General features: G+C 44.0%; 5 protein-coding genes across 5 annotated transcripts; 3 read left to right on the forward strand and 2 right to left on the reverse strand.

Moving 5' to 3' along the window:
* Positions 1–511: 511 nt before the first annotated feature.
* On the forward strand, positions 512–4,337 carry LOC115605746 (lactosylceramide 4-alpha-galactosyltransferase-like). Its single transcript, XM_030480609.1, has one exon. The coding sequence runs from the start codon at positions 528–530 to the stop codon at positions 1,605–1,607; it is 1,080 nt and encodes a 359-aa protein (XP_030336469.1). The 5' UTR covers positions 512–527; the 3' UTR covers positions 1,608–4,337.
* Positions 4,338–9,233: 4,896 nt separating this feature from the next.
* LOC115605666 (lactosylceramide 4-alpha-galactosyltransferase-like) lies at positions 9,234–18,185 on the forward strand. Its single transcript, XM_030480442.1, has 3 exons — positions 9,234–9,417; positions 13,089–13,199; positions 15,527–18,185. Exon 3 carries the CDS (start codon positions 15,578–15,580, stop codon positions 16,634–16,636), a length of 1,059 nt encoding a protein of 352 aa, XP_030336302.1. The 5' UTR covers positions 9,234–9,417; positions 13,089–13,199; positions 15,527–15,577; the 3' UTR covers positions 16,637–18,185.
* Positions 18,083–27,431, reverse strand: LOC115605667 (poly(U)-specific endoribonuclease-B-like). The gene is made up of 7 exons (XM_030480443.1): positions 27,300–27,431; positions 21,815–21,914; positions 21,273–21,369; positions 19,946–20,067; positions 19,747–19,859; positions 19,016–19,169; positions 18,083–18,596 (listed from the first exon to the last, which is right to left on the reverse strand). The coding sequence occupies exons 1-7, from the start codon at positions 27,308–27,310 to the stop codon at positions 18,339–18,341; spliced, it is 855 nt and encodes a 284-aa protein (XP_030336303.1). The 5' UTR covers positions 27,311–27,431; the 3' UTR covers positions 18,083–18,338.
* A 4,428-nt stretch (positions 27,432–31,859) lies between these two features.
* On the forward strand, positions 31,860–52,070 carry LOC115604962 (NADH-cytochrome b5 reductase 3). The gene is made up of 9 exons (XM_030478643.1): positions 31,860–31,999; positions 36,890–37,021; positions 39,672–39,744; positions 42,239–42,345; positions 43,641–43,770; positions 45,447–45,530; positions 45,667–45,752; positions 47,960–48,059; positions 49,609–52,070. The coding sequence occupies exons 1-9, from the start codon at positions 31,916–31,918 to the stop codon at positions 49,779–49,781; spliced, it is 969 nt and encodes a 322-aa protein (XP_030334503.1). The 5' UTR covers positions 31,860–31,915; the 3' UTR covers positions 49,782–52,070.
* A 3,207-nt stretch (positions 52,071–55,277) lies between these two features.
* On the reverse strand, positions 55,278–55,991 carry REP15 (RAB15 effector protein). Its single transcript, XM_030479578.1, is given in 3 exon segments — positions 55,278–55,614; positions 55,616–55,775; positions 55,778–55,991. Coding segments are annotated over 3 exon segments (711 nt in total).
* Between the last annotated feature and the right edge of the window lie 443 nt (positions 55,992–56,434).

A 56,434-nucleotide genomic window follows, 5' to 3' on the forward strand; every position in this document is an offset into this window, starting at 1 on the left:
CTCTTAGTCCAAAGGGTGATCTGGAGAGCTTCTCCTGGTGATGGGTTTCATGCCTGGACATTGGGACTGTCCTGGGAGGGGCCTAAACAAGGTGCTGGTTCCTTTACAGTCCTTGTTGTGGGATCCTGCCTGCCATTGTGCTCCTCTAGGCTTGAGCAGATGGGATTTTGAGGGGCTGATGGCCCCTGTGATGGACCTGGCAGGGTCTATTTGGGCTCCCCCTCCTGCCACTGTCCCTTTATGCTTTTTGTGTGTGCGCAGATGAGCTTTGTCACAGAACCTCACAGCCTGAGCATGGGCTGTGGTATCTAACGGAGCCCTGTGGGCACTGCGGCAGCATGAAGAAGCCAGGATGCTTTTTTAAAGATGACCTAAAGGCGCAATTCAAGCATGCTGGCATGAAGGAGAGTTCAGCATGCAGCTCTGTCATAGTGCTGTCTGTTGCCTTCCCTGTCAATATATTTTTCTTCTTTCCTCCCCTCCAGATCACGACTGTCTTGGGAGAGCAGGCTCTGACGGGAGCAAGAATGTTCAGGATGCCCAACTGCCTGCTAAAACTGACCAGGGTGGTGCTGAGCCACAAGCTCAGGGCTCTGTTTATCCTTGCCTTTAAGTTCATGTCCTTTGCCTTCATCATGTTGTACTGGAGAATGGCGGAGGACCCTAAGGGCAGAGGCCAGCTCTACAGCTTGCCTGTTGAAATCCACTGTGCTCACTCTGTGCCTTCTCCACACACCATTGCTGCTGGGCCCTCTTCTTCCCCAGGGAATGTGTTTTTTGTGGAGACCTCGGAGCGAACTGACCCAAGTTACCTGTTCATGTGCTCTGTGGAGTCAGCAGCTCGGACGCACCCTGGGACAAGGGTCGTGGTGCTCATGAAAGGCTTGGCAAATGGGAACGCCTCGTTACCCAACCACTGGGGCTTCTCGTTGCTGAGCTGCTTCCCCAATGTGGAAATCCGGCCCCTGGACTTGCCAGAGCTTTTCTCTGGAACACCTCTGGCAAAGTGGTACTTGCAGGCTCAGCAGCGCTGGGAGCCTTATTTCTTACCCGTCCTGTCTGATGCCTGCAGAATTGCCATCATGTGGAAATTTGGTGGCATCTATCTGGACACAGACTTCATTGTGCTTAAGAACTTAAAGAACCTCACCAATGTGCTTGGTATCCAGTCCAAGTATGTACTGAATGGGGCCTTTCTGTCCTTTAAGCCCAAACACAAGTTCATGGAGCTCTGCATGCAGGACTTTGTGGAGAACTACAACAGCTGGATTTGGGGACACCAGGGCCCGCAGCTCCTAACACGTGTCTTCAAGAAGTGGTGCTCCATCAGGAGTCTTAGGAGCAGTACAAGCTGCAGAGGAGTGAGTGCTCTGCCCCGTGAGGCTTTTTATCCCATTCGGTGGCAGGACTGGAAGAAATATTTTGAAGTGGTCAGCTCCTCGGAGCTTCACCACCTCTTTAATAACACCTATGCAGTGCATGTATGGAACAAGAAGAGCCAAGGAACACGGTTAGAGATCACATCCCAGACTTTGCTGGCTCAACTGCATTCCCACTTCTGCCCTGCCACATACAATATCATGAAGAAGGACTCTGTACGGCAGTGACTCAATGGTCTGCTAAGAGATGTTGCCGGAGAGCTCACAACTCTCCAGCTGTTCCATCAAAAATGAACCTTCTTTTGAAGTGAGGAGGTGAGAGTTGAGGATAAAAGTAATTTGTGAGGTGTAGGTGGAGCCTGAATCTTCAGCCAGTGTCTATGCAGCTCTTTGTCTTGACTATAACTGCCTACCAGTAACATTTTGTTTCTCTGAAGGACCTTTATTCTGCTTTGGTCAGACAAAGAAATCTCAGGAGAAGAGCAAATGCTGGTCCACTTGTGGCAGCCTACATCAGCCTTTCAGAGGAATAAGGCCCCTTTCTATAGCTGTATACCTGGAAGAGGCCTTTGTAGAAATGCATATCTCATTGACCAATTCGTAGGACTTCTGAAGTGCAGTCCTCAACGCAATGAAAGGATGGAAGAGCAAAGAACAGGAACTGAGGAGGAAGCTAAGGATGTGCTAGAGAAGGTGCCCTGCAAAAAATGTAGGAGAAAACAGAGAAGAGCGAGCTAAGGCAGCTTCTTATTCTTTTCGTTCCTTTCTCTTCTGAAGTCTTTGGTGGAGGAGACTTTCTCATTTCTGGTTTGAGCAGGGAGCAGGATGCTGCAGTCTCTGTTCGATGTCCTAGATCTAAAGATGTAAAAATTTGATGCAAATCAGAACATGAGGATCTCAGTCCAGCTCATTGTTTAGAAGGAGCTCTTGCGAAGCAATGATTGATTTTATAGTAGTGGGAAATTAACACCCTGCGATGAACAGGAGAGCTCATCTTAATCACATTTTTAGTTGTACCTGACACAGGAAAAGCTGAACTTTTACACTGAGTTTGTCTTTGTCACCAAATGTCCATAACTGCATCTAAGAAGCACCAGATCTTTCAGCACTTGGTTGGATTCTAAAAGAAATGCATTGTATTTCCAAGTATTTCCAAGGTTACAGAGAGGGATGGATAGGGAACCTGTACTGTCTAAATTCAAGTTCATTTATGAGTCATTTGTGGTGGACCTCTTCAAGTAGCCTGGAGTACTCCTGCAATTCACTGTCCAGGAGTACAAATCTCTTCTAGGAGGTCTTGAGGAGGACAGTGGGAAGCTTTACTCTTCTCCCTGAGCATCTTCGTGAATTGTAGTGGAGAAAATTGACATATCTTTCACAAGGTGCTGTTGTGCCTTTGAGGGTTCCCACCACAGAGGCAAGCTTGGACAAACTGTGGGAGAAGACTTGTCCCTTTATGGCCAAAAGGACTTACTGATGCTCTTACAGTTCTTGCCAGAATATAATGGAGAAAGAGCAGTGAGAAACAAGAATATGGTTAAGACCATCAGCATCATTACGTCTGGTCTCTAAAGGGGATTGGTGAGGCACATGAATTTGGCACTATGATAGGCTTAATGCAGATGGACAAAGCATTGGCCATTCTCTCTCGTACTGTAAAATATTTTCTGCCTCCAGTGTGTCTCCTATTCTTATGCCTAGGAACAGCAGTGGGGTGGTCCAATGGCCCCTTTGATGAACACAAGTCAGTCAGATCATCAATGTCACCTAGCCTCAAAGTGACAGATCTTTTACATGGTGTTTACTGCAAGTCCTCTGTGACTCAAATGATTTCTAGGGCTGCAGTTGTGTGAGGCCTCTTCTGTTTCCCAGGTCAACCAAAAGCAATGTGAGGTTTACTCAGTTCAGCCAAAGCAATGGTCAGAAACATAAGAGATTGCGCATGCAACATTTCTCTGTTTTTCTCAAGTTTATTTGTCTCTTCTTTGATGAGAAAGAGACTTTCTTATAAAAATGACAAAGACAAATTGCCCATCATTTTTACAAAACAGTTCCCTGTCCCTCAGGGAACATGGCTATGGGAGCTTAAGGAGGGTGTGCACTACTTTTTAAATGCTAAGCTGTCTGGTGTTGATCAGAGGCCACTGGTGCTTTGATTAAATACCTGTCTGTGAGTTTGGCAGGGTGTGAGGTCTGTGCACACGTAGCTACTCTGGAGCGAGGGAGGTGCTGTAAACGCCCCTCCAGTGGCTGGCACCACATGTGTATGTGTGTGTACGTATGTAGTGCTGCCCTTTTGTTCTGTGCAGCTTCATGGAGGCATTCGAGATTTTGAATGTCTGCAGCTCTCCCAACACTGAACATCTTTAAGAACAAAGACTTTGTGGGGAAACAGGAGATTTTATTGACTGTATAAGCATTTTCCAACACATTAAGTGGTATAAATGGATGCTGTTTTCACTCTCTACTCCCACTGTCACTACTCTGCGGGTTTTTTCCACTGCTTTCTTTAGAAGCAGTTGCAAAATTGTCAGCCCTGGCCTAGTGTGTGGTCAGTAAGGTGTGGTTTCTCCTCCTGTAGTTCCTTCTGTTTTGGGCTCTTTGGGCTAAACAACAGAAATCTTAGTGAGCTACGAACCCCTACCACAGATGGTGTAATCGTGGTTGGTAATCATAAAGGCATAACAGAGGACTCTACTGTGGCAATACCATGAACTGAATATGGGAGTATTTGGAGCCCACTGCAATGAATATCTGGCTTGATGTAGCACTGCTTATTCTAGGAAAGTGCCTTTTTGGATAAGTGGAGTGATTTTTGTTTGTTTTTTGTTGGTTTGTTTGTTTTCCCCTGTAGAGTCAATGTTCTGAGGTTTGATAAGGAGAGAATCAAACCAAAGCAGCTTTTGGCCTTTTTCCCTTTGTCTTGTGAAACAAAAATAAATACAGCTTTTACTATTACTTCTCTCTGCCAAGATGTTCCATTTTGTTCTGCGAGGCGTTGGTGGTTAAGTCTGAGCAATCTGTTAGTTATTATGCAAAAAAGCATTTTAAAGTTGTGTCCTGAAGTAACTCACTAAAATTAGGAGTGTGGAATGAACATGAGACAAGCTGAGCATAAGCACATGTGGAAAGAAGGCTCTGTGACCATGACTATATGCCATTTTTGGCACTTGAGTGGAGGGAACAGAGGAAAGCACAGTGTGTGAAACTGATTCCTAATCCAACCAGGCATCACCCCATCCTTTATGACCTGCAGTCTATCTGAAGCAAAGCATTTTAGTCTCACTCTGGAGGTCTGGATGTTATAGAATAGGAAAGTCCATGAGAAACTGTGTTGCTTTTTTCCCTGCATGATGGGCTACAGCCTCCCTTAGTAGTGACAGTGCGTGTGCTCTTGTAGATCTAAAAGCAGAGAGCTTGTGCTGCATCTGTTCATTTTCCCACCTGCCTTTTCAGAGCCTGACCTAAAGACCCTGGAGTCCAGGGGAGCATTCTGAGAGGCTGTGAAAGGACTGGTATGGTCTGATGTGCAGAGGAGTTTTATTGTAACTCCTTGAGTCAAGAGCCAGGGAAACAGTTTTCCCTTGAGATGTAAAATAGTTGCCTGTGTTTTCTTCATTGCTGATAGGCAGTGAAGGATGCTGGGCAGTGCTGAGAAGGCATGAGCTCACTCTTCCCATCTCCTTTGTCCTTGAGCTCATGAAGGTTAGCAGGTACACGTGTGTGCAGAATATCAAGGAGAGAAGTCAGGGGTGGGGGTTGGAGATGCAGAATTGGACAATGCAACAGAAGAGGAGTAAGGAAGGATCAATAGCATAATCCTGGACCCGGTCTCCTGGGAAAGGACTGAAAGATGATTATTTTCCCTGTGCTGGCTGAGAGCTCTCCTATGCCAGGAGCTCTTGCGTTGTGGGGATCTAGGATGTGCAGTAAGTTGTAATGCTCTGTAGGACTCTTTCCCCACCACCCCGTTATCCTCCCTGTTTCTCCTCCCTTCTCCCAAAATGTATAGTCCAGGGAGGCTGTGGTATGAAGTAGGTTAAGAGCCCTTCTTGGGGGAGGGTGCAGTTACATGCCTTAATCTTATATATGTTGGGAACTGAGGTCTGCATAGGGCTGGTTTGTCCACAGCAGGAGAGAAGAGGGGAAAAAACAAAGCTCTCCACATGATCTGATTGGATATGCCATTTGTGAACACCAGCACTCTGGTCTTTCAGGTTCATCTCTCTCAAGTATCTGAGGCCATTCTCTGTATGCAGGTGGCTTGTGGTCTCTCTGTTATCTTCTTGCGACCATGCCTGGAACTCAGATGAATAGGCATAGTCCAGAACAGAAAACTACAGGAGGAAGTCACTTCAGCTGCACCCTGCCGTTACAGCTCAGCTTGGGATCTTGACCTTTAAATTTGTGTATAATGATGGAGCCAAATAGCAGCTTGCCATGGCTCTGCAGTATGTTGGTAGAGGTATAACGAGTAAGTCTGGCAAGTTAAATGTGAAAACACCATGAGGCTATAGAAAACACTGTTTGAAAAACAATTTCCAAAAGATATTAAAGTTACCAATGTTGTTGGTTTTTTCCAACTGCAAAAGGAACAGGAAGCCTGCTAGAGAGGCGGAAGGTCAGTAGGAAAAGAGAGTTTGAAAGGGAGTTCAGAGACTGGTTTGAAGCAACCCAAAATTCATTTCTACAGGTAAGAGGAACTTGGAGATGATTCTCTACATTGTAATTTCTCCTTGTGGGGGATGCATGCCACAGTCTCTTGCGTACCACATGTCAGGACTGAATGAACAGATAGATGATTAGATAGATTTAGATTAGATATTAGGAAGAAATTATTTACTGTGAGGGTGGTGAGACACTGGATCTTTAAGGTCCCTTCCAACCCAAACCATTCTGTGATTCTATGATAGGAACTGATGGGATGCATCCACAAGTGCTGTGGGAGCTGGCTGCTGTCATTGTGAGTCCACTTGATGATACCTGAAAGGTCTTAGAGATTGGGGGTAGCGGAAGGAAGCAACAGTCACTCCTATCTTGCTTGTCTTCAAGATGCACAAGGAAGAGGATCCAGAGAACTACAGGCCAGTCAGTGTCACCTTGAACCCTGACAAGTGATCCTCCAGGAAGTCATCTACAAACATATTAAGAACAAGAAGGTGATTAGGAGTAGCCGAATTGGATTTACAAAGGGCAAATTATGCCTGGCCAAACTGATAGCCTTCCATGATGAAATGACCAGCTCAGTGGACAGGGGAATTGTTTACTGTGACTTTAGTAACGCTTTTGACACAGTCTCTGTAGCAGCCTCATAGACATACTGATGAAATGTGGACTACATAAACACATTGAGGTGGATCAAAAACTGGCTGAACTTCTGGACTTGAGGGATTTTGATGAATGACACAGAGTCCAGGTGGAAAGCAGTAACTACTGATACACGCCAAGGATCTGTTCTGGGGTCAGTACTATTTAATGTCTTTATTAATGACCTTTATGATGATGGGATGGAGTACAATCTTGACAAGTTTGCAGATGATGCAAACTGAGAGGAGTGGCTGATACACAAGATGGTCGAGCTGCCTCTCAGCATGACCTCAGCAAGCTGGGGAAATGAGCCAAGAGCAATCTCACTGAGTTCAACAAAGAGAGTTTCAGCCAGTGAGGGGTAACTCCATGCACCTGTGGACAAGTTAACCAGGAGCCAGCAGTATGCCCTTGTAGCAAAGACGGCCAACACCCTGTTTGGGCTGTGATATGTAGAGCATTACTTGCAAGGTCAAGGGGAGCAATCCTTCCCCACTACTCAGTGCTGGTGAGACACATGTGCAGTGCTGTGTCTGGTCCTGGGTTCTCCAGGGGGTGGTGTTCACGTGCACTGCCCGGGTGCACCACTGCACTATCTCTGAACTTGCTCAGAAAGCAGCTTGCTGCACTGGTAACATTAGAATAACACTTCTCTGTTCTGAATTCATATGCTACCATTCTCAAATAGCACTGTCACTGGGTGCAAGATAACCCTGTCAAAGGGTTACTGTCTGATAACAGCTCCTGCTAGTGTTTTTTTCACAATTGATGAAGCTACTGAGCAAGCTCACTTACCTGAAATTGAGTATGCCTGGTTTTTTTGGAAGCTGTTACAGCTCTATCTTAATTCATTCAACAAATTTCCTGCTCTAAGTGTAATAGCGTTACTGACCATTTTTCACTAATCTTAGACTACTGCTTATTTTATTTAGGAAGACTGAAGCGGAATTGAAAAACTTAATGATGCTGCCGTGACTGACTGTGATTTTTCTGTTTGTGGCCATTACTTAATTGGTTCTCTCTGTTGCAAACAATACTCAGAGGCCATATATTTTTTTCTGGATAACTTCGGTGAGATGCCATCACATCTATGGCCACTTTCTGTACAGTGATTTAGGAATCAACAGCTATAAAAACCCTGCAGTATCATCTCTCCCCACAATCTGTTTATTTTTTGCAGAAACATGCTAATATCATCCCCTGACTCTCTCCTGTGGCTTGCTTTTAATTCTTCTTACCTCATGGAGTGTCTGTCCAGCACTGCATTACGGCTATATGAATGGGTATTTTCAATGTTCTTTTATTTCAGGAGAAAACTTAGTTCTAAAACACATGTAAGTGAAATTGGATATTGCAGGCTTCGCTCTGGAAAGGTGAAGTTGTGACTAAGTACAAAAGATGTAGTTAAGAGCTAGGTGGCTTAAGTATCCTCTGTCTATAGCTGCAGTATCTTATGGCTCAGTGTAATATACCCATTACGACTACAATACTCTCACCTCATTCACACGTGCTTGGTCTGCCATTCTCTTTAGGGTCAGAAGGAGGAGCTCTAAAGCTGTTGCTTAAATGATAAATGCTAGGGGGATTAGTAGAGCAGAGTGGTGCCAAACAGCATGGTGAGGTATAAATCCACCAGCTAATTGTCCTAAATAGTATATATAAATATATATACTATAAACTAAATACTACGGGAATTAGCTGGTGGATTCATCCCTGTTTGGCACAGTGCTGCTCTTCCATGCCTAAAAGACTGATTAGTCACCCATTGAATGTGGGTATGGTCAAATCTTACCTCTTCTACTCTTGTTGATAATATACATCTGAAGAAAATGTAGATCTTTAGCTGTTTTCTGATGGGTCCCCAAAATACTCTTACCAGGCTGCTTGTAATCGGTGATATTGTTCAAGACTCCCAGCAACTATCTTGGTAAGCAGCAGCACTTTGCTGGACCTTTTTCCTCTCTGTTTTTGTTTTGAATTCGTAGCAAATTTCCATACCCCCTCCAGTGTTTTTCTGTTCATATGTCCATGTGCTTACTTGAAGGGACATCACTAAACTCAAGAGTACCTGGTTCATTTTACTAAAGACAACTGGGACTGGTGCAATCACTTCTTCCAAAGCTGATCAGAGCTATGTTGCCATCTTTCTACTTGATGGACTTTAAATGTAGCTTTTGAGTAGTATAATGGCATAAGGTAGTTGAAGTTGCACTAAAATTACATGACAAAGACAAGCAATGATAAGACAAAAAATGAAGGGAAGGTATACCACTCTGCAGGAGTGAGAGTTGAATTGGCCATAAGAGGGCACAGCTACTGCTTTAAAATGTTGGCTGTGAAAGGGACAGTCTAAAGCATCTTGCTCGGTTTGATATACAAAACCATCTCTAATCAGTCTCTCTTGTAAATCTGCATTTAAGCATGTTCTGGGGGACATGAAAGAATTACATTCTCAATCCATTTTAGTTAATAATAAAGGTAGATGTAGGTTATGTTTCTCTTACAGGTTCCCTTCTTCAAGGTGGCTCTCGCACTCATCCCTGTGGTTTTTGTCACTGGTGTGTGAGATGGAGCAAACATGGGGACCAAGAAAGCCAACATAAAGAACACACAAAGAGGGAGGGCAATGAGAAGGTTTGGAGTACAGAGGATCCACCTCATCTCCTCTGAACACAGAGCCACTAGGATTGGGTGGTCTTCCAACAACCGTAGGGATGTGCACCATATGCAGGTAGGCTCACAGGACAGGCACTGGTTATTTTCCTTCTAAGACTGGTTCAAAGAGCTCACAAGACTGGAAAGAGAAGTTTCTCTCTCTATCTGAGTACTGTCAGCAGTTGTAGTTCCTCTTTCTGTACTGTGGGAACAGTCAGTCACAATTCCAGTTTTTGCAAGGGTCCTCTTGTTTGGGAGTATTGTGAATTGATCAAATATTCAAATCCTAAATTGACTCTTACTGCTGTTTTCTACAGCCTCAGCAGCTGCCTGATCAGCAGTTCAGCTTCTCTCCCCACAGCCTAGGAGCTGGGTTTGTTGCTTCCCTCTACTCCACAGGCAGGCCATCTTAGGAGAGAGCAGCCTAGTTGTCAAGACAGAGAGTGTATTTAACAGCAAGGATGAGCTCTGAGAGCCAAAGTCACGGACACCCAGGTGATCACCCTTCCTGGTCCCTGTGGGCAGGTGACCAGTGAGTGTCTGGGTATCAGAGATCATTTGGCTTCTGTTTTGCAGTTTTATTCTTGCAGCACATTAGGCAAAACAGAATCCTTAGTCTGTGCCTCTGTTTCTGTCGCTCTGTGTTCTCCCTCTTCTTCCCTTTTGCTCAGCTGGTGTATTTGTTAGTAGCTAGATGATCCCTTTGCACCTCCCTTGCTATAATTTTCTGCTTATTTGCAGGTGTATCTAGCTTCATAGGTTAAATCTGCTAATTACCTAGGCGTAAGCTGTATCTATTAAATCACAGAAGGAAAACAAACAAAAAAAAAAAGTTGTTATTTACATCCTTACTTTATATTCCACTTTGCAAACACCACTTGCAATTTTGTAATATACAGAGCCACTTGTTCCTGATCGCCTCTGGCATAGACAGTTATTTATAATAGTTATACAAAGGTTTAGGCCTGGAGATTTGAGACCTACAGAAGTCATAATTTGAGAATTATACAGTTCTAATGTAGCTATTTAAGAGCAATTCTAATTGTTTTCAGCGTGAACTGAGAATGTAACATTTCATTCTCTGACATGGCTAAATGCATGCCCTTAAGGAATTTGCACAGTTTATTTCTTGCCATTTATTATCACTACTTGAACTGTCACAAAGATCTGATGATGTTTTATAACAATATCGCTCAACAGCGTACATTTTTTCCTATTAGGAATTATTTGCCAGATTTCAGGGACTTCTCAGAATCTGTTGTTACAATTTGAAAAGCAGAGAATGGCAGGAACTTGTGTTGCTTGTTTGGTTTCTTGTAATATTATCATCCAGTTTTGGCTGTTTCCATTTTTTGCTATCTGTGGTTTTGTTACCAAGGAAAATATCCGTGAAGCACATTTACAGTCACGTAGGGCAGGAAACTCCTTTGCTCTGTGCGGGGTGCCCAAGTACTCTTTAGGGGGGCACAAAGAGTATATGTGACCATGTGCTGATCAAGCAGCATCAAACTGGTTGCATGGTAGAGTTACAAGATCATCTATGGTAGCAGCCCTATGTCTGTTTGGATTCGTACTACATTTAATCCTTTTTGTGCTTGGAATAAGGGAAACTTGCTGTTATTTAAATGTCGGCCTTTACCTTATGCAGTAAGGTGTCTCTCTACATTTTACAATTTTTGTTTGGACTTGGTTTTGGGGGGGTTTGGTTTGGTAGTTTGGGGTTTTTTGTTTTGTTGGGGTTTGTTTTTCATATTTCCAGCACTGCATTGGTTAGCTAGGCTTTGAAATTTAGCAAGCAAGGTTGTGAAAATTATATGCAATATTTTGCAAATCATATCTTGTCAGAAAATATGCATTAGCAGGTTTCTTGCTCTGCAGAAGAAATTCTTGTGGCATATGAGTATATAATGAGCCCTTGTCACACTCTCAGAGGGTCTCAATATCTGCCTGTTTCTACATTGCTATGAGAGTATTTCACTGGAGTATTGAACACATTGTGGAAGAACAGAGGCAGACACGTCCACATCAGCAGAAGGACCAGTGACCAGGTCCAGGACTAGGACTAGTGTCTCCAGCGACAATAATAAGATGTCATTGGGGATCCAGTAAATGTATTATGCAGGGTCATTCATCTAATGCTCATGTAGGCTACGCAAGCAGGTAAGTGACTTCAGGCATCGCTGCCTGTAATGGGAACACAGGTGCCTGTACCATGGACTTTTAAAGTTAGGTGAGGTAAAGCTGGCTTCTAGCAAACCTGAGCAGAGCCAGTGCAGTGATAGAATTGAGGAGAGAATTACATGGGCTGACCAGCTGGAAAGCATCTTTTCAGAAAAGGACCTGGTGGCCCTGTGGGCAACAAGCTGACCAGGAGCCAGCAATGTGCCCTTGTGGCAAAGGCAGCCAACAGGCTGCTGGCCTGCATTATGTAGAGCAATACCTGCAAGCACATTGAGAATGCCATGTCAGGTTCTGGGCTCCCCAGTAAAAGTGAGACATGGACATACTGGAGGTTATGCAGTGAAGGGCCACTAAGATGAGAAAGGGACTGGAGCACGTGCTGTCTGACGAGTGAGAGAGCTCTTTATCATTTTTCTTTGAAAAGAGCAGATCTGGGAGGTGTCTTGTTGAAGTATATAAATACCTGATCAAAGATGGGTGGGGTAAAGATGACAGGCCACGCTCTTCCCTGTGGAATCCAGTGATAGGGAAAGACATAATGGATGCAAATTGAAACACAGGAAAGCAGAATGAAAGGAATGGTGGTGAAACACTGGAAGAGGTTGCACAGAGAGGTTGCAGAATCTCTGTCCTTGGACAAGGTTGAAAGCCAAGAGGACACAGTCCTGAGCAACCTGCTCCAGGTGACTGCTTTGAGCAGGGGAGTTGGACAAATGGTCTCCAGAGGTGCCTTACAACCCCAACTCTTCTGTGATTTTGTGACGAGGTGAGACCTGACCTGGGGCCTGGAGAGATCCATCGATGAAAGGGCTGGGAATAGCTTAAGGTGCTTTCCAAAGAGCTTCCCTAGTGTTGGCATCTTATGAGTCTATCCATGGTGCTGCAGTGCTTGGAAGGATTTGAGGAGGGGAGAGGGGTCTGGGCTACACAGGCCTGACATTTGTTGCAGTAAACACTGTGTAGTAAACACTACACTTAGTGGCTGTATGGATAAAAGTGGTATTTTATAAACGTGTGAACATGTCTTCTGTAAGGGAAGGTCAGCTGCCGTTGAGTACAGGGACAAGGGAAACTGTCGTAAAATGAGGGACACCTGAATTTGTCAAAGTCATTCAATGAAATATCTGACATAAGAGGGAGTATTCCCTAATGAATGAGTAAATTAATTGGTCTAAAGAGTGTGTGTTCAAAGGAGCATTCAGAATTGAAGTCCTCGGGCAGGAGGAGGCAGCCCTGTGAAACTCTCAGCTCAGTTATCATGGCAGCCACCCAAGCAGCATGAGCACTGGGAATTCTTAGCAAAGGAGGAGAAAACAAAACCAACGGTTTTCCTGTCACAGCAGAAAGCTTAATGCGTAGTGATAATGGGTTTCAATTCCCTCTTCCTTCTTGAGTGTTGGGGTTGTTTTTTCTTTCCTCATTAATTTCAAACTGGATGGGTTTCACAGCACAGCTGCCTGACCTTTATAAGAGCCACTGTATTAGCTGAATGTATGAAGTCACATCCTCTTCGATCTGCTTGTTGTCTCAAAGTGTTCAGACTCCATCTTCACCATTTCTTTTCAGAAAAAGGAAGTGCAAGACCATAGAGTTATAGGTGCTCTCAGAGACACTAACCTCTTGAAAACCCTGTCCAGCTGAGCAATCACTTCTGTGGTGTCTTGAAAGCAGGAACAGGTGAGTAGTATTTGCAGTTTCTGTGTAATGGGACTTGTAATTTCAGAGGAAGGTAGAGAGCCATGTTTCCTGTGTTTGTTTTGTGAAATAAATGGACTGGCTAATGCAGCATCTAAAATGTCCTCCCATCCGCTGCAAAAGCGGGTAAGAGTATTCCTAAGTGTATCATAGTAGATGTTCTTCCTCTCACTAAAAATATGCATGTAACCTTGAAGCTTGATCGCTGTTAGAGCCACTCTTTCCTGCCTCCTCTACAGCAAAGGCTCTGTCCCCTCAAGCCTGTACCTGCTTTCGCTTCTACAGCTTATCGAGCTAAAAATGATTTACAGGATTCAACCAGTGTGGTGTGGAGGGGGAAATACGTATGCAAAACCCAGTGTGTTTTGTTTTCTTTGTTTTCTGGGGTTTTTTTCCTGCCTGTAACACTCACAGCATATGCTGGTGTTTTTCTTCAGGAGAAAAAAGTGTTCTGGGAATGCAGACCTGATCATTTGTATACTGGCTGCCTTTCCTCTGTCCCCAGATTCCCACTGCCTTGTGGAGAGTGGTGGCTCTGTGCTGTTGCATTTGGAAACCTCCTAGTGTGGCTGACAAGCCATTTTCTGGCTACACGGATTGTTTGGTATGTAAGCCAGCCACAGTAACTAGGGGTGAATGACAAATGGGATCGTGCCAGCTTTCCTTCTGTTTGGTTACAGTTGTTTGGTTAAAGCTTCTGCTGTATCCTGAAGCTCTCTGTTCTGGATTATGAGGATTTGGAGATGGAGCAGAGGGAGGTAGGAGAAATCATAAAATTATTTAGGTTGGAAAGGACCTTTAAGATCATCAGGTCCAACTGTAAACCTAGCACTGCCAAGTACACCACAAAACCATGTCCCTAAACGCCACCTCTACATGCCTTTTCAATACCTTCAGGCATAGCAACTTAACCACTTCCCTGGGCAGCCTGTTCCAATGCTTGACAACCCTTTAAGTGAATAGATATTTCCTGATAACCAATCTAAACCTCCTCTGGTGCAACTTGAAACTATTTCCTCTCATCCTAAATGCTACAATCTTCCTCACTGCTTCTTCATGTGCTTTTGGGCACTGATCTTCGGGGCCCCAGTGGTGGGCCCAGGAGGTGCTGGTTCTGCCGTCCTTCACTTTAACGGAAGGCAAGGGCAGAAATACTGATGCTAATGCTGAGAATGTAGCTAGAATCACTTCTTCTTTTTTGTTGCTGTCTTGTCCATAGTCTTTTCCTCTCCATCCTTCCTTTTTGCAAGAGGAAGAGAGGAAGTAAGGGTTGGGTGAAGGGGGGATTGCATATCCATCACCTGGCAGTTCCACTGGCAGGGCAGAGCAGGTCACAGTCAGCATGGCCTTTGCATCCTGGGTTGGTGACGGTTTGGTCAGGCAGCACTACCTACCAGAGGAGGTAGAAGTGAGGACTTGGCAGGGGAGTAGGGGTGGGAAGCAGCCTTGAAACTCTTTTTACCTAGGCAGTTCTTGTCCTTACTGTCTGCATATGCCTTCAAAGCTGTCTTGTATCAATTCCCCTCCCACTATCCATCCATTCTGCAATGCTACAGTGCCATGAAAAATGAGGCAGGCTCTCTGTAGGGGCAGGCGGTTGTTTTCAAAAGGCAGCAACTGCTGGTTCAACAGCCTGGGAAAGTGAGCGCTCTTGATAGCAACTGACAGAACTGGGGGGTTGGTATTTTTGTTTGGCTTGTGAAACAGGCAGGTTGTGTATCAGGAGAAAAATTCTCATAATGAGAAGAAGTTTTCATCAGGGCAGCAGTTCCACACAATAACTGTTGACAGAGCTCCAGGAATATTCATTAGGTTCATTCCTATTTCCTTGTCCTAGGGTTTTTTTGCGTATCTGTCTCATGTCCAGAATAACCTGAAATTCTAGATGATAGATAAAGTCTCTAATGGTGTTCCCAGTTTGTTGTGCACCAACATGAAGGTATGCCATTTGTGCATCAAATGCTGTATTGTCCTTCCAAGCAGCAAGCACAACTTACATAGGTAACATACATGGACAGAACTGAGGATCAGTCTGGGTTTGTGATATACAGGAAGGAGAGACTTGTCCTTATTTTATGTTTGAAACAGGGGGATGCAAAAATGGGCAGTAGTTTCTCATGTGGGATCTGAAGGCCCTGTGACAATATGGAGAAGCCAGGAGACTGTTTCAGAAATGACCAAAAGGCATAATTTAGGCATGCTGCCCTGAGATGAAGGAAGGAGAGTTCTGCTGTGCTGTGGCATTGTCCAGAGGCTCGTGGTCTGCTGCCTTTCCTGTCAGTGTCTTTTTCTTCTTTCCTCCTCTTCAGATCACGACTGTCTTGGGAGAGCAGGCTCTGACTGGAGCAAGACTGTCCAGCATGTCCAACTGCCTGCCAAAGCTGACCACAGTGCTGCTCAGCCACAGGCTCGGGGCTCTGTCTATCCTCGCCGTTTCTTTTGTGTTCTTTGCCTCTGTCATGTTCTACTGGAGAACTGGAGAGGATGCTGAGACCCAGCTCTACAGCTTGCCTACACAAAGCAGGTGTGAACTGTCTTTGCCTTCCCTTCCCCATCCTACTGCCAGTGGGCCCTCTTCTTCCCCAGGGAATGTGTTTTTTGTGGAGACCTCGGAGCGAACTGACCCAAGTTACCTGTTCATGTGCTCTGTGGAGTCAGCAGCTCGGACGCACCCTGGGACAAGGGTCGTGGTGCTCATGAAAGGCTTGGCAAATGGGAACGCCTCGTTACCCAACCACTGGGGCTTCTTGTTGCTGAGCTGCTTCCCCAATGTGGAAATCCGGCCCCTGGACTTGCCAGAGCTTTTCTCTGGAACACCTCTGGCAAAGTGGTACTTGCAGGCTCAGCAGCGCTGGGAGCCTTATTTCTTACCCGTCCTGTCTGATGCCTGCAGAATTGCCATCATGTGGAAATTTGGTGGCATCTATCTGGACACAGACTTCATTGTGCTTAAGAACTTAAAGAACCTCACCAATGCCCTCGGTATCCAGTCTCAAGATGTACTGAATGGGGCTTTTCTGTCCTTTAAACCCAAGCATGAGTACATGGAGCTCTGCATGAAGGACTTTGTGGATAATTACAATGGCTGGATTTGGGCACACCAGGGCCCAGAACTCCTAACACGTGTCTTCAAGAAGTGGTGCTCCATCAGTAATATCCAGAGCACTATGAGCTGTAAAGGTGTGAGTGCTCTTCCCCCAGAAGCCTTTTATCCCATTCCCTGGCAGGACTGGAAGAAGTTATTTGAAGCCATCAGCTCCTCGGTGCTTCACAAGCTCCTTGAGAACACCTATGCGGTGCACGTGTGGAATAAACTGAGCCACGGGACAAGGTTAGAGATCACATCCCAGGCTTTCCTGGCTCAACTGTATGCTCAGTTCTGCCCTGCCACATATGCGAAGATGAAGAAGGACTCTTGAAAAGCAGTCAGGGCCTGCAGTACAACCTGTGGGCCGTTGGCTGCAGGGAAGTTCTTCAACCTGAAGGACACTCAGTGCCTTTCACCTTCCACAGAGCACGTATTCTGTGTGACAGCTCAGTGATTTTGTACCATTTCCAAATATCTGCCTCAGATCCTATGTGCTTCAAATGTACATCAGAGCCTTAGCTGGGACTCTCTTGTCCTTCTGTAGCTCTTGATGCTGCAGAGAAGGGTGAACTTGTTCATTAGTGCCTATCAGATGCTGCTCTATTGCTGTTATCTCAATTGTTCCTCTTGTGTATCATACCTCAAAAGCCTCTTACGTAGTTTCAACAGCTGTAGGAACCGTTGCCTTGCTCTCTGTAACATTTCTAAGTATGTAAATAAATGCCAGCCAGTGCTATAGGACACGGTTTACTGGAGCTTAGGTCCGAATTCCATGAGTGGTAGATTCTTATGGCTGGCGAAGTATGTGGGGAGTATATGAAAAATTCTTAAAGAAAGGGAAAACATTTTAAATCCCTGCATGGGTCTGCGTAAAGTTTTTCCTGTTTTCCAAAGGTACTTTATTTCAAATGATCTTTTCTACTGTTTTACATTCCACAGCAACAGGCCAACTTTTCTGATCCTCTTCAGGAAAACAAAAACAGACAAAAGCAATTTTTACCAATGTGAGCAAAGATCCTTGCTTTGTTGAAAAAAATCTTGTGGGATGTGCATATCTAACTAGTCCTTGACACACTCTGAGGGTGTCAGTATATGCCTTTTCTGCAGTGCTATGAGAAGGAAAAGCATTACATTTCTTTTCACTTGAATATTGTACACATTGTGGAAGAAAAGAGGTAGACATGTCCACATCAGCAGAACGACCAGTGATCAGGTCCAGGACTAGGACCAGTGTCCTCAGTGATATTTTATTACTGTCACTGGGGATCTAGTAAATGGATTATACATGGAAATGCATCTAATGCTCATGCAGGTTACACAAGCAGGTAAGTGACTTCAGGCATTGCTGCCTGTAATGGGAACACAGGTGCCTGTACCATGGACTTTTAAAGTTAAGTGAGGTAAAGCCAGCTGTGGCTTCTACAAAACCTAGGCAAAGCTGATGCAGTGATAACCTGCTGTTGATCTGATGGATGTGATGACCATTCTCACAGCCGAATGCATTTCCCATGCATCCAGGGCACTGTAATTGTAAAAATGCATTTGAAATTAATGTTTTATGAAACGAGGAAAAAAGAACATACTGTAGTTCTGTTTGTCCCAAATCAAAGTTCCTGTCTGGAAGGCAACATGTAAGCAATGTGTGATGATTATTTCTTTTTCAGATATGCAGTAGCTAACAAATAAGAGAAATATGTGCATCAATTTTAATATGATATTTTTCTAAATTCCATTATCTGTTGAAAAGTATAGTGTTATGTACAAAGGAAGGCTGATGTAAGTTTGGTCCAGGTTTTAATATGAGCAGTAATATGTCTCAAGACTTGTCAGACACTGAGCCATGGCACACTGTTGATTAAACACTCCATTGCAGACCAAAAGCAAACGAGTCATCAATTTTTACTCAAAATAACTTGCATAAAGCAACACATCCACTTACTCTGTTATTTGGTCCCTATTACTTCCCCTTCCGCCCGCCTTCACCCACCCCACCCTCCCCCCCCCCCGAAAAAGTTGCCTGATCACTCTAGGTACTAGTCTTCACTACTCGTGTTGAGGAGTACTGGATATGCTGTTCCAATGTGGTGCCCATGGCGAGAAACAACTATCTGTAGCTCATATTCCTCTATCTTCACTGTTTCACGTGTGACTCTTTCTTCAGATAGCAGGAAAATGATGGTGTAAAGGGCAAATTCAAACTCTGGGCTGACACCAATAAAGGTGCTTCCAATTGGCTTGACTGAGCCCTTCCAGCTGAACTGGATGCTCAAAACTTGGTCATCTTTGTCGGGCTGAAAGCATAAACAAAACAACAGAATAATTTCCAAAACAGCTGTAGCCAGCCAGATAGAATTTCTGACTCAAGATTTTTGAGAGCATTGTGAGATTCAGTCATCCTTGCTGTGCTAGGGTGCTATAGCTGGAGCACAGCCTTTTCCCTGTCTTCTGGAGCATACGTGATCATTTATCTCGGTTAAGGCTCAGCAGTGCTGTGATTCTGTAACCACCTTACTCCTTTATAAAATAGTTTTTACAAAAAAAAAGCAGCTGGACTTGAGGGCATGCTACTATTTTTTCTTACATACACCTGGGCAAATTAGGTTCAAAACAGTTGAGCCTATGATGGCATTGTTGTGCCTTGATTTATTGCCACAGCTTTTATTTCCAGATCCGTTTGTCTTACTTGCAAAGGCACCCTGCTTGTTCTTACCCTCATTTTGTTCTTCCGAGTGACATATCCCTTGTAGTCAATTTGGTTGCGCTTTTCCTGAAGGTAAAATTGTACCCAGTTGTGCAGACCTAAGATCTGTTTACCACGCCTTGTTTCTCCAACAAAAACATGTTCAAAACCACAAGAATCAGGTCTGTAATAAACCAAAGAATAATATATAGGTCTCTTACATGTTTAAATAATTCAAATGGGCATAGGTAAAAAGCAAGATATACAAGCTTGCTTAGGTTGATTTGTGAGTAGATTTTTTTTATTTGTCTGGACTTGTTAGGTTTTCTTTCTTACTTTGCACAGAAGTTGCAATAAAATCTAGCCACAAAGTCTGAATTTGATCATGAAGGTTGCTAGTAAGTGCCACAGATGCATCACTGGTGCTTATCCAGATTTTAGCAAGGCTTCTGGCACTGTCCCCCATAACAGACTCATAGACAAACTGATAAAGTACAGGTTAGAAAAGTGGATGATGTGGTAGGCTGAAAGGTGGATGAATGAATGTCTGTGATTAGGGACATAAAGTGCAGCTGGAGGCAACCTCCAGTTGTGTACCCCAAGGGTCAGTACTTTTAGTAAGTCTTTAAACAGAATTTGTGTGGGAGCAATGAACACCTGAGGCTGTCTTCCAGTCCTGTGTGTAAGACAGCAGTCCGGCTTACATTTACCTAAGCCAGAACAGTGAAGAGATTATCAGGGGCCATATCCGTTAAACATACCTGTCTCCTCCTTTCCTGGCGTAGAGCTGGAACCAGATGTCGTAGAGCTGATGTTTGAAATCGGCAAGGTTTGGCTTTGCTAGGTTTTTTTTAAGCAGATATTCATGAGCCAGCTGAAGGATAGAATAGCAAGATACATGCAACAGTTTACTTTTCAATTCAGTGTTTTCAGTGACTAAAAAGTATCTGTGTTACTCACTTTCATTACTTTTGTTGCTAAGATAGCATCAAGAAAACAATTGTTTTCAGCTATTTCTTCTGGAGTCACTACTTCTGCTACACTGGTTGATGTCTCATAGTTGTCCAATAAGGAAATAAAGGCTGCAGAAAAAGAGAAACTTTCAGCATGCTCATTCTGAAGAACAAAGGCCTAATTGTACCTGTGATCCAGACAGTGACAGTGCCATCATGGAAAGATGCCACATAATACGCCTTGACAGGCCTTAGAGAACAGTGTTCCTTTATTTGTCAAATTTCATTCTTTACATTGTTTGTTAGGTGTAGGTCTGGAGGTAACTCAAGGCCAGAACAATGCTGGACTTTTTAAGATAAACAGCTCACTACTGAGCTTCTTTATGGAACCAAGTGCTGAAGCAATAATGACCTTCTACCAAAACAAATTATACCTGACCACCAAAATTACAGACGTAGGCTTATAAACTTGAGCTGAGCTAAGCTGGTGAAAGACTTTGTGGGCATTACTTCAGGAGAGGAATAATACAGCATAAACCTACATGAGATAGTTTGAGCTTGAGCATGTGGCCACTGAGTGAATGGGTTAATTTTCTCCTTTTCACCCCTTTTGCCACCTGCTCTCTGCCATCACTTCATCTACTCATGTTCTGACACTCTGTGGATTCTGGGGACTGATTCATCACACCAAACTGATAGAAGAATATGTGATGTCAAAAACCTAACTAATTTCCTGCCAGGTTACTGAGCTGAAGGGACTCGGTGTAGGGTTTGCTGAGTACCAGAGCTGCCCTCACTAAGCAGAGGATTGTGTGGCTCAGAGAGGAGTGGGGGGAACAGAGAGAACCAGTGCTCCCCATTACGCTGGCTGTTTGTTTAGCTTAATGTAACTCTATCTGGAGAAAAGAAAAATCAGGGAAGGAAATATGCATTCATAGACGTGCTTAAAGTATAGCCCTTAACAGAAATGCAAGCAGTAGCTGTGGACCTAGTGTTATCTGAAAGGGCTAGATGCTGCAAGCAAAGGAGGAAAGATGACTGACATCTTTTTTAATACCCAGAATAACATCAAAGCAATGGTAAGAGTCTCCTCCATTTCACTTTGTAGTGGAAGAACCACAGAGAAATTTAGATCTGGCTAAGGACAAAAGGATGTTCTGCCTCAGGCTGCAGGTAACGTCCATGCAAATGTTGTGGGAAGTACTTCCAAATTACATGAGGCCTGATCCTCATCACCATCTAAATTAAATAGGATGTTATATATTAGCAAACACTTAAAAACCAACACAGATTCTTCATGTCATTTCCACCATTAACAAAAGAATGTGTCTCACTTGCAAAAGTCTTTATGCTCTTCAGGCGTTCTTCATTTACATTGTGAAACAGATGTCTGGCTGCACTGTCACCTTGTTGTGCAGCACCTGCTTTTCCCTAGAAACATCAGAATAAAACAATGAAAGAAGTAAGATGTCCTTAGAGGAGACAGTGCCTGCCTTTATTATAATCAAAACAAACCCCATAATGCTATCGGGATTCTTTGTTAGGAATTGCCTTCCTATGAAACTTCAACACCACAGTTTGCTGTCATTTGCAAAATTGGAAAGGTTGCACTCCATCTTCTCCTCCAGGCCACTGATACAGATATTAAATGTTACAGGACCCAAGACAGGCACCCAAAAGACTCCACTTGGAACCAACGCTCAGGTAATGTGGATCATTAATGTGTTTTCTGTACTGTTCCCTCTCCCATTATTAGGAAGTCCTGCCTATGCATTTAGTGGAAATGATAAAGCACAAGCAAAAGGAAGTTTTGCCAACATCTTTTCCTACAGTACCATGCTGCCCTTAATCCTCATGTGACTTAGCAATTGGTTACCTGCAAATCAATTGTGTAGTCTTTCCCAGGCATAAGGCGGTTAACGTCCATATCCCACATCTCATTGAAAAGTGTGGCAAGTTCATGATTTAAGGCTTCCCTGTCAAGAAATACAGTGAAAAAAGATGCATGCTATTATTTCTGCAAGTCACTTTTAGCAGCTTCTGATGCCACTCTGTGTTCTGGATTTCAGCTTGACATCAGGAGAGCTTTCTCTTCTCCTCTCACCTTCCTGCCAGTGCTGCTCTAAAAACCACAGAGCTTACAGTTCATGTTCATATCTAAAGAATGCAGGTAACCTGTAATGAAACTTGAGCCTTCTCTCAGATTATTTTAGAGTCTGTTTTAACAACATTCTTGAAATAAGACTTCCTGCAGTTTTCCATGCACTAAAATAAACATGAGGATAGTGGTGGTGGTTCATTCAGGAGCATTCTACATACAAACAAGCAGTGTAAAGCAAGCAGGAGATTGTTATCAGCGTGTAGCAAAACTACACAACAGAACAGGAAGCAAAGCATTCTCTCTATGATGTTTTCTAGCAGCAATCTTTTATACACCTGTCGTGGTTTGAGCCCAGCTGGTAACTCAGAACCACGCAGCCGCTCGCTCACTTCCCCGCTTCTTCCTCCCCCCCGCTCCCAGAGGGCTGGGGAGGAGAATCGGAAGAATGTAACTCCCACAGGTTAAGAGCAGGCCGGTAACTAAGGTATAATACAAAACCACTATTGCTACCACCAGTAATGATAATGATAAGGGAAATAACAAGGGGAGAGGCTACAATTGCTCACCACCCGTCGACCAATACCCAGCCCGGCCAGAGCAGCGATCTGGGCCTTCTGGGTAACTCCCCCCGGTTTATATACTGGGCATGACGTGCCATGGTACGGAATACCCCTTTGGCCAGTTTGGGTCAGGTGTCCTGCCTCTGCTTCTTTCCAGCTTCCCCTCCTCCTTGGCAGAGCATGAGACTGAGAAAGTCCTTGGTTGGAATAAACATTACTTAGCAACAACTAAAAACATCAGTGTTATCAGCGTTGTTCCCAGGCTGAAAGTTAAAAAACACAGCACTGCACCAGCTACTAAGAAGGAGAAAAAATGACTGCTGTAGCTGAACCCAGGACAACACCCTTCCTACCTTCCTGCAAGACTCCCATGCTAGAGATACTTTCCTTTGCCCATATGTGTGGTTATCCTAGTAAAAAGTTAATTATGAAGGGTGACCAAGACTCATTTTAAACACAGGGCCTGCATACAATAAAATTCTCTCATGCGCTGATCTCTGATGCACACAGAGATCAGTGATGCACAGCCTACCCAGGCTGGTCCTTTCCTTGTTTTAATGGAATTTTATCCTGCATAATAAGCTTATAGTTTTCAGAAGTCTATCCAGCCGTCCATCAACAAGATTAGGAAGGGTTATTATCGTGATGAACCGCCCAAAAGTACCTCCAGTTTTAAGGGCATTAAGTCCAAACTAATACATAAGACCAAGACAAAGAACAGAGTGGAGAAGAAAGAGAAGTGGATTAATCTTCAAATGACTCACAGTTGAATTAATCCATTACAAACCAGCACATGCATCGAAGCCCAGAGAAGAATTGCTTGATAATTTTGAATTTCTCCTCCAAAGCAGATGTCAAGTAAAGAAAAAAAATGTGCCAAAATTTGTCAACAATGGGCATTTCTTTCAAATAGTCATTTGGGCAACTTGCCATGATTTTAACTACTGATTCTCCCAGACTGAAACAAGGCACTTTCAAGGCCAACTCTGAACCTTCTAACTGATTACTGTTACATCTTCTTTTCTGGCCAGGAGGGAGATACTTGCTGCATCCTCCTGCCAGTGGCAAATTCCATGCTTTTTAGCTGAAAGAGCAAACAAATATTGTGGTAAGGTAAGTGTCTTCTGATGTGCCAGTCTCGATGCGAGGCAGCTTGAGAGCCAGCAATAACAAAAAGCCAGCTAGGTGGGCACCTGCCCATTATTGGCAGGGAGGAAACAGAAGTCAGAGCAGAAAAGAGGGCATTAATCAAATGGGGGGAGCAGTACAGCAAGATTTTATGTGAATTCTCATGTCCTGGACTGCACTTTGTGGCTGGCTCAGAAACTGCTGGTCTAAGCTGTATATTGAAAGAAACGGAACCAGAAAGTATCAAACTGTGTCTGGAAAACTGAGACTTCATCTCCTCTTCTCCCTCCATTATTGAGCAATCCTTTTTCTCTGGAATGGTCTGGGTGACTGCAGGATGGAACTCATACAGCCTAAGATTAAAAGCCCCTGAAAAGCATAAGCAATCTGCGCTTAACTATTTGAGAGCTTGTTGCCTAAAGGAATTCATATCCCCGAGATAAGAGTCAAAAGCAGCCAGTTGACATTAATGCACCAGAGGATAAGCTGCAGCAGCTGAGGAGCATAAGGAACATATGTTATGTTCATATTATACACAGCATTGGAGTGTAGAAAGCAACCTCCTACTAAAGGGCAGGGCAGACAACCATAACTACTTCATCTGCCACACCTCAGCCTGCATGTGCTGGTAATGTGAGCCATCATGTACCTCAGCTATGCTGGAGGCACTGACAGTCTGGTTTTGCTCAGGTTCTGTGATACTTTGAGATCATTGTTGGTGAGAAATCTACAAGGATCACTTAACTTTTGAACTGGGCTTGAATAGGTGTCAATATCTGAAAGAAGGAAAAGGACTAAAAAATCTAGTATATGGGAGCCAAAGGATATATTTGTTGCTAGGGTTAAACAGGAGTATGAAGGAAGATTTTTGTTTGGAACAAGTACTTGCATGGATCTTACAGTGGAGCAGAAGGAGGCTGTCACAGAGGAGACATATTCAGCCCTTGCCCAACCCCCAGGCTCTGCTTATACTGCAGAAGTGTGGCTTGTGGCATCACACTATCAATATTGGCTGTGCAGCCCAAAGGAGGCACCTGCTCAACTTCATGGGGAGTTAGCCTCAGGCTGTACCACAGAAGCCACCACCAGCAGCACTTTTGTTTATTTTCAGCCATACCTCCACATTCTTTCCAAAGTCTTGAGGAGCAATTCCTTCTTGAAAGAGCTTACAAATCAACACTAAGCAGAAAATTGATCATCTCACCAGCTCAGCTGAAGTCCCATGAACAGGATTGGCAAGTTCACAGAATAGTACCGGAGATGTTTTTCAAATGTCAAGTCTACATTCATGTTACCTTGGGCTGACCTAATTTTATTGGATCACTTTTCTCTTGGGTTCTGGACCCTTCTGCTGTCTACTCCTCTGCAACAGGCTTATCCCATCTGTTTGAGTGCTGCCATATTATGTTTAATACAGTTTTTGCTTTGGAAGTAACTACCAGTGGCGGATAGGAGTCTGCTGTCTGTTGAACATCCAAGGTATGTGAAATATTAGAGGCAATGTCAGTTGTTTGTTTGGTTGGTTTGGGGGTTTTTTTTTGTTGTTGTTTGTTTGGGTTTTGTTTGAGTTTTTTGGGTTTTTTTGTTCTATATTTTGTTCAAAATACATAGTATTTTATATACATATATTTTAGTATGCATGTATTTTGGTAAAAGTCACCTATACAGGAAATCTGTCATCTCTTCAATACCTACTGCTTGTTCTTTGCTCTTGGCAGATTTGTCCTGTGTTTATAAAGCACTACAAGGCTCTGTTCGATCTTTCCTCCTCTAGAAATGTTATGGAATATTGCATGAGCTTATGGAGGGAAGCTTAAGGTGTCTACTCAGGAGAGGGTTACAGCAAGAGCATACCTACACATTTCAAGCCTCATATTTGCTTAATAAATATATTTCTACTAAATGTATTCCTGCATTCAGAAAAATGTGTCCCAACCCTCTATAGTCACTTAATTTTATAAAATCAAAGCCTTTTCTCTCCTTCTTCTCTGCTGGGTGCTATCACAATATCATCATGAACTTTTCCTCTCCTTTTTGTTGCTCCTTTAGTTTTCAGAGCAGAGGTCCTGTACACATTGTAACCGAAGATTAAAATAAAGAAAACTCTATCCCCTCCAAAGCAAAGAACTTATTTAGCAGCTTACATAGTCATCTTGTAAAAACTCTTTCTGGACAGTACTTCTTTTAAAAAGGTCCATAAACTTAGCTTACACATATGAGGTGAAACAACTTCAAAGAGAAGCAGCCAAACACCTTCATGCAAATCCATGACACACAGCATTTAGGTAAGATCTTCTTGGGAAAGAGTATTGTGTATTTACTCTCTGCTTTCCAATATGATTACATGTATGACTCAAACCAGAGATTTTTATCATTAATTCTCAATCCTCTCCCTATGGTGAAATCTCTCAGTTGTTAGAGCCATGCTTTCACATGGGATAAATTATTTCTTTGCAAGAAGTCTGTCCAATTGGATTTTATCCAGTTGAAGTCTTGCTTAGATGTGCTTACGTGCGCAAACCTCTCAACAAGAAGAACACTAGGTCTGCACTTGTAAGAGCTGAGAAAACTTTTCGGTGAGGCTCTTCGCAATAGTAACTCCAGTGCACCAGCAATGTGGCTAGAGCAAAAGAATCTAACATCTCAATTTTGTTACAGCTTCTGAGTGAAACATTCACATGGTGTTTGTTTTGTCCAAGTTATTTTCTTCTATGAAACTTTCATTCTATATAAAACAATGCCCCAAGAAGAAGTCTTGTATTGCTATGAATTAGAAATTACTCAAGACACGAAGAGAATTAAAGGGTCAGTGGCAAATCATGTGAGCAAGTCAACAGTGTCAAAGCAAGAAAAAAGTGTCGTGCAAATAGGTCAGATGAAGCCCTGCAAAGAAGGTTTGATTGAACATCTTCTCTAAATTTACCTTCAGCAATCCTTTGAACAACCTCCAGTTTTAAAAAGCCTTTAATCTTGGCATAGAGAAGAAAAGCATTTGGAAAGCCTGGTGAGCAACCATTTACAAGAAGTTTCCAATAATTTAAAAGAATTGGTTCAAATGTTGTGAAATACATGTGTCAGCTTATATGGTTAATAGAAGATACAAACAATTATCTCGATTTTCCTCTTATGCCAGTGTATATGCCTTTTACTTGAGTCTAGTGATATTTTTCATAGTTTAAAGCTGGTAGGTGAAATAGCAAAGGACAAATAAGACAGGTTTCGTAGGTGGCAAAAAATGTTGTCTATGGACAAACATAAGGGTAGGCAGTTACTGGGCAAACACTCTGTCAGGGTCCTGGGTAGGCAAGGTGATGTTTGGAGAACTGATTCTATGTTATCAGCTATGTTTAAGCAAAATCTGATCTTAGCATCAACTTATTTTAGCTGAAACAGCTTATGATTCAGTTGAATCGCCCACTTCTTATGCTGTTAGTGAAACAGAATAGAAACAGGAAGTGAGGTTACTGCCGTGCTGCATTTCACGTAACTCCCTTTTACACGTCTACCAGAAAAATATATCCCATCCCCACTGCCCTTTGCGTTAGAGAAGCATTAGTATGATTTTCTCTTACCCATTAGCCATGACAGGAATAAGTTTTTCCTCTCAGTGGATACACTGACCAGGGATAAGGCAACTGGAAGCTCAGAAATCCTCCTGGTAGTCCAAAGCATAGAGCTGTCTCCCTTTTATACTCCGCCTGCTAGCTGCGGACTGTCACTCAGGCTGACAGGCAGCCCAGGAACGCAAGGGAGAGGCAGGAGGTGCCAAACCCCACAGTAAGACATACAGCGTAAGGACAGAACCACATCTTGTGCCTCTCGGTGCAGGCATGCTCAAACCTGCGAGTTTGGAAGTCAGAGCCGCCTCTACCAGGCTCCTGCTTCACCTTATCGCTGCAGGCAACCAGTTGGTAGGGAAAACAGAAGGTGATGGCAGAGAGACACATGGTGACCACCACCTTCTCCACCTGGGTTTTCAGATACAGTTTTGAGAACTTCAAACATGAGTCACAGCATTGCACCTGGAGTTACGCTGGATTATTTGTTAACAGATTTTTAGGTGGCTACAACAATTATGGGCCTGGAAATAAGCACTGCAAGTCTGAAAGCCTTGACTGAGATGGACAAGGCCATTCTTGACTTGTTCTATATACAGTTATTATTTGACAATAGAAGGGAAGATGGTAATAAATCAGAGGTCAAAAAAGTTATAGGTGGGGAAGAAAAAATAAACAATTTATGCTTGTCTATTTAGAGCTTAAATTGCTAGTTGCAACCTTGTAAATATTAGGAGGCATTATAATCAGGAGATACTGTACAAAGGCAGCACTTTGCATGCACCACTGGAAGCAAGTGGTGGCAGGTGCTGGCAAGCGCAGGTACCCACTGCAGTGCCTGTCCTGGGAAGCACGCATTCACCATGTGGCTAAACTAATGTTCAGGTGGTTGAAAGCTTATTTTTGTCCTATAATTTTAAAATTTTCCTCTTCATAGCTATCAATTTCAGAAAATCATAGCTTTAGGTTTAAACTGTATGTATGCATATACAGAAACCAAAATGGTTTGATGTTAGGCCACCAGTTATAGGAATGGTTCTGTACTTCTGGTCCATGTAGCCTTCAAAGAACCATATTAGAGCCAAACAAAGCTCCCAGTAATGAAGATGCCTGACACATGGAATTGTATGAGGGACAAGACATGCAGCTAGCTCACTTAAAACACTTAAAAGTGAAGCTTCCTTCTGACATTGGTAGGGGAAATTAATGTATCTCAAAACTGAATATTCTTAATTTTAACTGAAATTTTCTTTACCTTTTTTTGTTAGTATTTTTGCTGTTCTGGGTAAGCAAGGACAAAAAATACAGTTCCTGAATGCAGGAGTTATTTCTCTAGGCTTTAATTTAAAATACAAAAGCCAGTGGGCATATTCTATCTATAAGAAAGTTGCAACTCCTTTATTCACACTAGCAGAAAGAGCCCTGATGAGAGCCCAGGGAATTTCCATTTACAAACAACGGCATCACCAGAGTCAGCAACTTTCAGTTAGTCTTTGATAAAATTACAGGTCAGATCAGTAGCATCGCTAGTGATTTCATAACCATGTACTTAAATCTCTTGTAAAACTTCTGTCCTATGATTTAGATGTTGAGCTGAGAAAAACTTAAGGATCCCAAAAAGTGTAAAAGGGTGTGTTTGCCAAACTTAAGGATTCCAAAGAGTGTAAAAGGGTGTAAACACTGCCAACAGAAATGAAGAGCTGATCAAAGGCAAATGAGATTGGTGCAGAATCTGGGTCATTCCAGGGTCTAACACAGGCAGTAAGAAAACCTGAGTGTCCAGAGAGTGACCGTGCTGACATTGTGGGTTGGCTTTCTCTGCTGAGAAGATTAAGCAGTGCTTTGTCAAACAAGGGGCACTGTTTTTTTGCTGTGCAGGAGCTGAGGTCAGACTTTGCCTGCTCTCTGTTCTTCTTGTCTGGCACAAGGGAATGGGGAGAGTGGCACTGTCTCACTCACATGTGAACAGCATTTCCAAAGGAATAGGGCAGTAGACTGGTGGAATAGGGCAACAGACTGATGGAATAGGGCAATAGATTTGAACACCTTTGGTGGATCTAGAGAGGGTGAGTGAGAACACTGTGCTTTGCAGACTTCCAGACCAAAGCAGCCAGGAGGGCTCACACATGCACGAACGGCTGGACAGGCTCACCCAGGGAGACTGAGTAAAAGCTGGCAGCTAGAACAAATACCATGCAGATTTATAGCAGGCTCAGTCCTTTCCCCAGAGAAGCCTGAACAGGCCTTTGGGTCATGTTTTATGCTTGGATGTACGGAAAAGGAAAGTTCCTGAGACACTTGAGTTTGCTAGACATTCCTATGGGAGCTTTGGCTATTGCCACTAAGTCTCCAAAAGTTGACCAACACTGAAAAGCAGTGCAAACATGGCCTGGGCTGGTCAGTGGGAACTGGGTTAGGTCACAGCTCACTGAGAGCAGGGACCTGTGAATTTGAGGTCTCCACCCTTCCCGAAGTATTAACTCTCAAGCTGGAGCCTCATTTGACAGTCTCCTACCAAGCTCCATGGTCCTTGTGCCCAGCCTGTCTCTTAGTTACCTCCCCAGTTTCCTGACCTTCAGCCTCAATCCTGAAGCGCTTCTCCCTAGGCAGTGGTGTTTAATCCCTTCTTTTACTCAGGAGTTTATGGTGCAGCAGCTGTCCTCAAAGAGAAAAAAAATAAGAGGATTACATAGACAGCCATGTTTTTGTCATAGAAATGTCAGGAAAAAGAAACTCCATTCCTGCAGCTAAATCTCTATAGCTAGACTGTGTGGTGATTTGACTTGCTTACCTTTAGGTTAGTCTGTTAACCTTCCCTTATTTACCAGTGCTAAGTCCAAGGTTTAACAGGTAAACCATGGCGGACTTATGAATGTTCCCACAGCCGGACAAGCTGCCTGCACAGTCAGCAAACCCATAGGCTGGGAGAAAGCAAATGCTTGGGGATGCAGGTGACTCAGAACCCCTGTGTGAGCAAAGGGACTAAGGCAGGAATTTTTTTATTGGTTTGTCTTTTAATGTTAGGACTGTGAAGCATACACCTTCCTTAATTTTGTAAGGAGAATCATTAAGGCCTGTCTACTGCAAGTTAAGACATCTTAATTACAGAGCATTTCACATTTAGCATATTTGCTTATTAATCAGTAATTTGTACACATCGATGTAAACCAGAATTTTAGGCAGTCTGGCTGAAACATCCTGTCTTGTCGCACAGCTCAGTTCTCATGTTTTTTGATAAGCATTGCCATTAATCACAGAATTACAGAATCATTAGGGTTGGAAGGGACCTCTGGAGATCATCCAGTCCAACCCCTTGCCAAGGCAGGGCCACGTAGAGCAGGTTACACTGGAACACGTCCAGGCAGGTTTTGAATGTCTCCAGAGAGGGAAACTCCACAACCCCCTGGGCAGCCTGTTCCAGGGCTCTGCCACCCTCAGTGTAAAGAAGTTCTTTCTCATGTTGAGGTGAAACTTCTTGTGTTTCAGTTTATGGCCGTTGCTCCTCGTCCTGTCACTGGGCACCACTGAAAAGAGTCTGGCACCATCTCTGTAGAGATATTGATCTGCACTAATGAGATCCCCTCTCAGTCTTCTCTTCTCCAGACTAAACAGGCCCAGCTCCTGCAATCTTTCCTCATAAGAGATGCTGCAGACCCCCAATCACCCTTGTGGCCCTCCGCTGGACCCTCTTCAGTAGCTCATCTTTCTTGTACTAAGGAACCCAGCTCTGGACACAGCACTCCAGATGTGGCCTCACCAGGGTCGAGTAGAGAGGGAGGATCAGCTCTCTTGACCTGTGCCACACTCCTCCCGATGCACCCCTGGATACTATTGGCCCTCCTGGCCACAAGGGCAATTAATAAATCAGGCTGTTGGCTATCACTGGCCTAGATGAGACAAAGTAGATTTGCAGAAGAATTCAGAATTGCCATTGCTAGTGCAGAGCATCCCCGCATCCAGGGCACCTTTCTCCTTACTCTGTGTTGTACACAGCTGCTGGCTCTGAAGCAGTGCAAGTGCGGGAAGTTAAGGCTTGAGAAGTTTATTTGATATAATAGTGAATTGTGGTGCTGACATATCCTCTTTTTTTACCTCAACAAAATAGCAGGGGCTTCGATTGCTGGTTAGAAAAGGAAGGTACCGTAATTTTATTACTCTTGCTTTCCCTGTCGTTATTTATGCAGTTAATAAAAGGGCAAAAGGGCGTTATGCATGTGGAGTGGTCACACAGGAGGGGCAAGTGGCACTACTAAAATCCGCGCTTGTGCATGCTCCGACAGCACGGGGGACCGGGACTACCGGATTTCACGCTCCGCGTCCTTTCCACGCCTCCCGCAGCGATTCGTTCGGGCAGCCACGTCCCGCAGCGCGCCTCAAGGCCCACGGACCGGAACCCGCGGTTCCCGCCACAGCGACCGGCCGGGGGGCAGCGGGGGTAGCGCCTCTCCCACCCCCTTCCCCACCTCCCCGCCCAACCCTCTGTTCCCCGGCCGAGGGGCCCCACCGCCCGGCTGCGCGCCTCCACCTCCGGCCCCGCCTGCGGCGGCCGCGGGCCCGGGCGCCTCAGCGGGGAGCGGCGTCCCCCTGGCGGCCGCACGGCGCGGCTCCGGCGATGGCCACCAGGGGGCGGTATGGTGGCGGCGCTGATTGGCGGGCGGGGCGGGCGGTGCTGTCGCGGGTGGCCGGGGGCAGCGATGGGTTCGCCGCTCAGCACGGTGAGTGCGTCCTGCGCGGGCAGGGGGGCGGCGGGGCCTGCGTCTGCGGACCGGGGGGCGCCGGCTGCGGGGCGCTGCTTCCCACCCCGCTCCTCCCGCCGAGGTCCGGAGCGAGCTGCGTTCAGGCCCCGAGGCCTGCCCGCGGGGAGAGGAGAGGCGTGGCCGCTCCGCTAGTCCTTAGCGGCGCCGGGGCGGGCTGTCTCGGTGCCGGAGGAGAGCGGCGGCCGCTGGGCGGTGTGACAGGGTGACCCGGGCCCTTGCTGCCTCCCCTGCCCTGCGCCCAGCCGCGATGCGGTGGCCCCGGGACCTCCTCACGGGTGGCGTGGGCCGGGGGGCGTGTTCCGGTGTGTGCACCCGTTGTGTGTGCGGGCTGTTGCGGTGCCTGTGTTGGGTGCTGCGGCGTGTGCGGCTGTTTTTCGTTCCGTTCTCTGAACCGTTTTTCAGCTCTCGTGCTGATGGCTTTAAAGCCGCAAGCCTAGCTGTTGCTGCTCTAATGGAGAGCTCTCTCGGGATCATGTCTGCCGAGCGGTGGATTTGCACTGCTGTTAACTGTAGTATGCATCATAGAATCAGCTAGGTTGGAAACGACCTTTAAGATCATCAAGGCCAGCTGTTAACCCATCAGTGCCAAGGCTAATGAGAAAATATGTCAGAAAGGGCCTCATCTACATCATTACCCTCTTCCTGCAGCAGCCTGACATGTTGTGTCTTTCCTCTGATGCATCTGCTCAAACATTTCTGGCTCTGGGTTTGTGAGAGGAGCAGGACAGAGCTGGACGCAACATATGGTAGTTTGGGTACAGTTGGTTACTAGGTTACTTGAACAGAAGAGGATGAGGCAGATGCTAAAGCTGCAGAAGAAATGCTTGTCCCTTAATCCTCTCATCATTTTCTAAAGCAGATGAGAAGAATGTTTAACTAAAATGCTAGAACTAAATAAACTGCTCTGGTTCGCCCTGTGTTGGCAGGGGGGTTGGACTAGATGATCTCCAAAGGTCACGTCCAACCCTAATTATTGTGTGAAAATCACTTAAAAATAGGGTTTAAATGAAAAAGTGGAGCTGAGGGTACAAGAGTTACCTTGCCAAAGCAGCATTAAGTTTGTGTGTTTGTAGGCCAGTTGTGTGATGCTGTGTCCTGCCATAAGCTTACACGTTTAACTGTCTTGCTCACCACGCCTTAGTGGAAGGGGCTGGCAATCTCAGCACTGTGGCTTTTCTCTCAAGGCCTTTTTTGTTATCATGCAAAGGTCTGTTTCCATTAATAAAAATTCCTGCTCTATTACTGATTTTGTGATCTTTGTTAGCAAAGATTTGTGCAAGTGGAAACTGTGAGTCACCAGATCTTCATTTAGTGATTCCTGGCCTTGTGGTCAGGCAGTCATTCCTGCTGCTGCTTTAGATCTGATGCAGCTTCCATGATTGCAGTGCGGTTAGCATCACGAATATCTCAATACACTCTGTGGTAAGAGTACATAGATCACTTTTAACCCCATGAATGTATTTCTTAGCACGGATAACTTTTTGTAATCATTCAGCCTTCAGTTCTTCCCTTTTTTCTGCCCATCAGTTGATACTTCCTGAGTAAGGAACTAAAATAGCTACGTGAATTAACGGGTTTGCTCTTTCTTTACAGCCTAAACCCCATTAGGCTTTTGCATTAACTGACCATGAATAACAAATTGCCTTCCACGAGGCTAACGCTGTGTTAAAAGTATTTGTCAAAGTTAAACTGCATTCTATTCCAGTAGACTCAGATATAGTGCATTGCTTCAAAAAGTGATGATTATGCTCATTTGGAGAAAGAGTATGTTAATGTCATTTACTGAACAGCTGTGGTAGCTTTCACTTAAGCTTTGGTAGCTTTTTGGGTCGTCACTTTCAGCTGATGACCCAAAAATATTTGCAAAGAAGGGAGAAAGCACTTATCTGTGCACACAGGTGAAGAAGCTGACTTGGAGGTAATGTGTTGAACCCGCTCTCCTCCTGCTTCCTGATCAGCTGTTGCTGGCATATGTTAGTGTTGGAGTTGGGACTGAGCCTGAGTTTTTGAATTCTCATTTTCACCTGCAATTTTGCCGGACCACAGCTGTGCTTCTTTGGTCCATTTTAGGTAGCTACATGTGTAAATGAGGCTAGTTTATTTTAACATTAATGATTTTTTTTGAAGCATCGTCTGCTGCAGATTCAGCTTGCTATCTCCAAACAGGTCTCATGCATCTGTTGCAATTTTCATTAGGGAGTTTATTTGCTGCTCTGTCATTTTCTTAAATTCCCTCCCGCCTTTTTTGTGACTCAAAAGTTCTTCCTGGAGCTGCAGTAATCTGGTGGATCTGCAGAATTAATGAATAACATTCCTGTAAACTCCAGATTCTTCAGAGATAACCTGTGTGGAGCTATTTCAGTATTTTCAAATAAAAGTGAAAAAGGCAGTGTGTGTGCATGGCATGGTGTGTCTTCAAGCTTTAGCAAGTGTTGATATATTTTAAACCTATACAGCAGCATTTTAAGAAGAGAGAGCTTAAATGCTGTCCCTTTTTTGATTTTACATTTGCCACAGTTTTAGTAATAATAATGTTGGACTTTTTATAGCCTCCTGAGAACTGTCACACTCACAGAAATGCGGTTCTAAAATACTGGTCGGGTCACTTGAAAATGAAAGTGAAAGTTAACCAGGCAGGACAAAGATTAGTAAGTGCACTGTATGCAGTCTGAGTACTTTGCTCCTCCCCCTGCTTCCCATGGTCATGCTTTTCCTCTCCTCTGTTAAAACGTTGAATAACAAATTATAGAGATGGAGAGAACTTTTGTAAGTAGTTGTTCAGTTTATTCTCCAGTCCTAAGTTAGGACCAAGTCTATCTACACAGATGATTTTGTAGGCTGTTATAGTGCTTAGCTAATCTGGCAGAGCATGTCCCTGGGAACAAGCACTAGAAACCAAAACAAAGGCACAGGCTTGTAGCTGAGCATGGTCCTGGCAGGCTTTGCACTTGTAGCCTGTGGGTGACCCATTTTCAGCCCTGTAGACATATCAAGTAGCTGAGGTGTATGGTATTGGAACTTCTATCTTACCCACACAGCTGTAGTTGCAGCAGTGTGGTCTCTTATGTGCTTTCCTGGGCTGGTGTGGCCATTCAGCCTCTCCCAGCTAGGCAGCCTGTGCATGGTGTTGGGAATGGAGAGGGTGGTGTGGTGGCATAACCTATTCCCATCTTCTGGGGCTTCAGCCCCTGCGGTGAAGCTTGTCCCTGCAGCAGGCTATGCAACCATAGAACGTAGAATGGTTTGGGTTGGAAAAGACCTTAAAAATCATCTAGTTCCAGCCCCGCTGCCATGGGCAGGGACGCCTCACACTACGCTGCGTCGCCCAAGGCTCTGTCTGTCCTGGCCTTGAACACTCCCATGTCTCTGCCTCTAGGCGCTGTGATATAAAAGGCCCAAAGCAGTGGTGAGTGTTAAGTGATGTGGTTGAGGAACCTATCTGCACATCCATACACCAGGGAGCACAGAGGCACAACAGTGTGGGAGGAGCGGGAGGAGCCTGGGTGATACCCTGATCCAGCTACTCCAGGTCCATCACAGGAGAGCAGCCAGCTCATGAAGGTTTATCTTCACACATGTGCACACAAAGAAACACTGGCGGGCTGGGGAACCCCTGTAACCCACTCAGAGAAATGAACCCTGAACCTTCCTAGAGCTGTTTGGGGGAGCCTGCCCCCTGGCTCAGGGGTGAGGCACACACTGGTGTGAGGCTGGCTCCCCTTGGAGGCGGGGAGGACATGGGATTCAGGGGATGAGTGTTTGGGGATTGTGGGACATTTAGGGGAGGAACCAAAGGCAGAGGTCAAGGCCATTTGGAGAAGAACAAATGTGGGGAAAGTAAAAGGATAAAGAGACAAAAAGGGCTGACCGTGTGTACACAGGTCTGCTCTGTAAACAGGTTTGCCTGGCTGTGTCCTGCAACCCATCAGCATTGTCTGTCCTGTCCTCATTAAACTCCATAGCTGCTTTCCTGGGGAAGGGATGCTGCTCTACATGCATGGATCTGTGTGGAGGTGTAAGCACCAGTGCCTGGGGCCAGACCATGGGCCAGAGGGCTTGTGTGTCTATGGTGCCAGCACCCAGCATGAGCATGCGATGGCTAGCAGAGATGGAGCTGGACTAACCAGTAAGTAGGTGAGATGTGTGTGGGAGCCAGGTGTGTATATATCTTGAAGGGTGATACCACAGCACACGTGATGGTGTGTGAAGGGGTCTGTGCAACAGCAACTCACATCCAGATGTGAGCAACTGGGGGGACTGCAATCTGAGGACAGCTGCTGCGAAGACTAAGTCAGCTACTAGTGAATTCACTGTGTACACATGCATGTGGGATATCTGTTATCCCTGATCAGTCAGGGAGGGGATCAGGATGACAGCCATTGGTGCTGTTTTTGTGAGCATCTGTCTGTGATGATCAGTGTGGCCAGGCACGTGTATATTTGGGCATGTGTTCTGTATGTGTGTCTGTGCCTGCTGGACATACATACTCAGCCTTGCTAACAGTTGGACCTGGGGACCAACTGTTAGCAAGGACACGGAGCTGTGACATGGAGCTGTGACATGGAGCTGTGACAGCCTCGCTTCTGTTGAGCTGCTGGGTTTGGCAGGCCTCCTGGTATGCCAAGTACCTCAATGTAGGAGTAACACCAGGTATTCATAAAGCAAGCTGGTACACCACCTGGTGTTTTTTTAAATACTTCCTCTTCCTGCTCATATTTGTACAAAACCCCACGGTTTTTCTGGGGGTTAGATTGTCATGTCAAACTACTGTATTCCTTCTCACCAAAATAAAAAATAACTTTCTCTTGTTATGCTCATGTGTCTAACACTCTTTCTGTATTGCTGCAGTTGGGATGGGTTGTGACATACCCAATAAAGCTCATCTACACCATCTTCCTGAGGCTTTTCAGGAATCCCCATCCTGCAATTACTCTGCAGGATCCTGAAGTGAAGTATGCATTGAGGCTGATTGATAAGGAGGTAAGTGCTCGTACAGTACTGAGCATGCCCACTCCGTGGATACTGTGAAATCCTTGTAGCTTCTTAAATCTTGGGTAGCAGCAGGGTGAATACTTGTATTTTAAGGAAAGGACTTGTTTATAAATGCTCTTTGCCTAGTATAACCGAGATACGCACTTCTGCAAGCAGCTTGTTTCCAAGCAAGTTGAAGTGGAGAATTCTGCTTTAGACTTGGAGCTTCTGTCACATGTGTCTCATGTCATGTGGTACATCAGCAGAAATTCCTGCATTCTGCACTGGTAGGTTCTCTATGAGACAGAAGTTATGCTGTCAGGCAGAGCAGGCAGGTTTTTCATAGTCAGTAGCATTCAGCATAGTGGTTGTCAGAACTATGTTGATACTGATTCCTGTTACTGGATTTCTGTATTCTAATGTGTTACAGGAAGAAAGATGTTTGAAAGGTTAGTCCTGACAGTACCTGAGCTGTCTCAGCTTCTCTTTCTCTCCAGTAAAAGTAGAAGCCATTCTGTATCTCCCAGGCTACTCAACTGGGTTTCCAGATGAAAGTCATGACCCTTTCAGGGATGAATCTTGCTATCAGAAGTTGTTAACTCAACTTGTGGGAAGGAGGCCAAAGCCACAAAAAGTGAAAAGTCCAGATTTCCCTTGGATAAACTCACCATCAAAAGCATGAGGTAGAAGTCTTGGCTTTTCTGGTGTGAAGTCACATCTGAAGATATTTTAGTGTTGACTTTTTAAATCTCAGCTAGTCAGAAAGTTACCGGAAAAGGACTGTGGACTGGAACAGAGCTTTGAGGTGTAGGCACTGCGCTGATAGCTTGGCTTTCATTTGTTCTGTTTGTCAAAGAAAAGGATTACTGTCATTCTGAATTCCGGTTTGGTGGGAAATGAAAGCTTGCCCGTGATTTGGGCTGGGTGCCATTACTGAATTTATTTCCCATGTGTACTGCAACAATACTGTTATTATATGCTCCTCACGTTGTCATGAGAGCTGTAGCACGTGGTTGCAGGTACAGTCTGTCTGACCTGCAGGAGGGGAGAGAAGCTTGAGGCACTGCACATGCCTCTGAGAATCAAGCTATTTGCAGGTTTCTGCTATAGCAGTTTATGACAGAAGAGAATTCACAGTTCACTTGACTTTTTTTTTTTTTTTAATAAATACTGATTTTTTTTCTCACCCTGTTGTTATTTTTTGTATGCCTTTTTTCAACTCTTGGGGTTGAAGAACAGCTGTTACATAGCCAGGTCAGATAATGCTGCATGTGGTACCTTGATCAATTGAGAATGAGTGTTTATAATTTTTTGCCTGAATGGGAAATGCGTCCTGGAAACAGAAGTTAATTTTGAAAAATAACAACTTGGTACAATAAGTGCTAGTATCTTCTAACATCTTGCCCAAAATCTGGTGTAAACACTCTGATCTTCAAAGCTTGTGATTCAAGGCCAGGTTGGACAGGGCTTTGAGCAAAGACAGCATCTTAAGATGAAAGATTGTTGGTAAAATCCAGCTTTGAAGTGGCCTAGCTGGTGCTGAAATCTGCAAAAACAGCAGTGGTCAGTGTGAGAGCAGCAGTAAGTCCACCTTAGCTGTCTTTCCAGTGGAAGTTTCAATGGCAGTTACTGATCCTGAATAGACACAAGTACAGAGAAGCTCTTTTTAGACTGCCACTCTGTTCCCTTCTTTCTTTAGCACTTCCCTTAAAAAAAGGTTACAATATTTTATAGGATGTTTATGAAATTTTCTTTAGAAGGGATATTATTTCCCATAGGGCTTTAAAGAACAGAAGTAGTTGGATGAGGAATTAGACTGTGTGCTGTCTCTTTTTTCTGTCTTTTTCAATCCCATGAAGGTGACCTGATTTTTAAGAGATAAAACTTACATAGGATAAGAAATAGCATTTTATTTACTCATTACCAAAATTTTATTCAAGTTATGATGTTCCTAGTAAAAGAATTGTCATAATTTTATAATAAAGTACTTATCTAAATAGAAGGCTCATTTCAATTTCAATTAAGTATTAATTCCTCTTTTATGGGGAAAATATTTTTAAGGCTCTTAGCATAGCGGAGGGGACCAGGTTGCTACTTTGGAATCATCTTGATAGTCACTAGTGTTTTCTGAAATCATCTACATTGAAATAGTTAATTCATCTGATTTTGAAACAATAAAATAAAATTTTTTGACCTTGAACTTATGCATATTTAAACTTCAATGAGAATTGAAGAACTGACTAATTTCTGTCCCATGGCCTTCTCGCAGAGGGCAAGGTAAATGTTCATACTATTTAGAAAGTTATAGTTTAGTCTTAATCTGCATATGAGTATCTTATGAAGTTTTGCTATTAAATATACAGCAGAACAGTACTTGCATTTGTCTGCTTTATTTCTATTTTGATTTCTGTATTACTTTTAAAATATTTGAGATAAAGTTATGTTTTCAGGGAGTTTGAATGAAGAATTGACCTCTGCAGGATTGCCATGTTCAGAGGAGTTTATATTCACGTATGCAAAAATTTCAGTTAGGATGCTGCTCTCCCCCAAATATTCAATCCTGCAGGAAGCCAGAGCAGCGCATTGGTTTTACAAGTGAAATCACAAGCATTAAATCCCAATGGCATGGCTGACTGTTCTGTTCATTTTCCTCTTTCAGGAAGTTAGTCATGACACAAGAAGATTTCGATTTGCTCTCCCTTCCATAGATCACGTTCTGGGCCTTCCTCTAGGTATGTGCTGTCTGTCCTTCCTGAGAATCCATCTGTGGTTAATTATACTATGAGAGATTTTGTAGGGTTTTTTTCCCTACATTTCGAACTGTTGAATTTTGAATACTGTCCACATAGTTTGAGCTGGTGTTTAGAGCTTTGCAAGATTATCCTCATGCCGTGAGTCATCTGCGGGGCCTGAACTCTTGTATACTTAGAGAGAATGTACATGCAGCTTGTTTCTGTGAAGACAGTAGAAACAAACACTGGTCTTTACTTATTTTTCCAGTCTCAACATTCCAGTGTGTGTTATTCCCATGGTGCTTGGTCTCAGTGGTCCCTTTCCATTGCTTGAGGCTATGCTTTCTGCTAATTCTCCTCTAACACATGTGGTTTACCAGATCATCTGCTCGCTTCTGAATTTGCAGCCAGTCTCATGGAACTTCTTAATCACCATGGAGTAGATGTTTCCTTAGGCCTTGCCATGTGGCATGTTGCCTTCTGTAATAGCTTAGTGCTATTGTTTCATACTGCTTATATAAAGAGCATTTAATTATGGCTTGTGTTTAATAGGGACTTCTGCTTTAGCAACCTGTTGCAATGATCTGTGAATTGGGTGTTTTGTGGTAGTCCTCAGCACCTTTCCAGCATTACAGTCCGTTGTGTTTAGGTTCCCTGTTGTTTGGGATATATTATTTTCTTGATCCTGCAAAGCAGCCATGAGGGCATAGCTGGTTTCCCACCCTTGCCGCTTCATTAAGGAGTGAGCTGTCTCATCTCTGTAATTGTTCTTGTCCTACACACTAACAGAAAAGCCATCTGGGGTGACTTTGGCCTGCTGGATGCCATGGCTTCCTCCAGTGTTTTAGTAAGGTCAGGGCAAATCAGCCAGTTAATTCAGCATATCTTCAGAAGTGCGTGGCCCTGCACGGTCCCGGGAGCAGCATAGTCATGCTCCCAGAGGTCCTCTGCATGGTCTAATCTGTGGGCAACCAAGTGAGTGGTTTACTGGGTGAGACTTGGGAAGCAAGGGGAGCTAAAAGCTGGTGAGGGTGGTAAAAGCAGCTGGGAGCAGCAGGCGTGGCAGCCATGGGACGGATACTGGTGTGCGCTCTGCATCTTTAGCCCAGCACCAGCATTTCGTTTCTACTGCCAGCTGGGGTGTTAGAGGAAAAGAAGTGACTCACTCTGAGTAAGAGTGGGATTGTGTGTGGCCCCATGCAGAGGCTGCCTGCTGCTGTCCTGTCAGGGTGGGGTAGAGCTCTAACAAGAGCCTAGGGTGTGTTTTCCCTTTGGGAGGAGCACCTTTTTCAGATTTGTACCAATTGTTGTGAGACGTGCCCCAGCAGCGGTCCTGTCTGCCCAGGTTCAGAGTCTGCAGTGGTCACCATGGGGCTCTTCCTGGAGGAGAGGTGGCAAGGCCACCCCTTGCCTGGAGGCGGAATGGAAGGCTGCAGCTGCCTTCAGGTCTTCCCTAGCAGGAAACATGAATGGTACCAGATCTGTGTAGGTTTTGCTGAGAGGGTTATTTGAATCACCCTTACACGATGTCTTCAAGTGAGTTAAGGTTGCTCATTTCCCAAGTCACCAGGTAGCACATCTTCATTCTCCCACTGCTTTGCCTTACTGGTCCTCTGGCTTGGCCAACCAGCTCCTGGTAAAATCCCCAATTTGTGTTCCCATAACAGGCAGAGGAGCTGCACCATCTTGGGAGAGCTGCATTCTGTCTTAAGAGGTAGTTTGTTCTGTTGACCTAGTGGTGATAAAATAACGAAGACCAAATCCTCCCCTAGGTATTCTTCACTTGGGTCTCTTCAGGATGTTGGAATTTTGTAGGAAACCCTTTCCAAGGAGTTAATTCTAGGTGGGGGTTTTTTCATCACAAACATAGACACTGAGAAACGAAACTATTGTAGGGATTTCGGTGAATGTGTGGCAGATTGAAGTGTGATCACTGCATTCAGATGTTAAGCTGGAGAAATAGCAGGGTTAGAAAAGTGCGTTATGTCTAGGCAGCCTTAGCAATGGCAGCTAGAAGACCTCCTGATAGACATGAGCCATCTGTGGTCAAAGTAAGTACAGTTATAAACTCAGTTGTAACAAAACTTTCAACAGTTTATAACTAACATGTTAATAAAGAAGTGTGAACAGCACTTGACAGTTTTCTTTTCCCCTCCAGAGTCCTTTTTACTTGCTGGCACAGGAGAGACATGTCACATCTTTTGCAAGATCTCACATACAGTGAGGGCTTTGGGAAACGTAAAAGCTATCAGAACAGATGTGATTGACACAAAATTAGCAGCAGAGTTGTCTGCTCTTCCAGGTAGAATCTGTGCACGGTTAAAAACTCTGGCAAGGTGCTGCATGTCAGGAACATGAGAGAGGAAAAAGTGGTTCCCCAAAACAAGGTGGTTAGGACAGATTTGACACATTTTGTAGTCTGTGCCAAATCAGTTCATCCACCAAAAGAAAAATCTTTTGAAAGCAAACTGCTTCTTTTCTTCCCTCCACACAGGACAGCATATCCACCTGTCTGCACGGATTGATGGAGCTCTGGTTGTGAGACCTTACACTCCAGTTTCCAGTGATGATGACAAGGGCTTTGTGGATCTTGTTGTCAAGGTGAGAATGTCACACTCTTTTACCAGGCTGGGCAACTTCTGACCTCACCTTTACACTTGCAGTGAGTGCTATATGAAGTCTGATATGCTGGCTTCTGTTCAGGTACATGTCACTGCAGACTTCCACTATCTTAACAAGTGATCTGCAGTTACCTACAATCCATATGGCATTTTACAAGCACTTCTTCAGTGAGTGTGTCTCATGAGATGCTGCGTAATTTTCTGTATTTGCATATTGCAGTCTTCCAAAATCTGTGCAGACCTGCAGATGTTTACACATGTTTTTAATCCTTCTGAAATAAGGAATTAACCTGGCCTGAACTGTCAATTTCTTCTGAAGCAAATGTAACATGGTCATTATGATCATTAAGAGTGGTGAGCATTATTGTTACTGATCCAGACAGTGTGAATGACTGATTTAATTGGCAAGAATGTGATTTTGAGGCTTGTGATAATGTACTTGGGTTTTGTCTCTTGGTAGCTGGACTAAGCAAATACATTTAAGGCTGACAGAAATTTAAAGCCTGAATATCTGCACTGGATTTCCTCTTAGTATTTTACTCTTAATTTTTTTTTCTTCTTTACAACTAATAACACTTTATTCATTTATTGTGAAACTGGATGTGAATTTGCCTTTTGCTACCTACTTATCTTCATGAGCATGATGTTAAAGACATGACAAGGGAAAAATGTAAATCTTTGACCTAAAGAGAAACATTTCGCAAGATTCCTTTTTCCCAGTGTGGCTCTCCATGCGTGCAAATGATGCTGTTCTTGTGAAAGTGTAGCTAGTCTCAGCCTGAACTCTTTCACATCCATGGGATTTAAAACAAAAAACCCCAGCAGAGTTCCAGCAGTGTAACTACACCCACTGATACCTGTTGGTGAACAGTTGAATATTCAATTAGTTGGTATGCCCTTTTTCTGTTACTCTTTGAGATGCAAACAGTTGGCATCCCAAGAAGGACATTTGGGTACATCCCTTTGCAACTGAGCTGTCGGAGATCTTTCTCAGAAGTTACGTTGATTGTTCAGAGATATTTTCTATGTTACAGAAATCCAATGGAGAAATTGCCAGTCTGTGTCCAATCTGATCAAAATTGGGGCAAGAGTGGCATTTTAATCCTTTTCAGAAAACTCGGTGCTTCTCTTTTATTGTCAGGCAATTTTGCATTGATAGTATTTCTTTATGTAGTAATTGTGTTCTTTGCCTGAGAAATATGGGTACCTGAATATTTGAAGGGAAATGCTCATCTTCGAGCTGTGAGATAAATCGCTTCATTGTTATTTTAACAGGTCTACTTTAGAGGTATCCATCCAAAGTTTCCTGATGGTGGGAAGATGTCTCAATACTTAGACAGCCTGAAAATAGGGGATACTATTGACTTCAGAGGACCAAGTGGCCTACTTGTCTACAAAGGAAAAGGTAAGGCTGACTCAGAAGATATAGTTAATCCGGATGCAGTAGTAATACTGATCACATTTTTTTTTTCAGCTGGGTTCAAGTCTGTAGAGCATCAGAGAATCATAGAATGGTTTGGGTTGAAAGGGACCATTAAGGGTCATCTCCTCCAATCCCTCTTCAATGAGCAGGGACATCTTCAACTAGATCAGGTTGCTCAGAGCCCTGTCCAACCTGACCTTCAGTGTTTCTAGGGATGGGGCTTCTACCACCTCTCTGGGCAACCAGTGCCAGTGTTTCATCACACTCATCATAAAAAAAATGTCTTCCTTATATCTAGTCTAAATCTCCTCTCTTTTAGTTTAAAACCATTACTCCTTCTCCTGGCACAACAGGCCCTGCTAAAAAGCCTGTCCCCATCTTGCTTATATGCCCCTTTAACTACTGAAAGGCAGCAGTAAGGGCTTCCTGCAGCCTTCTCTTCCTGAACCCCAACTCTCACGGCCTTTTCTCACAGAAGAGGTGCTCCAGCCCTCTCATCATTTTTATGGCCCTCCTCTGGACCCACTCCGACAGGTCCATGTCTTTCCTATGCTGAGATCTCCAGAGCTGGTTGCAGTACTCCAGGTGGGGTCTTATGAGAGCAGAGTAGAGGAGCAGAATCTCTGTGGCTGAATTTGATTACAGATACTGCATGAACTGAACCTTAGTTATCACCTGTATTTACTCTTTGAGCTGGTACTCTCAATGTACTTGCCCTCTCAAAGAATACATGGGTATTCTTTGCTGTTGTTCGCATCTCTGCATAAAAGAAACTGCTAATATCTTAATTAAGTCAATAGCCATCTTGAGGGGGGTTGTTATATGACTATGGAAGTGCTTGTTAATCATACTGTTCTCAAAGAAGGGAATTCTCTGCCTGCTTATATGGACATAGTTTATACGCTGATAAAACCACTTTATATTTGTGCTGTCCAATGCTAATTTCCCCAGTGAAAATGAACTTTATCAGTAGCAAGTACTTTTATGTCAATATAAAATATCTCACTTCAGCATAGTGCAGCCACAAATGTGTCACAAAAACCTTCTGGCAGATTTGTGAGCAGCAGAACTTAGACAAGTGTTTTTCCAGCGTTTGTATGTTGTGTTCATGTTATCCTGGATGAAGAGAGGTGTGAATACAACAAATACAATATTTTGGGCAATTTCAAACTCTCTGTCAGATTTGGCTGAAACTGGCACATAAGCTCAAAAAGAGGAGATAAATATACAAAAAAACACCCTGCATATTTCAGGTTTTCCCTTAAAATAATCTGCATGGGGCAGATAAACTCTCTGAGCAGATTGATTCCTTTGTGTAGAACTGTTTTCAGAATCTGGGCTTCTGAATATCACTGGTGGTTTGGGACATGAACAAATAGAAATACAGATAGCGATGACTTGATACTATAGGCAGGAGTAAGTAATAACCCATGTCAGTGTCTGATGTTATCATCATGTCTTGCATGTCTTGCAGTCACTGATCATCTTTCAGGATTTGTTTTAATTTGTGACATCTTTGCCGTTGTTTCCTGCTCCTGCATTACGGAGGGAAAACAGGGTGACAGGGCTGAAACAAAGTCCATTAGTTGAACATGCTGGGAAGGGATCACAGGCAGTATGTCCTGCTTGCTTGAATGTTTTCCATCTTCTCTCTCCAGGCACGTTTGCTATTCGGCCTGAAAAGAAAGCTGAACCAGTTACTAGGACAGTCAAATATGTGGGGATGATTGCAGGTGGGACTGGTATGTAATATAAAGATTCATCCATGGTTTCTGACAGCTGGTAGATGTATTTGTACATATTTTCTCTCTCACGCTCACTTGCTCTTTCTTTTGCTCCTTTGCATTCTCACATCAGTGACTTGCCTTTCTCTTTCAGGGATAACACCTATGCTGCAGATCATTCGAGCAATCGCAAAAGACAAAGATGACCCTACCATTTGTCAGCTTCTGTTTGCTAACCAGGTAATTCTGTCCCTTGTTCTGCTTATAAAGTTTTAATTAACTAACAGCACTCCACCCAGCAAATGAAATCCTTGCTGAGAAAGCCTGGTGCAGAAATACAAACCCTAAGGGGAGAAGTAAACTGAAATGTTGGGAACTTCCCATATAAAAGGACTGTAATGAATTGTGTGTTTAGTGTTACTAAGAAATGTCACTTTCTTCCCAGCTAATGCTCCCTTTCCTATGTCTCATTGTTTCTGTTTCTAATCCAGTTTATAAATGTTTCAAAACTCTGCATTCCTTTGTACAAGCTGTTAATGTTTTGGGCAGACTTTCAGAGCTGTCCTTCTGAGTGGAAACATGAAAGAGGTGGACATGTGTCTCCTTCAGCACTTCCAACTTTGCAGCAGGGTTTGTATGTGGAATCTTTCTGTTTGAGAACACCTTAGGTGAAGCTGAAGTTAACAGTTTTCTCCCTCAACTATGGAGCTGTGATTCTGCATGGCTGTTGCCTTTTCCATTCCCTTTGTCAGTTCTTCATGTATTTCTGTTGCTCTTTGAGGTGTATCATACTGCTGTGCTTCAGTGACCAGGTAACCCAATGGTGGTGTGCTGCTGAACTGCAACTTCCTTCCCTGATATTTTTCTGGTGTTAATCCTTTGCTTTTAAATTTCTCCATTGTAATGAATATTTGTTTTTGGAGTATGAGCCATTTTTTGTGGTGAATTTTACTCCCTGCCTGTGTTTTTTTATCTTGTTTAGGTTCTCCTCTGTCATTCCTCGTTTCCTTATCTGAATCTCATTACCATATCTGAACTATAAATCCAGGATTTTTCTACCCAGAAGCTATGATGAGGTGCCAACAGACGCCCTGTTCTGACGTTTTATTACAGTAAAGCAGCTCTTTAAGAGCCCTGCCAGTGCCCTCTGGTGCTGGCTGGTGCTGCTGCAGCAGCTGGTCTCTGCTGAGCCCTACAAGTTGGCATAAAGTGCAGTCAGTGTCAAGGCAGGAAGACCAGGATTTGCCATGAGTAATTCAGAATGACTAATACAGGGCTAGAGCTGCTTTAATGACATAGAAAACCTATTGCTTCTTGCAGGGAGGACTTGGGGAACAGTTGCCTGCATATTAGCAACAGCTTGTGTAAACATCAGTCCTTGACTTTTAAGAGTCCTTGTACCCAGTAACTGCACAAATATAAAGCAGCCTCGTGACAAATGGTCAGTCGGGAAAGCCTGCAGACTAGATGTTTTTTAATATTTTTAATATTTTAAAATATGGTTGGTTTTGGGTTTGGTTTTTTTTAAAGATCGTCAAAACACACATTTATTTTGGCCCTCCTGAAAGAGCTGTGTTGGATTACAGATGACAGTGTACGTGGGCTCGTATAGTGCTTCTGACCAGCATGCTTTGAGTTGGTCAGACCCAGTAGTAGCTTTACTGGAACACATGCAACTGCAGAACCAGAAATAGGCACCTTCTCAGCAGTAGTGGCTGGCACATTCCTCCTTACTCCCACAGTCACAGTCATGGTGGTGTTCTCAATGCCAAATTACTAAGGCTTCAGAGGATGGTATCACTGTTAGTCTCTACCCTTTCCCCTCTTTCACAAACTGCAGCTGCTCTTACGGGAATAAGGCTTTCTTTTGGCCTTCAATGATGTTGCATCAGGGAGGAGCAGAACTTGATACCCTGGGTAACCTTTATTGTTCCAATCAGAACTCAATACCCTTCTGGTCATTTGTTCCATGTCCTGTTTAAAAAACAACCCCATATGGCAGTGCTGATGAAACTTGAAGTGGCAGAGGTGAAAAACCTGGCAGTTTCCTGACTGAATGGCACGGTACGGAGGGCTAGGGAGTTACTTGTGTGCAGTCATAGTTAGTTTTTTGATTAAAGTTGCTTTTGTAATAGGAGTGCTAAAAGAGGGCTTTATTCTTCTTATGCTACCACTAATTCCCTGAACCAGGTTCTGTGTTCTTATAGAGGTTTTCCTTTGTTTTACTTTTCAGGGAGAAGGCATTGCATGGTCAGGATTTGGGAAAGTTATGAACCTTTTTATTAGCTCTGCCACAGGATAGTCATGGAAATAACTTGTGTTTGCTTTCTTCAGCCTGTAAAATGGAGATGGATAATGTGTTGCATCTCACAGGGCTGTAGAGAAGCTAATGCTCTGTGGTCATCTGAGCAATGCAGAGCATAATCATTGTTTTCCTTATCCTGCAGACTGAGAAGGACATCCTCTTACGTTCCGAGCTAGAGGAGATCCAGGTTCAGAATCCCAGTCGCTTTAAGTGTTGGTACACACTGGACAGAGCACCTGAAAGTAAGAGCTAACATGTTACTTCCACTGAAGCTAAAGTTATGAGTATTAATGCATGTGTTTGACAGGAGACATCCTATGTTGTGTGCATATTTCTGAGCTCCTTTCTTGCTTAATGTATCATTCTGAGTGCATCCAGTAGCATCATTCTTCACACAGTGATGCACAGAAACTCTCAGGCGTAATCAGGCAATGTTTCTAAAGCTACAAAGCTCACCTCAGGTAATGGTAGTGCAGCGTTCCTCCCATGACTACACCTGAGTATTTACCATTATTTACTCTGGAAGGTGCCTTCCTTTCTCCTTCCCCACAGACATAAATACAACACGTTATCTTAGTGTCTCATGTTTAGAGCATGCATTAAGACAGCTGCAGTGGGAGTGTCAGAGGCACTGTGTCACACAGAGATGTGGCCAAGTGCAGAGTTCTACCTAGCTGTCATTGTACAGAAGTTCATGGCAGCTGATCTTTCTAGGCAATGGAATTGCTTTTGTATTAACAGTGCTTCTCACTGAAAATACTGTTCCAGCTTGGTTCAGTTCAGTTTTAAAGATAATGTGATACAGTTGGCTGGTCTAGGTAAGAGGATGAGGTAGCTGAATGTGCCTACCTCAGCTGTGCAAGTTTGAGGAAGAAAAGGCTAAATACTTACTGCTGTTGTGAAAAGGCCTAATAGTTTCCATGTCACTGCTTGTCATTTTCGTATCTTATCACTCCTCATCATGCTCACCCACATCAGGATAGATTCACATTCCTATTCAGTGGTAGTTTGGACAGAGAAGCAAAAGCCATATACCTTCAGTGGGGTGGGGGGAAAGGTCTTGCCATCCCCACAGTCTGTTGCTATCATGTCATCTTGGGCAATTACTGGAAAATCCTGGAATTTCTAATCACTGTTCCTTTTCTTTGATATTCATGAACTGATCTTAGCAGTTGTGCTAGAAGTTTCTCCTTAGCCCCCCCCCAACATTGTTGTGCAGACTTTCACAACCATATGTGGAACTGGACCAAAACTGGAAATTTTTTGATAACCTGTGAGAGAAAAATGTGTCAGTCTTACTGTGCCCAAAGGTTTGGGTCAGCAGCTTTTTGTATCCTCGGCTGGGGATGTGATGAGTAAACCTGAATGCTAGTATTAACCAATAGCACTGTGAGTGTTCCAACTGGGAACAACATCAGCTAGATTTCTGCTAGTGAACTAGTAAACAGTGGGGTGAAGAGGCTGGATGTTCTTTCGTAGTGTTGGAACTGAGAAGATTCACATTCACAGCTCTGCTTAAGATTTCCTTGGGGCTTTTAGCAGGCTTTATGAGAAGCTAGCTCTTGTTTTCTCCATACATCAGTTTTGCATCTTAAAAGCAAAGGTGGCAGATTTTCCATGTAGCATAACTGTGTTAAGGACTCTAATGCCAGTGGAGTGTATAAATGCTACAGAATGTGTATAAATGTTACTAAAAAACCCCAAGCCCCCACGCGTCATTCTAAAGTGACATACCTATAATTTCCTCCTTTTTCCCTCATTCCCCTTCCCCTTCTTTAATTTTCTTGACAGATTGGGAGTACAGCCAAGGATTTGTGAACCAAGACATGATCAGAGAACACCTGCCCCCACCTCAAAATGATGTTCTGATCCTCATGTGTGGACCTCCTCCAATGATCCAGTATGCTTGCATTCCCAACCTGGAAAAACTGGGCTACACCAAGGACATGAGGTTCTCCTTCTAAAGAAGGCTGATAATTCAGTGGTCTTGTGTAGAAGGGAAGAAAAAGTATTTAATGGGGAACAGGGCAAAGTTAGTTACAGAGATTGCTGATGCACAGTGCTGGGAAGCTACATTTACATTAAAAATGCTTCATTTTTTCTGAATCTCTGGCAACTAAGACACTTAAGCTCAACTGTACCAAAACCTACTGGGTGTTGCGCAGAAACAGCTGTATTGTGGAAAGGTAGTTGGTGCCTAGTGCTGGGCTGCAATGTGTGCTCCATCTCAAGGGAGGACAGCATAGCTGCTTAGGGCAGTAAACACTCATTTACACTTTTTTCTTAGCACTGTAGTCAAATGACAGTAATACCCTACTTCCTAACACTGTGCACACCCAGTATTTTATTTGGGATAGAGTATGAATATATATAGAATGTACTGGATTATTCTCCTTGCTTATGCCAAATTTTAATCCTTATAGAGATTTTACAGTATGAGGGCCAGGAGTGTTTGCCTTGATCTTTGAATCTTTGCAGCATCAGGAGCTTACAGATGCTTGTTCAGTTGAAGGATAATTAACCATTTATGACTGCAGTTGTTCAAGCTGCCTTGTTAATCAAAACAGAGAGGCAGACAGCGATACAAAACTTGTTTCCGTTGTGTTTTGGAATAGCCTCTCATAAATGCAGACACTTTTCCAGCTGGTCACAGTTCTCATTCCCAGGCAATGAAAGAAACTAGAGAAAGTGGGTGGCTTTGTGTAGTGTTCCACAAATAGCTGGAATTTTTTACTTGTATGGGTGTGGAATGTGGAATACTGGAAAAAAGATACTAATGTTTGTACTTACTTTTCAATAGCGGATGATGCCATAGGAGTACGAAAGTAGTTGTTCTGCGTGTCCCGCGCAGTGAAAAAAATGCTGGGTGAGAACTGGACCTGGTTGTAGTTTCTTGTTTCCCAGAGATGGATTTGGAAGGACGGGAGCTCATGTTTCACTGCCATGAAGGGTGGGTTTCAGCAGGTAGGCCAGCTTCAGATGCAGTATGCGTACAGTCGGGGGACTCACGTGTGTGGCTTGCTCAGGCAAAGCTCCAAAGGGTTTTGCTTGGTAAGGATGCATGGGAACAGCCTTAAGTCACCAAACTGACAGCAAAGTCAAATGTTTCACTGAATCTAAACCTGTTTCTTATATGCTGTTTACTATAGATTTGATTTTTTATTTTTTATTTCAATATACTTCTTTTACAGCAGCCTTTTACCTAGTCTTTCGGAAACTTAAGGCATCTTGTGTGCCAAACCTTCCGCTTCTAAGTAACGGAGATGCTGCTGAGATTAGAGCTGTCCTGCAAGGAAGGAACCTATGAAACTGAAAACCATGTTCTCATGATGAAATCAGAGTGATTGAAAGGATGTTTGTTTAGTCATATATGAAGTAAGTCATGTGGGTGCTAGTTAGCTGCAAGTGTTGGTGTGTAATACCATTTTGTTAAAGATTCAGGTAGGTATTTGAGGTTCTAGCCTGCCAGGTTTTCTTTTGTGCCTGTACAAGAGATGGGTACTGTGCAGTTAAAAAGTTAATTTTCAGCATGAATTAAAAGGAGAAAAAGATACTGCAGTTAATTTAAGGAAGCTCAAATGGATAATACTGTTACTAGTTTTATTAATTAGACGCTTGCCTCTGAAGTCTTGAATTTTTGATGTGTGCTTCTGAAACTTGTTCTTTAATGTTGTGTTCCAAAGTTCATGCTCAAGTAAGTTTCAGTCCCTTTGTAGGAGGCAAAAAGCAGAAATACAAGAGAAATTATCTTGCTGCTGATTTACATCATTGTGGGATACGCATAGATTTTTCTCATCAGTGTATTTAATGAAGTTTTCTTGTAAACAAAAAACTGTAACTGATTACCCATCAACTATTTTGTATTTCTTTCTTACTCTGCTTATTCAACTACTGCCTTTTTTTTTCACATCTGTATAAGAAATAAAGTATCTTGCAGGTAATCACCTGTGTGTTACTGAGCACATCATCTTTAACCCTGTTAGAGACGAACTATAATTGTAAAACACTATAAAGTGAAGGTTCAAAAAAAGGAAAAAGCCCATTAGATTTGTTTACTCAAGTGCTTCTCTCTCTGAGTTTGGAGGAAACAGCTGGATTTGGATGGCAAGTCAAGGAGTAAGTTGTCTCTGGTTTTCTCCCTATCAATCACCCCAATCTCCTCTTTTTGCCTTTATTTTGTACATCTTCCTTGTGAACATGAGGCTCTTCTAATAAATAAAAAGAGGGATTTTATATAATCTACTGAAACAAAACTGTGTCACAGTCCCTTTTGCTTGATGGTCCTGCACTAGAGCATCTAAACAAGTCAGTGGTAAAAGTTGGGCTTGCATACTCAGTTACTTATTTTCTTTGAGCCAGTTTATCTATTTTTCTTACAGAAAATACGAGTGTTCCTCCAGTTTTCTGACAGGACATGTTATGTTGAGTACCACTAAGGTGCATGTTACAGAACAGCTGGGGAAACATGAACCTCCCCCATGAAGGGCATTTTGTGGAAAGTTTCCTGAGAGAAGCAGGATGGGAAGGGCTGCTGCTGCTTTGGCTTCACCAGAGGTGGCTCCCCTTCACGTAACAGCTTTCTGAGCTTACTTCAGCTTACTGAGCTAACCATAGAAACCAGAGTCCTTGCAGCAGCAGAAGGGAAATGTCTGGGCAGCAGGGAGTGGAGGTTTTATCCTCCCAGGGTGTGGGAGATGGAAGAGAAAGCAGAGGTGCATTGGTGATTGATCACTCAAGGCAGAAGGTCAGGAGAAGTGTCTCTGTGTGGCTGAGGGCTAGGATGGCTAGAGATGAAGGCCTCTGCCAGGCAGTGTCCATGCAGCTTGGGGTACACAGACCATGCTGCTCCTTCTGCCACAGGGAAAGGGAAGGGGAGGGAGGTTTGTGCCAGCCACCTGCTGGAGTAATAAAGCCCTGGCACCAGGGGTGCAGGTCTTCTCTGCTTGAGTTGGAAACCCCTGATGGACCCAGGTGGGGTGGATATCTGCATCCTGTGATAAGCTAATCATGCTTCTTTTAAAGTTTCTTTAAAAACGATGGGGTGAGGTGTTCTGCTGTTTTTTTCTTGTTATGAAGACCTACCTGGCTAAGCAACCAGCCAACAGCAGTAGCAGCAACTCTTCTGATAACCCTTCTTCACTTGAGCTATGCTTCCATGAGCTCTTGAGCTCAAATACAGTCTAAACTATGTAAACTATACATTATACTAAATTATACATTAGCAAATGATGCCTAAAGGAAAAACAACAACATGACCCAACCCCTTCACTTTGCTTTTACTAACCTTATTATACAAATTACAATGGGATTAAACTGTCTGAGGTCAGCACCTTACCTGGTAAATCAGAGTGTGTGGTTACAGAAGCATGTGGTATGGCTATGACTCACCTGAGCTGAGACTGCAGCTTGGCTGAGTAAAGGAACACGGTCAAATTTACGTTGTTAAATACTTGGTTGTGTATCATCTTCACCATTATCAGCCATGATACAGAGGCTGGGCTGGTTCCCACCATTGCTGAGGGCCTGCGCTCCTGAGCTTAAAACCCACAAGATGAAGAGTGTGGCACTGCCCGGCGATGCACCCTGGCTGCCAGGAGAAACACCAAGCCTGCATGACATCCCTGAGGTACCAGGGACACTTTGGAGGACATGAAGCACATCGGCAGCTGCCCCAGTATGTAACTTCCATAGTTCAAACTCCAGATAGTCAAGACATTTTGATTTTCCCCTTCCAATGCCAAAAAAAGCATGCAAAACATCCCAAGGAAAAAGCCCAACCAAGTTTTCAGAGAGACAGTATTCCTGCAGAACTGAATAGCTTGATTGACACATACTAGTTGCAAGTAAGAAAGATATCTATTTAATGCAAAATTAAAGCTCTTCTGCTGGTCTTTTATAAACCAAGCACTCCTGCTGCAGCATTAGTTTAGTTATGCTGTTACGTTAAACAGGAAAAAAAAAACCCCAAATCAACCCAACTCTCCTGAATGCACATATCGCCACAGCTACGCATGTTTCTATGTAAAACACCAGAACTTTCCCCTCCGTCCCACCAAACCCCTGCTACAAACAAAAAAATCACAGTGATGCCAGCTCTTTAAAAACAAACAACTGTCTCGCAATGAACTATTTTTAAACCTAAAAGGCCTCCCTTCTCCATACCCAGCTCCATTTAGAACTTGGCAAAACTTCAGAGGTCTCTGTGTGTTTTTATTTCAGTTCACCTTTCAGCCTCCATGCCTATGCCATGGAAAGCTGTATAACTAACAGCCTTTCTCTCAGCTGCTGCAGCTTGCCCCATCTTCTAATTCAAACAGTACCTAGTAAAATATGAATAAGCTTTTGAAAGTACTTTTTCCTGTTAAATAAGAGGAATACAATTATAAGAAAACTACATGCAGAGGAGCTTTGCACTGACCAAACTATTCTGACTGCTACAAACAGCGAGTTTTCCAGTTTGACAACTGATCAGGTCTTCCTTCACTGGTTAATGGTGGCTGAAAGAAAGTAATTACAATGGTGCAATCCCAAAGTCTTACTTTGTCCACTAAAAGCAGAGGCAAATGGAATAAATCAGTCCCTAAATGCAACCAGCTGCTGAGTTGCTCAAAACAAATTCAAAGTGACATGATTTTGCCTCCTCCAGACTTCTGCTCTCTGCCATGAGTGGTGAGGAGCTGCTGCTGCTGCCATGAGAAGCAAAAACTCCCACCAGCATCTCCAGACGTGGTTTTGTCCCCATTAGTTGATGTTTTCCCAAGTTTTCTTTAGTGCCTGCCACTGCCTTTGGCCACTCCTTGCCCTCACACAGCCACTCAGCAGGAACAGGCCTTGAAGCTGGGACCGACCCTGCCCCTGCCTTTCAGTCACAGTGCTGAAGCCCTCCATAGCCTGGCACTGATCTACTATTAAGGGGGGCAGGTAATTAATAGGTTTGTCATATAGCCCATTTTTACTGCTGGGAAGGGCTCTTCCTCTTAGTTGGGTACCAGCTCACACCTCCAAACCAGCATTTCTGAGCTCCAATATTGTCCTTCACACTCAATGCTAATCTGACCATTACATTTTCTTTATCACAACCCCCTATTACAGAAAAACACTTGCCACAGAGGCACCAAAGGCTGTGAGTCAGCTCTACCCTGCCCGCCCAAAGGCTCAGGACGATAAAGCTTTCAATGGCTCCAGCCAACACTTAATGTCTGGTGAACAAAATGTTCTGGAAAAATGACGTGCCTTCTATAAACACATTTTTCTGGCAGGTGAGTCCTGTTGTTTTAAAACCTGGAGAGACTGACTCAGCTTGGCCCCTGCAGGAGCCAAGGGAATGCGATGGTTGGAGGGGAAGGTGGGAATTAAGGGGGTGGAAGGAATGTTGTGTGAGAAGAAAAGCGAGGCGCAGAGCTGAGCCCCACGCAGCCTCTGGTGCCGGGGTGCAGAGAGCCCCTGCTGTACCCAGCAGTTTACAGGAAGTTTATGTACATACTGCCCACCTCCTTCAGCCTGGTTTTTGTGCCAAGGCAGTTTTCCAACATGCCTTTTGTGAGCGGGAAGCCGTCAGCACTGGTGACAAATTGCCGTAGCACATCCCTGCCCAACAGGCGGTAGTTTTGCTCCTTGGCAATGCTGTCTAGCATGATTCCTCGGATGTCCTTGGGCTTCCCTGGCACACCGAACATGATGAACAAGCCCAGGCAGTCCCGTCCCACCAGGCGGCAGAACTCCACCAGCTTCTCAAACCTGCTCCTGTTCTGGAAGCGCTGGTCTGCCAGCGCAGCTTCCCAGCAGCAATCCTCCACCACCTCAGCTATGGAAAAGCTCAGCCAGCTATAAAGCCTGCACGGCAAGCTGAGGTTTGATTTGGTTGTCAGCTCCAGACAGGGTCCAGATCCAGTCCACCCCAAACAGGGAGGACTGCTGCCTGGTCATTTTGCTGGCTGTGATACATTCCTTCACTCCCAGTAGCAGAAGCTACTGAAGTTGACCAAAAAGATCTCACTCAGCATGTTTGTGGCTGGCTGGAATTTGCTCTGAGGATCCACAAAACCAAGGTAGTCCTTCAGCCTTTGAGATGCATGGACCACACCTTGGCTGAAGACTTCACAGATGATGAGAGCTTCAGCCTTGTTCTCCTGGTTGTCCTCGAGACCTGGCCCATTTTCCATGCAGGAGGTCATTTCCACAGGCAGACCACCTCGGGGAAGTCCCTTCCTATTCCATCAAAGGCTATGTAGACGCTGGGCTCAGCCAGACCGATTAAGCATGCACATGGTTACCTGCCACCCTCCAGCTGGTCATGGCAGCAGCAGAGCCAAGCTCTGTGAACCCGCTGCTGTTCTGCAGAGCAGCAGGCTTCCTCCTGGCTGTGTTTCTCCGCAGCTGACTGAGCAGCAACCAGCCTGACAGGCCCAGTGACTTGCACACCTACTGAATTCATCTGTGCTTGTTTTCCTCATTGTTAATTCCGGCACCATTCCTTTAGCTGATGCTATCTCACTCCAGACTGATCTTATCACCTTTGATCTCCTTTCTAGGACTATTACAGAGAAGCCATTTTATTGGCACTGGGTGTTTCCTGGAGATGAAAAAACCTTTTTCTTTTAATCACCCAGAGAAAGCG

This window comes from Strigops habroptila, chromosome 3 (assembly GCF_004027225.2).
Source record: "Strigops habroptila isolate Jane chromosome 3, bStrHab1.2.pri, whole genome shotgun sequence".
Taxonomy (NCBI): Eukaryota; Metazoa; Chordata; class Aves; order Psittaciformes; family Psittacidae; genus Strigops; species Strigops habroptila.

Coding starts and splice junctions, on each gene's coding strand:
- LOC115605746 (XM_030480609.1), top strand. CDS start 528: ATGTTCAGGATGCCCAACTGCCTGCTAAAACTGACCAGGGTGGTGCTG.
- LOC115605666 (XM_030480442.1), top strand. CDS start 15,578: ATGTCCAACTGCCTGCCAAAGCTGACCACAGTGCTGCTCAGCCACAGG.
- LOC115605667 (XM_030480443.1), bottom strand. Junction 20,068..21,272: donor GAGCATAAAGACTTTTGCAA/GTGAGACACATT, acceptor CTTTTTCTGCAG/CCTTTATTTCCTTATTGGAC. Junction 19,860..19,945: donor TAGCAACAAAAGTAATGAAA/GTGAGTAACACA, acceptor TCTATCCTTCAG/CTGGCTCATGAATATCTGCT.
- LOC115604962 (XM_030478643.1), top strand. CDS start 31,916: ATGGTGGCGGCGCTGATTGGCGGGCGGGGCGGGCGGTGCTGTCGCGGG. Junction 42,346..43,640: donor TTGTGGATCTTGTTGTCAAG/GTGAGAATGTCA, acceptor TTATTTTAACAG/GTCTACTTTAGAGGTATCCA. Junction 45,531..45,666: donor GATGATTGCAGGTGGGACTG/GTATGTAATATA, acceptor TTTCTCTTTCAG/GGATAACACCTATGCTGCAG.